At 51.8% G+C, this 71,725-nt stretch overlaps 1 long non-coding RNA gene across 1 annotated transcript; it reads left to right on the forward strand.

Annotated features, from left to right (window-relative positions):
• The first annotated feature begins 11,235 nt into the window (after window positions 1–11,235).
• On the forward strand, window positions 11,236–30,314 carry LOC125096110 (uncharacterized). Its single transcript, XR_007126066.1, has 3 exons — window positions 11,236–11,246; window positions 15,669–15,672; window positions 29,951–30,314. It is a non-coding gene; the product is annotated as an uncharacterized LOC125096110 (long non-coding RNA).
• Window positions 30,315–71,725: the final 41,411 nt, after the last annotated feature.

The following is a 71,725-nucleotide window of genomic DNA, read 5'->3' on the forward strand; positions in this document are numbered from 1 at the left end:
GTGTTTTCCTTATCTATTCATCTGTCAATGGATACTGGGTTCCATATTTCAGCTATTGTGAATAATACTGCTATAAGCATGGATGTTCATGTATGTCTTTGTGATCCTGCTTTCAGTACACTGGGGAATATAACCAGGAGGGACATTGCTGGGCCATATAATAAATACATATGTAATTTTGAGGGGAAGGGCCAGGCTGTTTTCCATATCTACTGCACAATTTCACTTTCCAACCGACCATGCACAAGGATTCTAATTTCTCCACATCCTCACCCAAAATTGTTATTTTCAGTGTGTGGGGGGGCATTTTTTAGGAAATAGTAGCCATCCTCATGGGTGTGAAGTGACCTAAGCTTCTTTTAATATTCTCTTGTTGTCCTTGGTTTTCCGTAGTTTTGCTATGTATGCTTAGTTGTGACTTTCTTTTCATTTATTCCATTTGGGGTGTGTAACATCGCTTGGTTCTATGGCTTGATGCTTTTAGTGTTTGGGAAATTCTCAGCCAGTGTGTCTAGAAAGCTGCTTTGCTCTATCTTCTCTCTTCTCTGGGATTCTGGCTACATGTGCATCTGACTTCTCCACCATCTCCCATATGTCTTTTTTCTGCATTTGTCATCCTTTTGCCTCTCAGTGCCTTGTTCTATTTTCTGTGGGTCCACCTTCCAGTTCACTAGTGTCTTTCATTGTATGATTTGTTATTAAATTCATTGAATGATTTCTCAATTTAGTGATTTTATTTTCCAGTTCCAGCACTTCTGTTTTAGTCTTTTTCCATTAAAAAAAAAAAGTCTGCAGTAATTCCTATACCTGCATCTTCTCTAGATCTGTTTCTATTGGTTATTTTTCTTGCTGGGATTGTAGTAATTTAACATTACCTTTAGCATGTCTGATAACTTTTGATTAAGCATTTGACATTATGTTGAAATATTTGAGGCATAGTCTGAGGTTCTGGATTACATTATCTCCTCCAAAGAGACAGTTATTGGCTTCTGGTAGTTCGTTAATGGGGAGGGAATTTCACCTAACCCCAGTTGGGGTGAGTCGAGTGGAAATCTGGGAAGGTGGACCTGTCAGTTTTGGCTGAGTGCTAAGGTTTCAGCACACCCTTCCTCTCTGGGAGACACCTTGTATTACCTTGTAATACTCCTTATATTACCCCTGCCCGCAGGGTTTCTGATGCCTCAGCCACTCAGTGGGGCATTCTGCTCAGTTGTCAGTCTTTAGGACCAATGCTAATAAGTGCCTAAAAAGAGAATGAAGAGCCAAGTATTGGGTTTATTTCTATGGTGTTTTCTTACGTTCAGAATCTTGACTCCTCGATTACACTGTGCCTTGGCAGATCTCTGGTATCCCTAAACTGATTTTTAGAATTTTTTTTTTTATCCAGGTCTCTATGAATGGTTCTCAGTGACAGTGATGAATATAGTTCACCACTATAGAAAATGGATATCTTTCTTTGACCTTTTCAGACCTATTTTGGCAGAGATAGAGATAAAAATGAATCTCATTTTCTTCTTCCTTTTTTCCCAAGCTAGTGAATTGTTAAACCATGAATGGCAAGTATTTGTTGAGCCTATTTTCAAGGTACTAGAGGCAAAGCAAATGACTCCTTTCTAGCCTTTTCCTGTGGAGCTTTCAGAATAGTAAGAAGAGGGGTGAATGCTTCGTGATGATTTAAAGACATTTTTAGATTACATGATTTGTTCTGTTAAAAGGGGAATGATAAATCCATGTGATAATCCATTTAAAAGACTAAGCCCGGTTCCTGGTCAAGTGCTGGTGCCCAGTCAGTGTTACTTATTTTTGTTGACTTCTTGAATCACCTTCCTGGCTCTCCCCCAAGCTTGGCATTTCTGTCTTCCATCTTCAGAAACTCTTCTGAAAAGTTGGGAATTACTTAAGTCTCAACCCATTCTCCAGACAGTCACAGAGAATTGAAATATGAGCTGTAGCCAAGAACATAAAGGACCAGAATATACACATCTCAAACTTCTCTTCATTCTCTATTTTGAAAAGTCATGAGAAACCACATTTATCAAAAACCCAGAAGAGCTACACTGGACCCACACTTTCTTTCTTTGCTTTTCCCCTCAACTTGAAATTCAACAATGAATGCAAAAAGTGAAATATGTCAGGAACATTCTTTCACAGATAAATTGTGGGAAAAAATATATGGAAGGGAAATCTACAGACTGAAAAAGACTTAAAAAGCATCAAATGATCATACTATGTTAACCTTGTCTGGATTTTGATTCAAACAATATGTAAAAAGAACATATTGACATTTGTGAGTCAATTGAAAATTTGAACACTGACTTGATATTTGATATTAAGAAATTTTTTACATAACCACAAAACCATTATTGAGCCTGAAAATATGACTTCTTCTCTTTTAGAAATACATGCAGAGACATTTACAAAAGATATTTTATAATGTCTTAGATTTGCTCCTAAATAATAAGGAGGAAGGAGGAAGCAGGAGGAGGTTTAGAATTTAAAAAAAAAAAAATGACTGGCCAGGGACCAATACTTAAAGTTGGGGGTTGGATACATGAGGGTACATTATAGTATCTATGTGGTTTTTGTATATGTTTTAAATTTTACACCATAAAAAGCTAAAAGTATACCAAGAATAAATAAGTAAGTCTACGATATATGTCTTTGGATCAACTACCACTTTGCCTTATCTCTTCTCTTTTCATTCTTTGAATTTCCTGAGTAAACAATTACCTTCTGCACTAACTCCCTGTGGAGAGCAGGAAGTCTGCTGATGTTGTCTTAGATAATCAAAGTCTTCATTTCATTTATCTCTTTTTCCATTAAGAGAGCGAATCTTTCCTCCCAAAAGACACCCCACACACACACACACCTCTGAAGTCAAGGAAGACACGGTGATGATTTATTTCCCAAAGAGGCAGGATTTCATGGGGTCCCCAGATGATCAGTAAACCCCGACTGTTAGGGATATGAAGCCAATCCTGAAGTTGGCAGAGCAGCCCTGGCTTTTGTGAAGAGTGAGGGACAAAAATTCTCTGTGTGGAGTCAAAATTCCTGCTGAAAAGGTGTTATGAAAGCAAAATACCTACCCCTAACCTGCCCTCCCTCACTGGCTGCTCCCTAGCCATGAAACCCATGAAAATGTTTAATCCGGGGCGCCTGGGTGACTCAGTGGGTTAAGCCTCTGCCTTCGGCTCAGGTCGTGATCTCAGGGTCCTAGGATCGAGCCCCGCATCGGGCTCTCTGCTCAGCAGGGAGCCTGCTTCCTCTTCTCTCTCTGCCTGCCTCTCTGCCTGCTTGTGATCTCTCTCTGTCAAATAAATAAATAAAATCTTTAGGGGCGCCTGGGTGGCTCAGTGGGTTAAGCCACTGCCTTCGGCTCAGGTCATGATCTCAGGGTCCTGGGATCGAGTCCCGCATCGGGCTCTCTGCTCCACGGGAAGCCTGCTTCCTCCTCTCTCTCTGCCTGCCTCTCTGTCTATTTGTGATCTCTCTCTGTCAAATAAATAAATAAAATATTAAAAAAAAAAAGAAAGAAAATGTTTAATCCAACTAACCATCTATTTCCTCCTTGGGAAAATGAAGCTAGCATTCTTCCCCTGCCTTCTTCCCTAAAGCAAGCTAAGGTCAGAGGAGATAAATCCTAGGAAGGAATATAGAAAACTTCAAAGCAAAGCATTATATGGTGGGGAGGGAGAATTACATGGGTCCTAGAAGCCCTCAGTAGGTACAAGCTTTGCATGAGAAACATGGGCTTGTTTAGGTAGAAGGCATCAACTGTGACCTAAGAAGTTTTTGGTGTCAGACGTGGGACTTGGGAAGAGCACACCCTTTACCCAGCAGAGGAAATCCAGGCTCGGGGAACCCCCACTTCAATCTCCACTACCCTCGGAAACAGCACCATCACAGGCAGGCTCATTTTGTGACCCCTCCCCTGTGTTGTTCTCTAGTCTGGTGAGGACTCTCCATCCCAGTGGTCTGATACATGGACCACGTGGTCTGACACGTGGTCTGACACACGGACCCAGCTGTAGCCAGACTCAGCTAAGAGCAGACTGGATAGAAATACACCCATCCATCCACCGTTTGACTCAACCTTAAATGTGCCCATTGCCAATCAACATCTCCCCAAGGAAATAGTCAGGTCAAAGCTTTGGGAACTTTGGGAACTGGACCAGGGTCTACCAGAGGGTTTTCTGTTGTTTGCAGATGTGACTGCTGAGGTCAGACATCAGAGGCACAAAGTGAGAAAAGGAACAAGGAGCAGCAGTCCTTCTCCCTACCCACACATCCCTGCCTCAGAGAGATAGCTTTGGTGTGGGGGGGGTCTGTGGGCATGAATCCCCCAGCCACGGCCACACTCTACTGTCCATGAGCCACTTCCCAGACATGCCAACCACCTCTTGTCTACACCCACAGTAGGGCCATTTTCTGTCCTGCCTCGTAGAGGGATGTGGGTGGTGGGGGGATGGAGGCACCACTCTGCCCCCACAAACTGGGAAGCTGGAAGGACGGGTTGCATATGGAAGCACCCGAGGGCTTCTAGGACTTTATTTGCTCTTTCTGAAAAAAGGATAATTACACATTTTCAAGACATCCAGGAGTGAGACCCGTTCTTCCTGTGAGATGGCTGAGGGGTAGGGGGAGCCGTGTTGTCTGGAAATAGCGACAGGGTAACTGGGAGAGGGCTTTCTGCAAGGACCTGGCTGGGCACACACGGTTCTACAGAATGCATGAGTGTGTCACCTCCAGATGCCGAGGAAGGGCTCACGTAGCAGTAGTGCGTGTGTGTGTGTGTGTGTGTGTGTGTGTGTGTGCGTGTATGTATAGCATGAAGTCACTGTTCACAACAGAATGAGGGCAATTTTTAGAAGGCATCTGCTCCCCATTCTCAGTTCAATTCAAGGAGCTGTGGTGAGAGATGAGGAGAGATGGTGAAGTGACAGACGAGGACACACGGAACCGTCTGGGGAACAGTGGGAGCAGCAGACGGGCGTCTTAGAGCCACCGTGCAGACACCAGTGCAGGGGCAGCTCAAACCCAGGTGGACCCAAGATGCACTGCAGTGGAGTGTTGGCCATGAGGACACAGGACAGTCACCTGCCAGCTCTGAGTGGGAACAGGTCTGGCTCAACCATCAGGAAGGGTCCTGCCCAGTCCTAGGGACAAATGTGAGGTGACAGGAACATCCACAAATATCCTGCACCCTAATTTCCAGGAGTTTAAAATTAGAAATTGACCCCCCAAGCTAGTGAGCCGCTAGTGCCTTCCTGGGGAACTGAGCCTCCAGTCTATGTCTGAAAGATGCGTCCACGACAAGGTAATACCTTCGCAGCTCCATCCCTAGCCCCTCACTGCCAAGTTTTGCTCTTATCATTAGAAACAGAGAATTAATTCTACAGTTTTACAACTGGGCTCCAGCTGCTGTAAACCTAAGAGAAGACCCCTGGACATGCCCCCAAACTTTCAGCACCACCCCCCCAAATGTCCCACACCCCACATGGGGGCCCGCTGTGCCTTTCCCCTGGATGCCCTGCTTCCCCACTCTGCTGCCCGGGAAGCTCCTTCGCATCCCCTACAGCCCCCTCCAAGGACACCTCCTCCATGAAGCCCTCCCTGATGCCACCAGGCCCTCCCCCAGTGCATGGCCCTCCATGGTCACACACACACACACACACACACACACAGCACCCAGCAAGCCCATCACCCCTCTGCTCACTGCCACTGTGGCCTCAGAGAGGAGTCATGCAGGGTCTCAGCCACAGCACCTGTCATCACCATTCTTAACCCAGTCGGGAAGGACAAGTGCTGCACTGACCTGCCCCCACAGACTCCAGCTGGTGAGCTGGTGCCGTTTCCAGAGTCTTTCCCTTGGATATCAGTCCTCTCCAATAACACTTTGCTGGGACGCCCCTGGCACAGCCACAGTGCAGAAGGTGGCAGCCAGCATTGAAAGTGACGGATGAAACGTACGGCATGCCACACGCTGTGGGGAAAGGGGACAGATAGCCTTGTCACCCACAGGGAAGGATAAGTCAAAGACAGCTGAGGGCAGAAAACACTGATGGTGGTCCCCCTCCCCCGTCACCGGAGAGGGACACGTGTCAACGCCAGCGGAACGAGTAGTCAGCCGGTGGCTGGGGGCTGAGGGAATGCTGCTGAATTGCTCTGGGCTCATTTCACAGAGATTCTGGGCGAAATAAACACCTGGAGGTTTGGGAGGTGAGGGTGATTCGTGCAGGTGACCGCCGTGTCTTGATGGAACATGCCACCATCCAGGAGCCCTGCACTTACCGTTGTGCCTGCCCCGAACACCCACAGGGGCCTTTGAGGTACCCTCCTCCCCGTGCAGGCAGCACCGTGACCAGGAACTTGGGGGGCTCGGCTGGTGAGCCTGCCGGGATCCACACGGGGCCCAGAGGCTACAGAAGTGAGAACGCTATCCGAGGACGCAGCTGGGACCACAGCACTGCTGCAGACCAGTGTCTACATCAGGGCACGCCTGCTCCCCTCTCTGAGCCTCAGTTTCCCTCCCTGCAAAACGAGAGGGCTAGACTTTCTGGCCCCCAGAGAAGAAGCCACCTCTGCCGCTGGCCTTGCCTGCAAGGGCCCAGGACCCAGTTTGGTCTCTGCCCTGCTGGGTCTGCCCAGAAAACGCACAGCGAGGTCTTGAGCCCGGTGTCCATGCCTCCAGGTTCCACCGCCTGGACACCATGGGCGCTTGGCTGGGCCCGACTGCTGGCACCACCCATGTGGGGTACACTGTGAGCAGGGCGAGGCACCGGGTGGTCAATGTGATAAAGGACACCAGACCCCGGTCTCCCCCGAGCCCGCTCCGGGCAGGTGCCACACCAGGACAAGCAGGAAAGGGCTGCTGGTCTGCGAAATGCAAGCTCACAGTTGCACATAAAGGGGTCGTAGTGTGCAAGTTGTTCTCAGATCAGCAATTTTCCACCAACAATGGTTCCGGAAATAGTGCGGTTCAGGGTATGCACATCGTCGCCCTGAATCACTGTGTGTTCTTCCAGTGTGCCCGTCACCCCCTGCACAGCCAGTCCCCGTGAATGGCCTCTGAGAGTTTTCTGGGGGTTTGTTTCTTTCCGTGTTCACTTTGTTTTAGAAATAAGATCCTCCCAGTGCCTTCCTGCTTTCTCCCTTTGACCTGGTGTGATCGTCTCCTTCCAGCAATGCCTCAAGAGTCAGAGATGTTCTGAATTAGGACACCTGCTCCCAAACTGTCTTCTAGATCATTCTAATTTAAGACTTCTGCTAACTACACAAGCGTACTCCGAAGACAGAGATTTGTCAATCTTTGTAGTATTTCTGCATCCAATAGGAATTTATCTTATTATTTACATTCATCTCCTACAATTACTGGCTGTTTTCACTTCCTTTTCGTATATCTGTGCTGAACACGTGCTCCTTTGCCACTTCGTTTCCTGGGAGAACTTGTTGCCTGATTTACTAATTACCAATACTCCCACCTACTGGGTCTGTCAGGTGTGCAGACAGCAGCTCCCCAGATTCCTCCTCTGCCTGTGACCTTGTGGGAAATATGCCTCCTGTTTTATATTTTCTGTAGGCAAACTTATTAGAACTTCCCATTATGATTTCTCATGAGGTGGCGACATATGAAACCAGAACTGTTCAGCATTGTTGGGTTCTAGAACATTGACATTTTGGGTTTTATGGTTTAATTTGTTGATGGATGCATATGTATTTACTTCTGAAGACATAGAACACAAGCGGGCTTCCGTTTTCATGCATCAAGCGATCTGTCCCCAAACATGTAAACCTATTCTTTCTCACTTGATTGGAAAAGCCACCGCTTGGCTCTGAGCAGGTCTGTCTGTCCACCTGGCCCTGTGCCCCCCACCCCTAGTTTTGATGACCAGTGCCTTAAAGACCATTTATTTCCTTACTTACCTACTCTGATGTGGCTGTTCTCTAGAACTGTTCTTGGGAATTGGAGGCCTATGATTTTTCTTCTTCTTTTTCCATTTTTGGGAAAGAATCCTTGAATTTGTAATGAGCATGCTTTTACTTGGTCATTGGAATAATAAATGTGGAAATAGTTGACCAGGGCCACTTGCCTTCTAGTCCTCCCTCCACCCACGCACCGGGCCTGCAGTGATGCCGTGAACCCCAGGTGTCCGTCTCTGCGGACCCTTTGTTCTGCATCCATACATGGAAACACTCAACACCAAACATTTATCAGTGACTCTTTTTTCTACAAGGCTTCTCCCTACCCAAGCCCCACCCTGTCCTGATCCCAGCTTGAGGTCTGTATTCCTGGGTTTCACATCTGGGCAGAGTCTCCAGAGGTGGCCCACCCACTTCTTCCCTCCCATAGGCTTGAGCTGTCCTCCCTCAAGGGTGTCCTTCGTCGCAGCTTACTTGCCTCTGGAGGGGAAGGCAACACTGAGCCATGACTGTGGCTCTGTCCCTTCCTCCTTCTGAGAGAATGGCACCTGCCATCTCTCCCCACTCCTGGTACCCCCTGACCTGCCATCAGGTGGAAGACTGACTTCGTGGAGGTGGCCCTCTGTGTGTCAGTGTCTCACATTTGGCAATCGGTCCAGTTACCTGTTGTTGTGCAACTAGCCACCGCCCCCCTGCACTTTGTGGCTCAAACAACAATGTATTGTGATCTCTCATGGTGCTGTGGGTCACTGGGCTCAGCTGGGACGACCTTGCTGGGGTCTCTTGGGGGCAAGGGTGGCTGGGGAGCCATCTGCAGGTCCTACTGGGCCTGAGGTCCAAGATGACTGCTTCGCCACATGGCTGTCCCCTCAGCAGGATGCTGGAGTGGGAACAACGGGGAGCTCCTGGGCTCCATCTCATGCCTGCAGAGTGCCGGGAAGCCACAGGATTCAGGCAGTTCCCATAGTGCCTGGGAACCAAGTGTCATGGCCTTGGGGGCCCTCACCAAAGTTGTAATATGAAGCCTGGCACTGAGGGAGAGGGACGACCTCTGACTTTCTCTGGCAGGCCTTTCTCTGGCCTTGGAGTTCTGATACAACTTGGGGAAGAATGGGGAAGGCACTGTGGAAAACTGTGTAGTATTGGACTGGGGGAGTAGGGGAGCAATACAATTAGAAATTACTTTTCTTGTACATGAATGTCAGAAGCAATGGATACCTGTGACCATTTTAAGTTCCCATAAGCCACATCATTAAATTTAACATTAAATTTAAACATTAAATACAACATTAAATTTAAACATCATTAAAAATGGATGGATAGGGGCACCTGGGTGGCTCAGTGGGTTAAAGCCTCTGCCTTCAGCTCAGGTCACGATCCCAGGGTCCTGGGATCGAGCCCCGCATCAGACTCTCTTATTGGCAGGGAGCCTGCTTCCCTTCCTCTCTCTCTGCCTGCCTCTCTGCCTACTTGTGATCTCTGTCTGTCAAATAAATAAATAAAATCTTTAAAAAAAATAATGGATGGATAGATGGAAAGATGGATGGATAGATGGGCAGAGGGATGGATGGATGGATGGATGGATGGATAGGTGAGTGGATGGACAGATGGATGGATAGGTGAATGGATGGATGGGTGGATGAATGGATGGATGGATGGTTGGATGGACAGACGGATGGAAGGATGAATAGATGAATGGGTGGGTGGGTGGAAAAATGGCCATCACTTTGAGTATGAGTTTTCTGATCTTAAAAATGAGAATGTGTTCTGTTCACTGTCTTGTGGCAAAGTCAAAGTGAAAATGTGCATGAAGTGATGCTTGGAACAAAATAGTTTCAATAAATATTCACTCTCTTGCTTTGTCCTTCCATGACTCTGTTTTTCATACAGAACTAACGGCCTCCCTTTCCACAATATGTGCTCTCAGATCAATCCAGTAACTTCTTGGGCTCTGCAGACTGGCATTTGCAGGCTAGTTCTGTTTCTTCCATTTCCTGGGGCAGGGTCTTCTTTCTTTACCCTCAGGTCTGTGGGGCTGTGCAAGTCCAGTGAAGTCCAATGAACTGTGGATCAGTCAAACGCAAATTCAGTTATTTTCTTTCCAGCAGCCAGTTCTGGAGACTGGATATTTGTCTGAATGCCTTGGCCCTGGAAAGTTAAGTGATCTCACTCGGGCAGAGTCAGGCATGCGAGGCACAGTACCCTGCTAGTTGCCTGTGGGAGATCAACAAAAACAAATGGTTTCAGGAGACCTTTTCCCTCACTGAGTATCAAGTTGCCTTGCTTCAGTGTTCCCCGTGATTATGCAAAACAAGTGAATAGAGCAAACAAGCTTTAAACACAAATAGAGATCAAATGAACTTTAAGTTTTAACAGGAGTCGAGCTCATTAGGTGTTAGCCAAGGCTGTTTGAGAAGGTATCAAGCCATGGAAACCTATAGGGCCTCCTTAACTCTTTGGTGTGATCTGGAGCAGAGCTTGTCAGACATCCGACTGCTCTCGAGTCCCTGGGGCCTTGTTTAAATGGGAATTCTGACTCAGGATGTTGGAGTGGGGCCTGAGCGCCTGTGCCTTTCTAACAAGCTCCCAGGTGAGACTGATGCTGGTATTTGTGGGCCACACGGAAAGGATCTGGAGGCGCCCTGCCCAGCACCTTCATCACCCACAAGGTTGGTGGGGTTGTGGGAGGGACCCATGGGCAATTTTTGGCAGAAACTTGCTGGTCCTGATTGAGTTGGCTCTTGCTCTCTTCTCTCCCTCCTTTCCTGGCCCTCTCCTCCTGAGTCTGCTCCCTTTTTCCTTTCTCTTGTCCTGGGACAGGGCCCCACAGGAACTCCTGGCTCCACTGAGATGTCATGTCACCAAAGTTGTCCAGCCCCCCCTGCCATGGACTGGAGGAGAGCCCCAAGGCCAAGCCTATGGTTGAAGCCCACAGAGCAGCAAGTCAGAAGGACACCTGCTGTGGTCCAGCCCTGACCCTGTGTGGGTGCAGACCACTGCTAGGACTTTGCTTTGTGGTCTTGGAGCTCGTGCATGTATGTCTGTGATGGGAGGCTCTGACCTTGCTCTTGGAGTAGCTGCAGCTATGTTCAAAGAAAACCCAGCGCTGGACAGTAGTGGAAGCTGTAAAAACACATTTTGTTCAGGACTATTGCAACTGGAGAAGAAAGACCTTAGGCTAGAGCTGGGCTCAACTCCAGGTACAGCAAGGGCAAGTGGGAATTTATAGCCAAGGAGCAGGGCAGGATCCGTGGATGGAAAACTACGAATTTGTGCTATAGTGACCTAACAGGATTCTTGCCAAAGGCAAGTCAGGGAGATCAGACGTCACCCGGGGGTGGTGGGAAATGAGGACCCAATCTAGATTATGAAGAATGGGGGTTCTGGTGACCCTGAATTAGCAGGCTTCTCGCTAAAACTGAATTTATGAGCAAGGGCACAGAGGGTTCCGGAAGGTTTAGGAGCCTGACAGAAGCTTAGTTGAACTTTGTTACCACCCCAGGCAACCGAATTCATGCACGCAAAAAAAAAGGAAACTCTATGTAAGCACACGAGGTTATTGATCATTTTGAAGTCAACAGTGAGCGGGCTTCACCCCCTTCGGGTTAAAGGGGCAATTGCAGCAGACCTACTGTGTGCCCCTGTCCGACACCCCCAGCTCAGTGTTATGCAGGACCTGTTGGCCCCAGTGACCCTTCCCTCTTGTCAGTAAGGACAGGAGGTTCCCAGAAGAGAAAAGACCTTCACTTCCTTCCTCCTCTGCAGCCCTGGAAGCTGAGCTGGATTCAGGAGGAACACATACCCTGTCAGAGCCCCAGCAGGCAGCCAGGCCACGGCTCCCCCACACCTTCCTCTGTCCATGCCCGTGGCTCCCGGGCCCAGACCCATCTGCAGAGGGCACCTAGGCTCCGTGGGCCCTGTGCACTCTTCTGTGGGTTCCGCACAGAGACACGGCAACCCCCCAACCCTGGGGAGCAGACCCCGAGGCCGTATGGGAGAGATGACGCAGAGATAAGTCACGTAAATCTGGGCAGAGGCTCAGTGCTAAGGGAAACTGGCATCGGTAGGTGCTTTGAAGCGGAATCAAGGAATTTCTGATGTTAGGAAAAAGCAGAGTGCTGTAGAATTTGGAAGAGGAAAGACTTTTCTCAGATCTGTTGGCAGTGATATCATAATCCGGTCAGAAAGGAGCTATAAATGGATTTTCTCTTTTAGACAGAAGGGGGTTTCCATTTCACAGTGTTCTGTGCTCCCCACGCCACGCTGCGGCGGGTTCCAATCTCTGCTGTTAGAACATTCTAGACTTGGCTTCTGCCCCCAGCATCTCCCTCAGCCGAAAGGTGCCCTGGCTCCCACAGGGTACCCCCAGCACTGCCCCCAGGGAAGCGACTCAGTCCTCCCGCTGGTTATTCCAAGTGCTCCATGTGCCCTCCTCCCACAGGGAAGCGACTGAGCTGGAAAGTCCTGGGTGTGGCTCTAGGGACCAACTGGTGAGTGGCGGGGTCTTTCCGTAAAACGGAGCAGTCAGAGCAGACGACTGTAGAAGCTTGGTGAGCACAAACACCTTCAACCTTGGGCTCAGATTTCTTTCTGATGCTTTTTGAATTCCTCGTAAGGGGTTTGCTGACTTCAATGTCAAGTTTGGACGCCTCACCGTCCGTGTGACATGACGTACCCGGGAAGGGGCAGTGGTTAGCTCCAGCCCTGAGCTGTCCTGCACTAGCAGGCGCTGGGCCCTTGTATTTGTGGTGTCGAGCTCTCTGCTCTCTTGACAACTAGAACTAATCAGAGCAGCTTGCCCACGTTACCACCTCGAAGAGCCTCGCTCCTCTTCGGGATCGTTGTGTCATCTTTGCTGAGAGTCAGGAAACCAGATGATCGCCATGTCTCCACTGTGTGCAGAAAAGGAGGGTGTGGGCTCCAGGCTCCGGCCAAGGGGCCGAAGGACCACCCTGAACACAGAACCTGAGTCTGAGCATTCAGACCCTTTGCTTTCACTTCTCGCTTCTCAGCAAGCGGCTGGTGGGCTCCGGCCACCATGACCCAACCCGCAGACAGGGGCTCAGACAGCAGGCTGTCACCCCCCAACAGTTCCGGGGCTGGAGTGCAAAAGGGGGGTCCTGGTGGGACTCTCTTCTGAGCCTACAGATGCCATGCACGTTCATGGCCTTTCCCGGGGGCAGGGAGACAGAGACAGAGGGAGAGCCCCCTCTCTTCCTCTTCTAACTGGGGTGCTAATTCCATCATGCCCCCCAGCCCCCAACCCTAGTCACCTCCCAAAGGCCTCACCCCCTAAAACTGTCCATTTAGGGGTTAGGACATGAACATTTCAATTTTCAGGGAGACACAAACGTTCAGTCCCTAACAGTGGTGTTAATGGAGAAAGACAGTGTAGGATGAGAGCGTGTCTGTAGTATTCTTAGTGCCCTCATCTGGGGTAATTACAAATACTCACACGGGTTACTTTGGGAAATTCAACTTGAAGTGAGGACACATTCCATTGCAAATACACAGATGCACACATGCAAACACACACACTTGCACACACACGTACATGTACTTACATATACACATACATGAACACGCCCCGCTCTAAAGACTGCAAAATTAATTACGTACCAAAGTTCACGTTGCAATGGTTAACTTACCTTCTTCACCCCCAAAATGCACCACCCCCATGATAGCAGGCAACTGTGGAAACTCCCACTGATTGAAAGTCTATCCTACAGCTTTTTGCCAGTCGTCCAGAGACACCCACTGCCACCTCTGTTCTTCACCTGACCTCACCCCTGCTTGTCCAAGCCTGAGGTTACCTCTTTCCCTGCAAACTGGCTGTTTCCTGCTCCTCCTCCTTCCCTCCCTCACCAGTGGCACCACCAGGAAGGACTCACTTGGGTCGTCCATGACTCCCCTCTCGCACCCCCCCCCCCCACCTGCTATGCAGCTATACCCCCAGTGCCGATGGTTTACTTCCCATCCAGCTCCAGGCTCTGCTTCTGCCGCATCATTCCCATGCCTCTGCCATGGGCTTTCTCTGGCCTCCTCCCCTCTGTCACACACCCTCCCACACACACACTAACCTCCCTCTTTGCCCTGCCCTTCGGGAGTCCCTTGCTTATGCTGTGATCACCAGAATCCAGGCTCTGTTAGAGCAGCATGTGGTCCTGCTTTGTCCCCTGAGCCTCACCAGCTCCCAGAATGGTGCCGAGCACGTATTAGGTACACAACACACATTTTAAATTAGTTAATGTATTCCCCACTTTCTGAGCCACAGACAGGTCCCGCAGCATTTGGAGCGCTCAACCTCCAGGACTGTCTGTCGTCGGAGACCACGTGCTTCCCTCCATGGGATCTCAGTCCCGGGGTCTGACCAGGGCTCCAAGGTAGACGCGTGGCATGTGGTTGGAGGTCTGACTGTCCCCCAGAAGGCCCCCACCAAGAAGGTGAAGATGGGGGGGCGCAGGCTTGGTGTTCATGGACAGGCCCGACCCCCCTATGTGTGGGCTGTTCGCGGACACCGAGCCCCAAGCCCCACGGAGGATCTCACAGAACCCAGCAGCAACCAGTGCCAGGACAACAGGAGGACCTTGTTTGTAGGAAGCCCCCCCAGCCCATCCAGGTCTCAGCAGGCAGATGTGGCACCCACCAGGCTAGGTAAAAAGAAGGGGCTCCTTCAAACAGAAGGCAGAGGACAGCAGAGGAAGCCAGGGCAGCCTGTGGGCAGCTGGCTCCCTGTTGCCCGTGGGCCCTGTCAAGTGTCTCCCACGGACAGAGGACATCCCTCCTTCCAGGTGGGTGTCCTGAATCCCAGATCACTTTAACTTTGAATTTAGTCTTGGTCCCCTCCTGCTGTGAAGGCAGCATCCCTCTTGGAGAAGCATACAGAACCTCAAGGGCAGGCCTCTCCCTCAGACCTCGCCCCATCTCCCTGCTGTGAGACAGCAGGAGGTGGCCCAGGCGCCTCGCCCTGCCCCAGCATCACAGCAATGCCACCATCCTCCAGGCCCTGTGAGGGCAGCAGTGGTCCCTGAGGGGCCGTCTGGCTGGCCTGCTGGCCACCAGGACCCGTGCCACCCCTCCCGAACCCCGTCCCGCACCCAGACAAGAAACACGCCTCCTGCCACCCACAGAAACGTTCCTGCATCGGCACGTATTCTGAAATGCCAAGATTACGGTCTCAGTGGTGATTTTTCTCCATGGCGTCTCTCGAGGGCCATTATCTTAAATATGTTTATAGATGGCACATCTTCTCAGGCTTTTCAAGCCGAGATGGTTAAAGGGGCCTCAGGCCATTCTAAGAGCTTGAGGGATACTGAGGCCCAAGTCCATCCCCAGCCATGAGGGCTGCAAACCCTCAAGCCTTTGTAGCAGGAGGAGAACGTTTAGCAAACAGGCATTAAAATTCTCAAAACAAACTTATTAGTTAATGCGGCCTGTCACCATGACAACCCAACAGCACAGAAACAAACCATTAGCACATGGATTTATGACTGTGGAAGGTTCAGCTAATACCATTCCAGAGGTGCATTATTTTCCACTTTCAGTTATAATAAAAAAAAAAAAAACTAATTTAAAATCCAGCATGAGAGCACGGTCTGGCACAAACTTCAGCATCCAGAAGAAAAGGCCCAAGGGCATGCAGGCCCACAGATCCGCGAGCCCACCCAGCGACCGGAACAGCACCGTCCCCCACGGACACACGTGGCCAGCAGAGCAGGCATCCGGGCCCCATGGCCAAGGCTGGGCAGGTGTGTCCGCTGCCCCAACCGTCCTCCGACAAAGTGGCTCCAAGGGACTGGTTACACACAAGAGTCCCCGCTTTGGGTCCGGTCCTGGTCCAGGGACTCCAGCCCCATGCCAGACCTCTTTGGAACCCCCTTCCTGGAAGCATGTGGATGCGAGGCATCTGCCCTGAGTCCAGGAACCAGGGAGGGACATGGCCCATGGCCAGTCTCCTGGAACAGCACAGCCGGCATGGGGGAGGCGGCCCGCACTGCTTTCCGGGCACTTCTGCTGCCTCCAAGGGGCATCTGGTGTTTCCTCTGGAAGAGGGACCCCAACCAGAGCAGGTGTGCTGGGCGCCGTCTTTTCCCCATACTGCCACCACCTCCACAGCCCTCTGCCCGCCCCCACCAGGCTCCTCCCAACTGGAAACACCTTCCACACTCGTCCTCCAGCACTCAGTTTGGGTGTCACCATCAGGCGTTTCCAGCGCTGTCTCCTGATGGCACCACGAGCCTGCAGCCCGAGCTCTCCGTCTCCATCGAAGAGCACTGGGGCTCAGACCTCATGGGCGCTGGGTCAGTGACCAAACCATGGGGAGGGGAGAGTCCGAGACGCCTCCCAGGTGCCAGGAGGGGTGGTACAGCGGTCAGGTGAGGAGCCAGGAGAGATGCCGACAAAGTGAGTTAACTTAAGGTTCTGATGTCCCAGAAAACAGCCCCAAGTTGTGAGGGGCATTTCTGGGGATGCACATGCGGCTGTTCCTGGGCCCTAAAAGGGATGAAAAGATGGAGAGGGTGGGGGTCTGACCATGTCACCTAGGAGAGGCCCCGTGTAGGGACGCCGACACTCGCGTGGGTTTGGGGGCACCAGAATGGTTTTGCCCCAGCCAAGGACAGGCGCACTGGGACCAGGGCAATGGAAATCAGGAGTGCCGTGACAAGGGGGTTGAGAATGTGTCTGCGCCCCACCCCTCCCTGACGCCAGACTCTGACTGTGAAGAACACGCACAATAGTGTATTGTGCTCATGAGGAAGAAAACACACGTGTCAATATTTTTACAAGCCTGAGACGAACAGAGGGCTTATGGAACATGAATGATTACAATGGAACGTAAGAGGAAGAATTGCCAGCTTCCACATGAAGTATTTCACAAGCATTAACTCACGCGGCCTGCCAGCGATCGCAGGGTGAGGGCTGTCATTATCACCAGCGAGAGGACAAGAGATGTGGGAACAGGATTCCCGGTCACAGGGCGGCTGAGTGTGGGCTGTCGGTGGAGTCTTTGCCTTCAATGCCAAGCCCGAGCTCTGACCTGGAGCAGTAGACATGGGGGCCAAAAGACAGACCAGCACATCTGCCCAGCGCTCCGGCCCTCACTGGAACAGCCTCAGGTAGACCAGGCGCTCCAGAGGCCATTGACCCAGCAGGGCCTGGGACAATCCCAGTGATGCCCGAGCAGCGGATTCTTAGCCAGTGGGAACAGATGGGCCGGTCCCTCTCTGCGGCCCCCCAGCGAGCCCAAGGTCCAGAAACACCCACGCTGCCCATTCTAACCAGCACCTCTGGATCTGTGGCCTAATGGGGCCAGGAGACTACAGGGTAGGGCTGACTGTCCCAAAGATCTTTCCTGACATAGCAGGAGGGGCTGACGTGGTCCCCAGATGCAAGACCAGCTGGTTCTGATCCCCATCATCCCTCCCTCCTCTTCCTCCTCCTCCTCTGAGCTGGACAGCACGCCACCCAAGGGCACTGCTGGGCCAGGTAGGAGTGGCATTCAGCTTAGGACTCAGCTGGTCTGGGTGAGGAGGGGAAACAAAGGTCCCATGCACCCACCCACACCATTGTCTGAGAGGAAGCAGCCCCGGGTAGAAGCAGATGGGACACTGGTGCCCTGGAGGCTGGGTTGACTTTCTGGATGGGGCCTGGGAAAGCAGGACAAACAGAGGACTCTGAAACAGAGCTTGCCTTCTGGGGTTGCCCCCTCATTAGGGGCCCCAAAGGATTGCATCTGCATTTTCCCCAGCAGCCTGAAGGTATGAGTGGGGAAGGGAAGTATTGCCTATGGGTAGATGAGAAGAGCAATGGGATGAGTAGGGGAGGGGAGCACTTGGGATGGGTAGGGGAGCATAGGGGATGGGGAGAGGGCAGGGAACATTGGGGATGTGCAGGGGAGGGAAGGGTTGGGGATGTGCAGGGAAGCATTGGGGACAGGGAGAGGGTGGGAGCACTGCACTGGGGATGAGTAGTGGGGAATGTTGGGGATGGGGAGGGGAGGATTGGGGATGGGGAAAGGAGGAGCAGGGAGCACTGGATCCATCCTTCCTTGGTAATCTGTCAAGCACCTGCATAGGAACCCTGGGAAAGGAAAACACTGGGGTTACTGGTGGTGAAGAGGGGCATTGAGAACCTGGATAGAGCCAAGAGTGAAGGCTGGAGGGCCTGAGAGACCTTGAGACATGAATGCATGAGACCATCTAAGTTATTTTATTGAAGAGCATTATTTAAAGTCCCCTTTCTTAGATGAGCGATACCTACCTTCCGCTGGCAGGTGGCCTCTCCCCTACCCACCCTAGATGGCTTTGTTCTGTCAAAGAGTAAATGGTTATTCTTAGATTATAGAGAAATTTTAAACATATAAAAGAATGGAATTAGCCATAAAGTAGACCAGTTGTGGTCAAAAGTAATTACCCGGGGCGCCTGGGTGGCTCAGTGGGTTAAGCTGCTGCCTTCGGCTCAGGTCATGATCCCAGGTCCTGGGTTTGAGCCCCACATCGGGCTTTCTGCTCGGCAGGGAGCCTGCTTCCTCCTCTCTCTCTGCCTGCCTCTCTGCCTGCTTGTGATTTCTCTCTGTCAAATAAATAAATAAAATCTTTAAAAAAAAAAAAAAGTAATTACCCAAGAATAATTCCTCACCATTTTCTCAGGACTCGCTACAGCATGCACACTACTGCATTTTTTCCAGTTCAAAATTAGTATTACTGGTAGAAATAACACAAAATAAGGCCAGCAAAGACTGGAACTACACACAGTAAAAATTGTTGTTGAGGATAAAAAAATGGAATGAAAACACATCGTTAATGTTAAAAACTATGAAATTAAACCAGGAAAGAAGAGAGTTGGTGAAAGTAATCAACAGAAAATAAAGCAACAGAACCTGAAAATACATGTTAAGTTTGTTAAGGATTTAGATTGACAGAGGGATAAAAAATTCTGAACAAAATTTAGATCTGTGCCAATTATCCAAGAAATTGGGCTTTGTAGAAGTAATGGCCATGAAAGAAAACTCATCAGTGTAGAAGATACAGTCGTGGAAATCAGACATGGGTAAAAAGACACAAACAAAAACAAACAAACAAACAAAAAACACAAAAAGGGAGGAGTCAGATCATTACTGAGAAATAAAAATGGAAACAATTTGGTTAACAGCACTACGTAAAAAATTGATCTAAGACCTAGACTGGTTTGACGGAATTAGCTGCAGAAAACCCTTCCTTGATAAATGTCAACAGCTATTGGTATAATTCTGATTAATGTGATGGTCCATGAAACTTGGAGTAAAAGCTCTCAGTGTGAAAATGCTGGGTAGAAATGGGGACACCCAGACAACCTACCTCCAGGGGGCCCTTCATGGGTGTGGCTGGCCATGCAGACCCATCCCCCATGGCCAGCGACTAGTTCCATGCAGCCTCTCACAGCCTTGCAGAGACGGAAATATTTGGACTCTGCAAGAAAGAAAGTCCTCTTTCTTCTAGATCACAAGACATGAGAATCCAGACTTACAGCTTCGGGTAGGCCTTGGTAGCCAGGTGGAGACACTTGTTTGAAGAATGACATCAATCCAAGTTGAGAAAGACAGAAGGGAAGAAGTCAGGAGAGGAGGGGAAACAGAGAAACAACTGACTGCCTGTCCTGACCCCAAACTCCAGCCAGACCTGAAGCCATCAGTTTCTGCATTTGCCAGCTGGGTGAGCCAATACTCTAAAGGGGTCTCCCCATTAGCTGCGACCCAAAGAGCCTACAGAGTACAAGAACTGACCTCTCAATCAGGTCACAAAGCAGGCATCAGAGAGTAAAGGAATGAGTGGGCCAGAAGGCTTGAGGTTGTGGTACAAGACTGCGGAAATCAAAATTTCAGAGATAGAGCCATTCTGGGTGATACCAAGATATTGCTCACTGTCATGGGTATGTCTGGTTAAATAATGGGTGAGGGTCAGTGATTTTGAGAAAGTTAAGCCATCTGAAGCTAGGAGGGGGGACACATGATCTGCTTGGACTTCAGAATCATGCAGAATGGTATCTGTGTTTGGGTGGGAAGGTGATGAGCTGACTTCCCATGTTCCTCAGGAATGGGGGCAGGGTGGGTTGGAAGGTCTGCAGATGATCATAAGGCGGGGTAAAGGGTAGCACTCTTGGATGTCATGTGCCTCAAAGCCAGGGACATCCCCTGAGTGGGGCTGATTGTCAGAACTTCATGAAATTCAGGTTCACCTACTTATGACTGATGAATTATATCCCCACCCCCCCAATTCATGCTTAGAAGTCTTAGCTCCCAGGACCTTGGAATGTGACTTTATTTGGAAATAAGGCCATTGCAGATGGAACTAGTTAAGATGAAGTCACCTTAATCCAACAGGACTGGCAATCTTGCAAAAGGAGGAAACCTGGACTCGAAGAGGTCCCCCGGGAGAACGTGTGTGAGAAGACAGAGACGGTTGTCAGAGACAGCTGGCAGATAACAGGCTAGGGAGAAGCATGGAACTCTCTCTCCCTCGTCACCCTCAGAAGAGTCCAGCCCCACTGGCACCTGGATCTTGGACATCTGGCCCCCGAGAATACATTTCTATTGTTTTGTGGCCTTTGGCTACAGTGGCCCCGGGAGCCATGTACAGTGGCCCACCAAGGGATTCTTCCAGGAGAGATGAGCATGTGTCCATGCAAAGATGCTTGTGCAAATGTTCATATCCACCACACTGGGAACAGACCAAACATCCTGAAACAAACGCACAGACCAGCCAATGGTAGGTTCACACAGTGGCCTGCCACCCTCCTGTGAAAAAGAGCAAGTCACTGAGACACAGGCCGTGAAGCATCCCAGCTCTCAGAGTCAGAGGCCAGGACGGGGAACACCAACCCACTGCCAGCCGGTTTCCTTGGCTCAAAAACACCTGTATGCCGTGAAGGAACTTGCATCTTACACTCCAGACAGACAACTGGAGAGAAACACGTGACCAATATGCCAAAGCTGTGTTCAGGTCAGGAAGGAAAGTCCCATGGCCAGGGGAAGGGGGCAGGGAGGGGCCGCTAGCGTCACGGGGTGGGGGGCGGGTGGCGATGTCCCAGGAGTGGAGGCGAGTGCTGTGAGGGCAGGGGGCAGAGGGAAAGCCAGTGGAGGGGACAGGGGCCTTGCAGCAACTGTCTAAACAGGAGAACTGAGGATGAGTAGGGGCTCAGTGGCACTCACAGTCTTCGAGGCACTCTGGCCAGAGCTGAGGCAGTAGCCCGTGAGGAAGGGAATCCATGAAGCCATTGCTGTGCCCAGTGGGAGAGGATGGTGGCCGAACACTGCTGGACAAGGGAGCAGTGTGGTTGCTTGTCTGAGCTCCAAGTTAATGCTCTGTGGTTATCCTCTCAAAGTTCTTAACAACTTCATGTTGGGCTTCACGTTTTGCTGTGAAGTCTGATGGGGTGCAGGAGCCTCACTGGGGCACCATCCAGCTCCCGGCTCCCGCCTTCCTGACCCTGGTTCTCAGCCCCTCATCCCCCCTCCATTGGGCATCCTGGGTTCCCACCCCCTGACACCTGTGGGGATGAGGCTATGTGGAAAGGGGAGATTCACAACCTGTTGGGATCGCGGTGAGGCGGGGCAAGGAAGAAGCAGAGGCAGAGGGGGAAGAGGGAGAGAAGGGAGCCAGGGACTCGCAGCACAGGACTCAGTGACCATGAACCCTCTCCTGTGCACCTCTGGGGGTCTCCCGTCCCCACCCTTCCTGGGGGCACGCCACGCGCGGCCCATGCCCCCAGAACCCTTCCACGTCTCCAGCTCAGAATAGAGCCAAGCCTCCCCCTGCGGCAACCCCTCGGTTGCCGCCCACTCGGCCCCGCCCCTTGGTTACCGCCCACTCGGCCCCGCCCCGCCCGGCGCTTCCCCTGCCAGAGTTGCCCCTGTGGGTCCCTGCAAAGCTCTAGACAAACCACTCAGGGGCTCTGAGGTGGCAGCTTCCTTAGTGGAACAGAGAGCTGAGATCAGTTTTCTGCGCCCCGGAGCCCCACCGCCCGCCCCGCCCTGCGTGCCCCTGTCCCGCACCGGCTCTGGTCCGGGCCGTAGCGGTTTCCTGCGGGGCGCGGCCAAGCTGCAGGCTCCCGGCACAGACAAGGGCGGGCCCGGGAAGCTGAAAGGGGTTCAGATCTCTCTTGCCCCCCAAGGCGAGCACCCCCACCCCGGCTCTCCAGCTCCCCACCCCCCGCCCTCCTTGGTCTGCACTGTCGGGGAGGCCTGGGTCCCTTGTCCTTGTCGCCATGCCCGTGGCCCCGGGAACCAGGCCAGGATGGAGAGCCGTCGCGGGCCGCCCACGCCCGGGGACACGCGCGCTGTATTTAATTTTGGAACCTGAGCGAACTTCGCTGCTGGCAGGATTGCCCGGGCAGCTCATCCCTCGCGACAACTCGCGTTTTCATTTAGCCAGAGATAACAGGTGTCCCCAAGTCACCGGCTGTGCGCTTGGACTAATGTCGCGCCGGGTGAGGGGACAGGAGGGTCTGTGCTATACTGCTTCCCTGTGATTGGCGCTGCTGGCAAACTTCTCCTCCCTTTTCACGCCAGAGAAAACCCAGAGAGGTGACATGTTCCTTTAGGGAAAGTGTGCGGAGCTGTTTCTACCGAGCACCTGAGACCCGAGCCCGTCAGCTCGCCCCTGCCCGAGGTCCCGACCTCCGGCTGTTTTTGACAATCTCCATCTCCCCACCGGCGCCCGCAGCGGGGCCCCGGCCGCCCAACGCGTGGGAGCTGCTCCGGCCGCCAGTCCGCGCACAGGTGAGCCCGGGAGGCTCCAGGCTGGGAGCGCTGAGGGGGCCCCAGGGTACTGCTGGCCCCCAGGGTGTAATCCTGGGAGTGCCTTGAGGTCCGGGCCAAGGTGACAGAGCCTCCCTCTGCCAACTCCAGGCCACGTGACTGTTTGCTGGAGGAGACCAGGCTGCACCTCCAGGAGGACCCAGGCCTGAACCAGTCCCGTTCTAGCGAGGTCACAGCGAGGGGGGCGCTCCAGGTCAGGGCCAGGAGCTGGCCCTCTGCTGCACCGGGTCACTGGGGTATCCGGCCGAGGGGCTCCATCAGGAGCACCTGCTTCCAAGGGCACCCTGGTTTGCTGTTCCCGTCAGCAGGAAGGGAGGGAGAAAGGGTTCAGTAGTGGGGTCTCCCCGGGCCAGGTCTGGAGGAAACCCAAACCGCTCCTACACATTCCATTGGCCAGAACTTGGTGACAGAGCAGTCCCAAAGAGCACAGGCTACTGGGAAGTGTAGTCCCTAACAGAACAGGCTGCTGGGAAGTGTAGTCCCTAGCAGCACAGGCTGCTGGTAGATGTAGTCCCTAACAGCACAGGCTACTGGGATATGTAGTCCCTAGCAACATAGACTTTTGGGAAGTGTAGTCCCTAGCATCCTGGGCTGCTGGGAAGTGTAGTCTCTTGCAGCACAGACTGCTGGGAAGTGTAGTCCCTAACAGCATGGGATGCAGGGAAGTGTAGTCCAGCTGTGAGTTGGGGCTGCAGAGCTGCCATCATCAGTCTCCCAGAATGGACCACCTGGCAATGGAAAGGGGAGAAGGCCCAGAAGCTCTGCTGTATAGGGACTTCATGAGAGGACGCAGGACACTCATTCTGAGAAAGGAAACTCGAAAGCATGTGCATCTTCAAGTATTTGAAAATCTGAAGCAGCTTGACTGTGTGCATGCAAATCCAAAGGGAAGTGAGGGAAACCGTGACAGAGAGCTAGTCTGAGTCTCCATAAGAAATCACCACCAACACACAGATTCTCCCAGAGTGAAGCCAGGCTCTCATGCTGTGGAAGGGACCCACGGGCCACCAAGCACCCAGGCCCACAAGTGCAAAACAACAGCTTCCCCATCCCTACTTCTTTTAAAAAGCCATTGTCAACACATCCCTCTTTCCTTTTCTTAATCCGTCCTGGTTTGTGTTTCTCCATGATCCGAGAATCCCTGCTCCTTGCTCTCTGAACAGAAGAGGCTGCAGGCCTGAGGACGGCTGGCCCAGGCCTGGGTAGAAGCCGAATGGGTCTCAGCTCAGACGGGCTCGAGGGGTCAGGTCCTCAGGGCCACCCGCCATCTTTAGAACAAACAAAGCTGTGTTTGCAAGCCACTGCGAACTTAAGAAAAGCCCTGCGTGTATTATTACAGGCACATTTCTCCCCACAATGTTCCTGGATGAGAACTGGGAAGACAGACCAGCCCTTGAGCCACCAGGTGGGCACATGTGGTCGAGGACAGGCTGAGGGCCAGGATTTGCCCTAGCACATTCCAGGGGAAGGAGACCGGCCCTCTCTGCAGAGATGAGGCTTGGTGCTGTCTCCTGACAGGCTTTGCAGTTTGAGGCTAAGTGGCAGAGCTCAGATAGCAGCTTTCCGGCTGGACAAGACACCCCTGGAGCTCGTCAGCCTGTAGCCACCAAGGGGCAGAGGTGGGCAGATGACTAAGCAGCCCCAGGGAGAGCCAGACACCCCATTCTTAGCCGAGCTCCACCGCAAGGATCCAAGCCGCCCAGAGCAGCCCCCTCACTCCCTAGGCCAACTTCCCCTTCATCTCAGGAGGGGAGGAGCTGCACTGCCTCTCCCCACAACGAGGGGCTGACCTAAGGGTCCCATCCATGCAGGATGAGGACCGACTTCTCAGGAACTGGAGGAGTGTGCAGGTCACTGTTCTCTCAGGCTGAGCCAGCCCTGGCTAATGGTCCCGGCAAGAGCCATCGTGCTAATTCCAGGGCATATCACTACTTGGGTACAATCAACTCTAAAATCCCCCACTTCTATAGAAAATCACAGCAGCCCCCTCCCCGGACCTTCCCCCCACCCCCAAGCAAATCCCAGAGACTGGCTGCCCACAGAGGGGTCATAGCAACTGGCTGGCCACGATGCGGACCCGCCTCCAGCAGTGAGGCCCCGCCCTCAGCCGTGAGGCCCCGCCCTCCGGACACCAGACCTGGGTCCACCTGGCAGGGACCTTGGCAGCCACACTGCGGGGTTCGCGCTAAGCAGCGCCCCGTGACGGGGAGCCAGGCTGCACTGCTGAGGCCGCAGGCCGGGTCTTGGCGTTCCAGAGCAGCTGGGGGACCCCGCTCGCCCCCCTCCCGCCTCCCTCCTGTGTCAGGCTGCCTCGGCCCCAGAGCAGAATTGCTGGCGTAGTTGGTTTTATCTCTCCCCGCCCAGAACACACATTCCTGAGTGCGCTTTAATCCCCAGATTCCAAAGGGCAACGGGGCTGTTTATCCAGACCTCGGCTCCTTAAACCATTGTTTTCTGCAGCCCTGCTTTCCGAAGCATTTCCTAGTTTCCCGCTGATACCAGGAAAATGCGAAATCTCCCCGCGGGGTTTGGAGGTGGGGGGGGTGGGGATAGGGAGAGAGCGAGTGCCTGGAAGGGCAGACAGCTGGCCTCAAACTGGAAGGCCGTTAGGGGATCAATGGCCCACAGGAAGAAGGCGATTAGACGGATTAGATGCCCTGGATCTGCAGTTCTGGCTGGTAATGGGACCCCTCCCTCTGTCCAGTCTCTAGCGACATCTTCCTCCTGGACCCCAGACTGGGAGACACAGGAAGGGGAGGGTCACACCCTGCCAAGCCCATCCCCAGCCACACCCCTTGGGGCCAGTTCTTAAAGAGGAGCCCTCCTCACTGGGGGCTGAGCACATAGGTCCCCTGGTGACCTCATTAGATGCAGATGGCAGGTGCTGACATGGCAGTGCCACTGGAAGGGGTCCCAGCTCTGCAGGCTCTCTTCTCTGTGAGGGGGTGGCTCAGTCACATCCCAGGGCTCCACCCCCCCACCCCCCACCCTCACTAAGACTGCTGAAGTCCTCCAATCATTGGACAAAACAGGAACCACTCTAGGTGTGAACCGCTTTTACAAACAAATTCACCTTTATCCCCTGAGGGAGGCAGAAATACCTCCTTACAACTGAGAGTAAATACAGAAGTCACCTGCTGAATGGTACGCTCAGGTCCTGGATTCATTCAACAAATATCTCGAGCACCTACTGTTCTGGGGTTAGGATGCCAGCGTGTGAACTGGGGGGCGGTTCAACCTGTGAGTAACCCCATCAGGGCAGCTGCCCTGCTCCGGAAGAGGCCCCGATGGGTCTGGTTGAACCCAGGGCACCTGGGCCTATCTGTGGGTCTTGGTTTGCGGAGATGTCATAGCGTAGCCTGAATGTCGCCCTGCGAGTAGTGAGCCCGGTTAACCTGTCGGGCCCAGCGGGAGGGCACACGTGGGGCCCTGGATGGAGGGTCACTTGCCAGGTATGCGCAGGTCCAGGAAGCCCGACGGTGGGGGAGGTGTGGCGGAGCGGGCAGTACCAGGGGCCCGGGGCAGGGGGGTGACACTGCCAGGACCTTCCATCTCCTGCTAAGAAGCAGGGCCTGCATCCAGCCCTCCCCACTCCGAGTCCCTCGGCCAGTCTCCGCAGGGCGCTGCTGAGTGCGAGCCTGCGCTCACCCATTCCAGGCAAGGGGTCCAACAGCCTGCGCTCACCCATTCCAGGCGAGGGGTCCAACAGCCAGCGGCTGGACAGGACGGGTGAACCGGCAAGGCCCTCACACGCTGTGGAAGGAACCGCGGAGGAGGAGGAGAGGCACAGAGGTGATGAGGGAGCAGGAGGCTGGCTGAAGACAAAGCAAAAGCTGACTCCTTGCACCCCTCTCCACCCGCTCCCCTCGGTAATGTGTGTGACATTCCTCAGGCACCCCTGACCGCCATAAAAGACAAATAGTTAACTTGCAGAGATCACAATCCTGCAAGACAGGAGTCTCCCTTGGTTTACAAAGGTCCTAGAGATCTACAAGCAAAGAAGTTACCTTATCAATAGCACAATTTCCAGAGGCAAGTAACTCAGTTCCTCAAGCCCTAAATAAAGTTAAATTTCTTCTAAACCCAAATCTCACTAACAAAGACACTTGATAGCAGAAATGTGAATGGCGTGCCAAAATACATTAGCATATGAAAGCTCCGTTAAAACCTCCCTTCCCCTCACCTTCCCCCAACCACAAGGTAAATAACCCGCCATCCCTCACAAACCCGGGCAGCAGCTCCTCTTGTCCACGGGTCCTGTCCCCATGCTTTAATAAGCCACCATTTTGCACCAAAGATGTCTCAAGAATTCTTTCTTGGTCATCGGCTCCGGACCTCAGCCCACCGAACCTCACCTAGGTTCTAGAACTTCATCATATGGTGCCCGAACGTGGGGCTATGAGTCTTTACATTTGGACTCTGAGCTTGGGTGCAAAATTGGTGAGTACTTTCTCTCCTTTTCCTTTACTCTCATTTCAGGGCTTTTCAAGGAGTATGGTCTTACTGGAACACTTGCATGTCAATTGCTCAGGCTGTAATCCTCTAGCCCGGGGCTGCTCTACGGGGAGGAGAGGGTCTGCCCTTTGGCTGTAAGTTAGTACCCTGGCCGGAATGGCAATAAGACCCAGAAACTTGATACCCTCTCTTTATTCCTGTTCTTATATAAAGTTGTCTCTCTTGGGCACGGGACAGCCACCTAAGACACCAGGACGGCTCCCAATCTTAAGACTCCTGTGTGAGGTTTCCTCCTGATTGATCTAATGTGATCCCCTCCACATCCCTGGTCTAGCCACTTCTGGCCGCGGGACCTCCACTGGGAGCCGGCCGAAACCAGTACCCGATTGAATTAAAACGCAGCCAGGGACCGGTTCCTAGGGAAGTTGGCTGTAAGGACCACATGTGTTGGAATGTCGCATAGACCATGATGGATTTCAGTCTTTACTGTTTCTTGTCAGTGTCTTCTACAGACTACTTAAAGCTATGAAATTGGGTAATTTCCCCTTGCCAAACTTTTCTAGTATTTCCATGGGTTAAAATGGCAAAACAGTATGCAGTCTTCAGGACAGACGATGACATGGCATGGCACGGTATTTTGGTCCATTCACCAGGCACCCATCGACAGCCTAGGATGCGATGGGGAAGAGGAGGGACGCCGGCACCCCTCCAGGGCCTTTTATGGCAGGAATGCCTTCCCGGGGAAGGCAGGATGGTGAACAATAGCGATATTTTGAGAGACGCCTCTGGTCGCTTTTGACACACGGGAACCTCTGACATATCCTGCGTGGGATGCCACCCAGGAGTCGGGGAGAATTTGGTGATGGACCTTCTTTATGTTTCTGGGAGCATGGCCTCAGTAGGCTTCTTCAGTTCCCAAGGACTCTACCTTGGGGTCCCTTTTAACCCACTGGAAATAAAATTTGGATTGCAAAACTTAGAAAAGGGCTGAGCTCCTGTAATACTGCATGGCCTCAATGGGATCTATCAGTTAGATCTCCTCTGCAGGAAACAGGGCAAATGAACCTAGGATACCTTCACTGCTCATACCTAGGCCTTCATTGCTCTACACCAGGACCCCAGACTAAGGGGCTTTTGCAGAATGTGTTTGCCCAAATGAGTCAGCTAGTAAACTTGACCTACTGGATGATAATAAGCCACCTTCTAGTAAACCCAGGTTGCTGGGCCATCCCTAGCAAAGAGGACTCTGACCTTATTTCCCTCTGTTTCTCCTCCTAGATGTGGGGGCTTCTCCCTCACTCACTTCCTGTGTTAATGGCTATAACTGGAGCCAACTGGGGTTGGTCTAACTCAAGACAGAGACCGTAAGGAATATTCCCAGGCAGCTGCTGAAACTCTTGTTTCGGGGAAGTTTCCCTGTCTTCTCTGGCCCGACTTGGACTGCTTAACCCCTCCCCACTCGCTGGTGGGAAAGCATGGCATCTGCTCCTGTTGGGGCTGATGAGCTCTAGAACCAGGAATCCTTTCTCTGGCTGCTGGCCGCACTTTGTTCTTCTGTCTCCCCTTTTCCTGTTTCTGCACCAACTTGGGTACGGCCTGCATGACTGGCCTCTAGACCATGCACCACAGCTCCTTCTCTCCTCACTGTCAAGGAGTAAGAAGAGCAGCCCCTGGACCTAGCACCCCCCCACTCCAGATCCTCCCACCTGTGTCTCAGGTAAACATTCGAAGTGGAATGGGCCCAGGTGGAACGTAAATCAGTATTGGAACTAAGTTAAGTTTGTTGGTTTAATTAAGATAGACTCGTCTTTGAAGTTACAGCAGTAAATGTGAAGCTTTTATTCTATCAAAGTTTACTGAAGGTCAAATAAGCTCGTGTTATTTGTTAAAATTTGTTAGCAAAGAGATGACTAAACTGATGGTTCATTGTCTGTCTCAAAGTTTTAATGGGTAATTGCTGAAGTAGCTTTCAAAGTCTTTGGTAACCTGAAAGTTTAAAGTTTTGCTTGGATGACAAATGGAATTAAATTATGGACATCTAGGTCTTAACCAAACAGGATAAAATGCTAAGTCATTAATTATTGGATGTAGGTTTGTGCTTTTGACTTCTTACTGCAAAGAAACTAAGAATATTTAAATCTGTTGGTAAACATGTTTTACACTTAACTGATTCATAAGTTGGCATCTAAAGAATTTTGTTGTAACAGTTCACAATTGGTTAATAACTAAAGGTGTTTCTAAAAATATGAAATTCTGCTTAGTGTAACTAAGACTGATGGAAATAAGGGAAACAACTCTGTATGTAGGAAAGTAGGAGATATGTAAAAAAGATTTAAGGAATGGGAATACATTTTGTTGAGGGTAAGAGAAGGTAATTTTGTCCTAAATGAGATGGTTGTTGGAAGGAAGGAAGGAAGGAAATGGCTTGGGACAAAACCTGAATGCAAAGGAAAGTTGTAGAAGGTGTGAAGGGAAGTCTTCAGAAAAGGAATTTTAGCTATGGTCAGGATGGACTAAGATTGAAATGAATGGGTTTTAAAGGTACTTTGATATAAGACTGAAATTCTCTCTGTTCAAAAGGACAAAGTTTTCTTAGATTAATTGATCTGCTGTTAAGAAAATGTAAATGGTTTTCTTTGCCTGCCCAGAAAACCCAGTTTCTATGTTTTGTTTTATCAGGTGTCTAACATCCCTAATTATATGTAGGCATGTGCTTTAAAACTTTATAAGATTTTAGCAAATGTTGACAAGATTTAAGTTGTAAATCTCTTTAACTTTCAGGCTTTTCTCTGGTATGCGAAGTTACTCATGAAGTACTACTAAACCAATGATAAACCTTGGGTTACATTTGGGAAAATGCTATAACTATTCTAGAGACTATGCACTTCGTAAAGTTTTAATGTTTTGAGAGATCATCACTTGATATTGTAATTATGGAAATGTTATGTGTCAAAGAAATAACCTGATTTCCTTGCCAGCTAAATTGTAAACTCTCATCTCGTCAGCTCTAACCATATGCATTCTGAGTTTTTGTCATTTATAATTGTTTTCTCTTGTAAAATGAGTTTTATCTTCAAGGAGATTCATATAAAGGACTTTCAGGACAAATACAGATATTTAATACAATTGAAAATCCTAAAACTGAAATGGGTAAAAATTTCCAAAACTAACTAAAGGTTGCATTCACCAGATTTAGTAACATGGGACTAAATGAACTAAAACACTATAGTTTTGTCTTATTTTAAACATTGCTGGTTCTCTAATGTTTGCTCTTCCAGACTAGGGATACTTTTTCTTAAGTTACCTGTAACTTACAGAGATGTAAAAGTATTGATTTGTAAACAAATCAAGGCATTCAACTTTTCTTTCTATCTGAACCCTCTGAAAATCAAAAGGTCTCAGTAAGTATTCTTTCTTCCATGGCAATCAGTCATTTGCATAAGTTTAATAAGAATCTGTTCTCCTTGTAACAGGACAGCATTGGAAACATGGGTTATTTTACCAAGGCTTTGACTGGAATGTCCTGTTTAGACTCAGATATGACCAGACAGCTTAAAGGAACTAAGGTTGACTTTATGAAACCTGGAGCCATAAAGCCCCTTGGAACTGTTGTCCTGATTCCTTGCTTACAGAGTTCCCAGCAGGCTCACCAGGTGAGTAAAGAATGTCACTCCTTGGTAGGTGCAGAGTCTCAGGAAGAAGAATTCGCCCAGATGGACGGGTATTGCAGGCATGTCTGATGGCAAGCATGTGGCTTGGCTTCTGGCCCAGAGAGGCTATTAAAAGTTCAACCTAGAGATTCCTTATAAAAAGTTCCAGCAAAGCAGATTCTAAAAGATCTATATGATCACACTCAACTGTTCTTGCTGAGCTTATGTAAATAATAGGCCAAGTTTGTTAAAACTGGACTTGTTTCTCAAGTGAATTAGTCCTGATTTGGCTATCTCTGGAAATGAGGGTTATTTTAGAGAGAAAAATTATGTTTTAGTAACACACCTTTATGGATGTTAAATTCTAGATTTGATTGTCTTTAAATGTTTGTTTACCGAAGCTAAACAATTTGAGGTAAACTTCAGAGAAGTTGCACAATAGCTTCTTTAGTCGATCTTATTATTTTGTGGGGATATTAGCAGAACCCCATGGCACATGATTAAACAACTGCAAAATGGGGTTGATTCCCCAATGATTGTATAACTTAACTATCACCTTGTGTGTGGCTGGAATAATGAAATTACCTAAAAGCCAGCATACCGCACTCCATAGGATTAACTATGGACTTGTGGAGATAATGGATGACCCCACTTTCTTTTATGAGTGGATTGGATGATGCATGGGGGACTCCCCTTATCTCTTGACAAATTTTCTCCCACTTGCCAGTGATCCTCTGTATTCAGGATATTGTTAAGACTGGACCACTCAAAGGGCTTCTTCTTAATGGTTTCATCCCTTAGTCATATTTATCCTAGAAGCCATCTCTGTTGAGGTACAAGTCCTCATAAAAGAGCCTCAAAGCTCACTATGGAACAGTCCCTGACTGTAATGACTTCACATCAGGTCCAGATTTGTCTTAGAAGCCAAAGGCCACCAATGGATGATGGAGGCCGGCTTATTAAATACTGGGCTATACTTACAGATATGCTAGAAATAGTACTTGTCAAACTTTAAACCTAGTTACCCGTATGCCTGAGCCTGACCACTGTACTTCTTTCTCTATAGAGCAAAACTCTTCAGAGGTTATTGATCTTGCTTACTCTAGTTGGCCAGATTTAAGATGCCCCTGTTAAAAATACAAATGACAGTTGGTTTACTGACAACCATAGTTTTCATAGAAAGAATAAGAAAAGCTAGATATGCCATAGTGCTCTCTAGCACTTTGCAATTGCCAAAGCCGTAAAAGTAAACATTAACACTGACTCCAAATATGCTTTCCTGGTACTACATGCCCATGGAGCTATTTGGAAGGAAAGGGGATTGCTGTCAAGCCATAACTCCCCAATCAAATATAGGCCTAAGTTACAAAACCCTCCTTATCACTATACTAAGGATGGTGTTTATCAAATCTGGGATACATATTTGTGGCTCACACCCACTATTGGACAGCTCAGTCAGAAGGCAGTTTTATGCTGGGGAAAAAAGAAATCATACATATGATACTTGGGCAAATAACACATGGCATCCAGGATGGCTATCACTAGAAATGTGTTCCCAAGTAATAGTACTCCAGACTACTGACTGGTTTGCTACTGATTGGATAAGGCGACCTGGCATTAGATGGTCAGCTCCAAACGGAACCCACTGGATATGTGGAACTAACCTGTGGCCCTGCCTTCCTCCAGGGTGGATAGGTCGCTGTACTTTAGGATTTGCCTGGATTCATGGGCACATTACTAAAACGATCACCACTCCAGCTAATCTCCCCAATTTAAAACAAAGATGGACAGGATCTGTTTTTAAATGGTATAATCACTTTAAATTATACCATTTAAAAATATCATTTTTAAATGGTATAATCACTCTAGTCTGTGGGACTAGAGGATGTCATGTGGCATATAGAAGCCCTTAATAAATATACTACAAAGGCACTCAGTGAATCACTAAATAGCATCTCCCTACTTAATACTGAAGTCTCACAGATACGCAAGGCAGTCCTACAGAATAGGATGGCCTTAGATGTCCTGACAGCAGCGCAGGGTGGCACATGCGCAATTATCAAAGCAGAATGTTGCAGGTACATCCCGGACTATCACAAAAATGTCACAGGACTAATAAAAATATGAATGCCCAGATTAAGGCTCTACAAGATCTCTCTTTCAGTGATTCGTTAAGTTCCTGGTTTAAAGGAGGACTATGGCCAACAATTAAAAATCTCTTTTTTGGGCTTCTCATTCTTATAGCCTTATTAATTTTAATATGTTGCTTTTGTTTAGTGTTTCTCTACTTGGTGCCGAGACTCCATTGCTACAATGACTTCACAGCGACAGATGATCCTGACCACGCACAGAGACACTTTTTCACTGTCAGCGCTGGATTCAGCTGCCTCCGCCTTTTGTAACTCCCCTATATGTTCCTCAAATGATCAATGTTGACCCGAGTAGGTAGGGACAACTCTACGCCCCTATTCAGCAGGAAGAAGTTACAGAAGATGAGACCTTTCACCTTCAACAACCTTAAAGATTTAAGGGTCAAAATTGTTCAGGGGGGGAATGATGAGGGAGCAGGAGGCTGGCTGGGGACAAAGCAGAAGCTGGCACCTTGCACCCCCTCTCCTCCCGCTCCCCATTCCTCAGGCACCCCTGACCACCATAAGAGACAAATAGTTAACTTGCAGAGATCACAATCCTGCAAGACAGGAATGTCCCAACTATCTTGATGTTAATGGCTTGCTAAAAGACAACAGTGGTCTCCCCAACCTTGTAGGCCCTCTTTAACATATAAAGGCCCTCTTTAGCATATGAAAACTCTGTTGAAACCTTCCTTCCCCTCACCTTCCCCCAACAACAAGGTACACAACCCGCCATCCCTCACAACCCGTGGCAGCAGCTCCTCCTGCCCACGGTCCTGTCCCCGTGCTTTAATAAAGCACCATTTTGCACCAAAGATGTCTCAAGAATTCTTTCTTGGTCATCGGCTCCGGACCTCAGCCCACCGAACCTCACCTAGGTTCTAGAACTTCATCAGAGGTAAGAGCCTTCGGTGCTAATGGAGAAAATTTGGGCAGGAAAAGGGGCTAAGATATGGCCGGGGGTGGGGGGGGGTGTCGAAAGTTTGAGGGAAAGGTTCTCTGAGAAGGTGCCTCTTGGAAGATGTGAGTGGCACCTCTGAGCATCTGGGAAAAGCTCTGGGGCCAAGGGAGCCATAGGTGTAAAGGCCCTGAGGTGGGGTCAGGCCTGAGGGTGTGAAGTACTCCAGGGCGGCAGCTTGGCTGGAGGGCAGGGATAGGGGATAGTGGCTGGGGGAGGGTGGAAGCCAGCCAGACCCAACAAGGCCTTGTGGGTCATTGCCAGAGACCCGGGTCTGGCTCTGAGCAGATGGGGAGCCTACAGGAGAGTGTGGCAGGGAGCGGTGCCTGGATGTGTGTTAACAGAATCACTCTGCCCCAGGAGGAGCTGGGAGAGGAGGCCGGACCACCAAACAGTGGGGAAAACCCTCCTGGACACCAGCTAAGAAACCTCCCTCTTTAGCATCACCAGGACTGCCAACCCCAAGCAGGGACCAGCACCCCCGCCTGACCTCCCTGCTGCAGAGGGACCACTGGATACTGGCCCATGGCTTGCACCTGACAAATGTGCCCATCCTTGCCAAGCTGGCATTGCCGACACCAGCCACAGACCTCAGGCCAGCTGGCCGGGCCGTGGGCCCCAAACAAGCCCAAGGCAAGACTCCTGAGCTGCTATCCATCCCATGGGAGCTCTGGGCATCAAAACTCAGACGGCCGTGCATGGGGTTTTGTTCGGAGTGTTTCTTCCCCACGAAAATGAAAATGTGAGAGGACAGACCATAACAACCGAATTCACCAAGAGCGAGCAGCACGAGGCTAGAGGTCTTCCAGAGGAACCTCCAAGAGGAGGGTTAAACATCTGGCAGCTCAGGAAGCTGGCAGCAGGGCAGAGGACAAAAGGACCACATACAGCATCAGCCCTGGGGATGAGCTCACCACAATCCCTGATGGCAGTCGTCAGGGTTGTGGAGCCCTCCATCGGGTGCCCTGATGCCCCTTTTTCCAGAGCCCTCCATGCCCGGGGAATCTGCACGGGATCCCTGGAGCCTTCTTCCAAGACCCTGGCATGGGGCAGTGGGGTGGCAGGAAACTGAGGCAGAGGGCTGAGACCTCTCCGTGTGGCATCCCGACTGTGTCACGTATTTACACACACATTGACCGAAGATGAGCACAATCATGGAGCACTTCTTCGAAAACTACCTTCTGGACTGTGGAGAGTCTTAAACGAGGCGAAACACTTAAAAAGGAAACAGAACAAACAACCCAGCTGAACAGTGTGCTCAGGTGAGACCCCTATAGAAGGCTTGTTCACCGAGAAATTGTCGCCAGAAGGACTCGACACAGGACTTGTGTGGCAGCGTCTCTCAGCTCTCACTGCACATGTGTCAAGCACATGGACAGCGTGGACAGCCCCGTGGAGTAAGAGCGCTAGAAGGATCCTGAGCCCCGGCCGTGAACCCGCTGAAGAGGATCACAGCCATGGGACAGATGCACTGGCCACTGCCATCATGTCCTAGGTTAGTGAGAAGTGTTTTCCTGTCATGTGACACTCATGTGACTCCCGACTAGCGCTTTTTAAATCCACCTGCTGCTCCTGGTTTCCACCATCACCAGGGATCCCTACTCCTCAACTGCCTTGACAGACGTAGAAATATTGGAGTGAGCCAGCGCCCTGGACACAGCCGCACCCACTCTACCCCAGCCCACCTGCGGCCCCCAACCCGCCCCCATCCCTCGCCACTTGCGGCGCCCATCCCCCCAGCATCCCTCCCCCGCAGTGGCCTCAACCCCACTCCATCCCTCACCCCGGGGCACCCATCCTTGCAAGTTTATTGGCTATCATTTTTCATTCCAGACCTTCATAGATAACGTCCCATCTTAGGAGGTGGGAGGTGTTATTCTTTGTGTCTGTCTCTTGGGAAGATGCCAGGTTGTAAGGACTGTGCCACAACTTGCTTCCTTCTTAGCACAGAGTGGTTTTGAGGACAGGTGGTACCACTAACAATAAAAGTGTTAATTTTAAGCGAGTCTCTCCTACCAGTTGGTTTGGCAGGCCATTTGAGGCCCGCGGGGCTGCTTCCAGCCCCCAGAGGGTCAAAATCCTGAAGCCCCCTGTCCAGCTGGAGTCCACCTGCAGACATGGGCCCTCCCCACCCTCCGGCCAGCACAAGGTGGAGCCCCAGGGGGTGGGGGTCCCTGTGGCAGGAGCGGTAGGACTGTCCCCAGGCACTCAGCTCTCCAGGCATGTCTCCCCTTACAGGTGGTCTCAGTGACAGGCACAACCGACCAACAAAGAACATTCTGTCTGAGAAAGTCTTCTTTTTCTGTTTTGGTTCTCACGGTCGGCAGGGCTCCTCTGGCGTCTGCCTGGGCTGTGGGGTCTGACACCTGGCTGGATCTGGTTGGCAGATTGCATACATTTCCTTTCTGATCTTAGGCATTGTTGTCTAGGAACACCTGCCCCCTGTTCCTCACAGGGCTCTTGGTGGCCAAGGGGACGGTCGAGGTCTCCACAAGCTAAGCCAGGACTGAGCCCCTGGGTTTCATGGAAGTGGACTCAGAGCCCTGAGTAGTATCTCCTTCGGCTGCTCTCTTGCCCCAGGAAAGAGAATTCAGGCAAAGGAATGGCAGGACGTTTCCTCCCCTGCCTTCCTGGGAACTTGTCGCCCGCCGACATTACCCTCACCCAGAGTCTTGTCATTATCACACATTATCACACGAGGCTACTTCTCCACCTGCCGTGAGCCCAGGTCTCCTTGGAGCGCAGGTTCAAACCATGGCCATGCTGCCCGGGGCTCCGTCTGCCTGTTGGGGTCCTGGGGCTGCCCTAACAGCACCCCGCACCAGATGGCTGCAACACCAGAAACCTGTGGTCTTACTGTCGGGGGGCCAGAAACCCGAGATCAAAGGGTGGGTAGGACTGGGATCCCTGGGGGTGTGAGGAAGATTGTCTCAGGCCCCCCAGCTCTGGTGGTCCTGGCAACTCTTGGTGTTCCTTGGCTCCTGGGTGCCTCACACCATCACTGCTCCTTCTTCCCCACAGGGCTTTCCTTGTGTGGGTGTGTCTCTGTCCAAATTTTCCCTTTTTATGAGGGATTAAGGCCCATCGTAATGACCGCCTCTTAACTTGATCATCTGCAAGAACCTATTTCCCAATAAGGTCACATTCCCAGGTCCTAGAGTTAGGACTTCAGCATTTTGGGGGACATAATTGAGCCCACGAGAGTCTACCCTGTGGGGATAATTACAGGGGCACCGAGGGCCCCTGTGGGGATAATTACAGGGGCACCGAGGGCCCCTGTGGGGATCTCGGAGCCATCCCTCCCCACGGTGAGGGCAGGGAATGTGGGCAGCCTCGCAGGGCTGGCTTTTCCCATAACTAGCCCTGGGAACTTGGGGGCCCACCCGCCAGGCAGCAGCACAAAGCTAGATACTGGCCTGGGATCTCAGAGCACCCACTCCATGGCTGCAGGACACGGGGGCCCCGGGGCTGCCCCCAGCCCTGGGGCTGAGGCTGCATTTCCTGCTTCTGCTTCTGCAAAGTCACAGTGTGGGCCTTGGGTCTCTTTGACCATCCTGGTTTCCATGTTCATGTCCCTGTGGTTTAAGAGAAAACGAGTCCGGGTGTCATGGTGAGTGTAAGGCCTGGTGTCCTATAGTCCAGTGATGGCCTGGGGGCTGGGAGGTGTCCCTGTCATCCACACAGCTCCAGACCACTGATCCTATGGCCTCCAAAGATCTGGTCACCTGAAAGACCGGGGGTCCCCAGGACCGGACCAGCTGCAGGCAGGGAGGGAGCCCAGCCAGGGGTTCCATGACCTGACAATGAGCTCTTGGCCTCAGGGAGGGCAAGACAAGGGTGCCACCCGGGACAGGCCTACACTGTCCCACCCGGGACAGGAGCCTGGGAGAAGAACTGACTGCTGGGTCGGACGGCTGGTCCTATGGAGGCCCAGCCAGAAGCAGCTCTTACAGGAAACCTGGGGGTCCACGGAGGGCATACCCCTGGGATTCCTCAGGAGCTGGTCGAAGGCCTCACCTCCAAGGAAATTATCTTCAGGAGACACCACCCCCAGAGGGACATCACCTCCAGGGGACACCACCCCTGGGGGGACATCGCCTCCAGGGGACTTCACCCCAGGGGGACAGTGCCTCCACATGGACACCACCCCTGGGGGGACAGCACCTTCAGGAGCTCCCTGGGGTGGTCCCACCCGACAGACCACAAACTGCATCTGTAGCATTTGGACAAAATGGTCCTTTGCCTTCAAACATCAATAACTTTCTTTGGCCCCCACACTTTTGCAAAAGTGCACCTTGACTTGTAATAAAATTGTACTATTGTCCTCAACAGGCCTTGGCAAAGTCCTCCCCTCTCTGAAGGTGATCGAATGTATTCAGCACCAGGTGAGCAGGGAGCTGATGCACGGACTCGCTGGTTCCTCGATGGGTTGTCTTGGACTGTCCCCCACCCTCCAGTCCCTCCTCTGCAGCTGGGCTAGGCATCCTGCCATCCCCCACCTCTCCTCCCCAGGTGCACCTGTATCTTGCTGTCCCCCACCTCTCCTCTCCAGGTGTGCCCTGCATCTCTTCTGCCTTGTTTCCTCTCCCCCCCATGTCCTTACCGCCCCTGATTTTGCTGACAAGCCCATGAAGACAGCTCTGCTTCCAGCATCAGCAACAAGACTGATGAGGGTGCCTTAGTCTGCCCCTCTCACTGAGTCCTGACTCTGGAGACATCTGGACACAGCCGGAGAAGGTAAACGACAGTTGCCCTTGTCAGATTTGATAGGGAAGTGAACAAGGAGGGAAGTGAGGAATGCACTCCTCCATCTTTCTGATCAAACGTGGGTTCATGCACACCTGTGTGGGGTAGTACGTTTCCGACAAGCCCAAGAGCAGAAAGTCAGTATGAGTCTGCGGGAAGGAGGGGTCTCTGCCCCTGTCCCTGCACCCACATCCACACAGCAGACCACCTGAGCCCACCTGAGCTGGCAGTCAGCCATGACCAAAACAGATATGCTCTTTTGTGCATACGCCATGCTCCAGCATCACAATGTGGAAAGGGTTAGGGAGACACAGTTACTTTTTAATTTTGGAGAAGAGATAATAGAGAAATTACTCCAAAAGGAGAATGAATACGTTGCTGCAGAGGCTCAGCATGGTCCCCAACCCCATGTGTTCTTCCACAAAGAGATCCTCACTGGGTCAGGAGGCCAGTGAGATCCCATATTTTTAGAAGGAGTATACTCTGATCCTACTTCCTAGCTAATCTCAAAAATCCTAATCCCCTCAGGGTGCCTGGGTGGCTCAGTGGGTTAAAGCCTCTGCTTTCGGCTCGGCTCGGGTCATGATCTCAGGGTCCTGTGATCCAGCCCTGCATCCTGCATCGGGCTCTCTGCTTAGTGGGGAGTCTGCTTCCCTTCCTCTCTGCCTGCCTCTCTGCCTACTGTGATCTCTGTCTGTCAAATAAATAAAATCTTAAAAAAAAAAAAATCCTAATCCCCTTTTCCAGATACTCATTCTCCTAGCCTCTTTTGCAGCAAGGGATGGGCATGTGACATCCCTTTGCCAAACAAGATGTAAGCAGAAGACTGTAGGGAGACTTTTGGGAAAGCTTCTCCCTCTTAATAGGAAGTACAGATGCAAGAAGTTCCCTGGTCCTACTCTTTTCCCTTTGTTCTGCCTTGAAATGTATATGTGATTCCTGGACCAGTGGAAGCCACCTTGCAAATATGTGACATAGGCATGAGGTTGAGAAGCTTGCATATCCAGAAGATAGAAAAATTCTGGATCCTTGATGACATCACTGAGTTGCCAGACTAATCTTGAAACTACCTAACCTTGGAACTCTTGTTAACATCGTGATAAATATCCTGATGATTCACATCATAATGTTGGATTTTCTATTACTTGTAGCTGTAAATATCCTAGCTGATGTCTTGTTTATAAGAGAAATTTCTGTACAGGTACCACTATTGATATAGGGCGGAATCAGTAGAGACCCACTGGGGAGCCAGAACTCCTATCCCCGCCCTTCAGTCACAGGACCTTCCCTTGCAAGTGTCAACAGGGGACATGTAGGGAACCTGAACTTCTACCCCCACCTAGCAGTTTGAGGCAGTGACCCCACGTCCCCTCAGGAGCAGTGTTACAGGAAGTCAGCTAAAATGAAAGATTTAAAAAAGATCCAGAGTTTCATAACATAGTGTACAAACTGCCCAGATTTCAATAGAAAATCATTTGTCATACTAAGACCCAGGAACATCTAAAACTGAATGAAACAGGAAAATGAAAATATGCCAACAATGAGAGAGTAATCAAAATAATTTGATAAGGATTTCAAAGCAGCCATCATGAAAATACTTCAATAAGCAATTAAATGTGCTTGAAATAATGAAGTAGAAAGTTTCAGCAAGCAAAACAGGAAGTACCAACAATAAAATATAAGATCTAAAGAAGGACCAAATGTAAATTTTAGAAATTAAAAATATAATAACTAAATTTAGAAACCAGTAATGGGCTCAACAGAAGAATAAGGGAGACAGAGGAAAAATAAGTGAGCTGGAAAACAATAAGAATAACCTTATCTGAACAATAGGGAGAAAATGGAATGAAAAAAATAATAATAATAACAGAGCCTCAGGGACCTGTGAGACCATAACAAAAGATCTAATACTTTGCCATCAGAGTCCCAGAAATAGAAGAGAAAGATGGTGGGACAAAAAATAACAACAGCAACAACAATGCCACAAAACAAAAACAAAAACAAAATAACAACAATAAAAAAACACTTGAGGAAATAATTCCAAAAACTTCCCAAATTCAGCAAAGGATACAAACCAGATTCAAGAGGCTGAACAAGTCCCAAAGAGAATAAACCACAAATAATCCATAAAAGGACACAACATAATCAAACTTAAAAAAACTAAAGACACATTACAAAATAAATGTGAAAGCTGCCAGACAGAAAAGAGGCATTACCTATAGAAGAAAGCCTCCAAATGATGGTGAATTTCTCATTAGAAACCACTGGAGAGGGGCACCTGGGTGCCTCAGTGGGTTAAAACCTCTGCTTTCAGCTCAGGTCATGGTCTCAGGGTCTTGGGATCGAGCCCCACATCAGGCTCTCTGCTCAGCGGGGAGCCTGCTTCCCTCTCTCTGTGCCTGCCTCTCTGCCTGCTTGTGATCTCTGTCTGTCAAATAAATAAAATTAAAAAAAAAAAAAACAAAAACACTGGAGACCAGGAAAAAAAATGTGGCAAAACATTTTTCATGCACTGAAAGAAAACAATTGTCAACCCAGAGTCCTATAACCAGAAAAAATAACCTTCAGAGATGAAAGGGAAATCAAGATATTCTTAGATGAAGAAAAACTATGGGAGTTTATCCACAGCAGACGTACCCTGAAAGTGGCTAAACAAAATCCTCTAAACAGAAAGTAAAAGATAAAAAAAGGAAATCAGGAAGGAAGGGAGAACAGATGAGTAAAAAAAGAGCAAATATAATTCCCTTTGAGTTTTCTAAATTAAGACTGACAATTTAAGCAAAAGTTATATCGGTCTGATATGGTTCTAAATTTATACAGAGGAAATATTTATGATAACTATATTATAAATGGGGAGGACAAAGGGATGTAAAGGGAGATAAGTTTTCTGCATTTAACTCAGACTGGCAAACTAACACCACCAGTCTGTGGTAAGTTATGTGTGCATAAAACAACCACTAAAAAAGCTATACAAACATATACACTGAAAACCCTATAGATAAATCAAAATGGGATGCTAAAAATGTCACGTAACCCACAGAAACACAGGAGAAACTAAAATAAAAGCTGAAACAGACAAAAAACAAAAACTAAATGGAAACAATAGCCTTCACATATCAATAATTACATTAAACGCAAATGGTCTCAATGCACCAATTAAAAGACAAGAGATTGGAAGAGTAGATAAAAAAATCATGACCCAACTACAAGCTGACTCTAAGAAATTCACTTCAATATAATGATATAGAAAGGTTGAAACTGGGGCGCCTGGGGCTCTGCCTTCGGCTCAGGTCATGATCCCAGGGTCCTGGGATCGATCCCCGCATCGGGCTCTCTGCTCAGTGGAGAGCCTGCTTCCTCCTCTATCTCTGCCTGCCTCTCCGCCTACTAGTGAACTCTGTCTGTCAAATAAATAAAATATTTTTTAAAAAAGTTGAAAGTAAAATAATGAAAAAATTGCATCATCCAAACATTAATCAAAGGTAAGCAGGAGTTGCTATGTCAATATTAGATAAAGTTATTTCAGAGCAAAGAAAAATACCAGAAACAGAAAGGGACATCAAATAATAAAAGGCCAATCCATCACAAAGACATAGGTATATTCAATGTGTATGCACCCAGAGCAGGGCTATATTGGAAGCTAAACAACACACTCCAAGATAACCCATGGGTCTAAAATGGAATCTCAAGGGAAATTTTAAAATAGTTACATTGGCCTGAATGAAAATTAAATACAACATATCAAAATATGTGAGACAGAGCTAAAGCATTACTGAGAGGGAAATTTTATAGCTATAACTGTATACATTAGAAAAGAAGAAAAGTCTCAAGTCAGTAACCTGATTTCCCATCTCAAGAACCTATAAAATAGAGAGCAAAATGAACCTCACAGCAAGCAAAAGGAAGGAAATAATGAAATGCAGAAATCAATAAAATTAAAACCAGAAAACAATAGAAAAAAATAAAATTTTTTGAAAGATAAAAATGTGACACATCTTTGGGAAGACTGACTGTGGTACATAGAATAAGGGTCATCTCCCAAAGATTTCCACTTTCTAATCCTCAGAGCTTATGAATACACTAGCTTACATGACAAAGAGGAATTAAGTTTGCTGATGGAACTAAGGTTGCTAACAGATAACCTTAAAAGGGATAGGAAATATTCAAGTATATAACATTCCAAAGAAAATTAGACTGACTATATTAATATAACACAAAGATTTTTAGAGCACAGGAAATTATCAGTGAAAAAGAGAAACATTTCATAATCATAATTTCCCCCAATTAAATCATCAAAAGGAGAGAAATTTTTTTTTATAAATTTAAACTTTTTTCAAACAAGATTTTATTTATTTGACAGAGAGCGAGAGATCACAAGCAGGCAGAAAGACAGGTGGGAGGGGTGGGAAGCAGGTTCCCCACTGAGCAGAGAGCCGGATGCAGTCCTCAATCCCAGGATCCTGAGATCATGACCTCAGCTGAAGGCAGAGGCTTAACCCACTGAGCCACCCAGGTACCCCCCAAAATCTTAAATATATCTAATAACAGAGCTTCTAAATTCATAAAACAAAACCTGTTCAAACTAAAAGGAAAACAGACAAATCCACCATTTCAGTCCAAGACTTCAACACTCCTCTCCCAATAATGTATAGAGCAATCATGACAGCACTCCAGATGGTCTTAAGGGTGAACTTGCTTTAAGTTAACACACTCCTAGCTTGCTTACCTAAGGTCCTTGGTCTATAACAGAAGTAAGTTACTTTGAGATTTGCAGACCACTGGCCTTGGGGAATAAAGGACCAGAGCATCCCCAGGCCACAGAGGCCAGCAGGTCTGTTGAAGACCCCTTAGCTTTCTGATTAGCTCAGCAATCCTTCAGCAGTTTTTTTTTTCTTTTTTAAGTTCACACAAATGAATTTACTGACCTCACTTTGCACATCTATAGACCTTTCCCTCTGCAGAAAGAACAGAGTACTCTTGCACAACCACCCTTGCACACCAAGGAACCAGACCATCTTACACAATCTTCTCTGGACACCAAGGAACTAGAACTTTGTACACATCATCAACGCTGCATGTAATCAAGATATGTCACAGACGACCACATTCTTAATTAAGACCCTTTAAAAATCTCTGGGCCAGGCTGAAACCTGGGAGTTGGCCTTTGGACAAGAGCCTGCCTTCTCCCCAGGTAACTGGACTCCTGAACAAAGCTCATATTCCTTTCTAGTCAAAACTTGTTTATTGAGTAAAAAATAGTCAAATCAGTCAAATGTGATTTCTGACTACAACAGACTTAAACCAGAATGCTACACCCTCCCCCACAAAATATGGAAAATCCCCCAAATATTTGGAATAAAACACAAACTTTTCAGTAACCACTGGGTCAAAGAAAAAGATCACAAGGAAAATTAGAAAATATTGTGAACTGGATAAAAATGAAAACATAAAATATCAACATTTATAGAGCATAGCTGAAGCAGCACTTAGAAGGAAATTTGTACCATTAAATGTACATATTAGTAAAGATAAATGGCCCTCAATTAATGATCAAAGCTTCCATTCTGAAGAACTTCTAAAGGAGCAAAACTAATCCCAAAGGAAGCATAAAGAGGAAAATAAATATAAAATCAGTAATCCGTGCAATCAACAAAATATAACAAAAAATGAAAACAATAAATAAATCAAAAAGTTGATTCTATGAAACATGAATAAGCGTGGTAAACATGGTAAAAATCTATTCAGATCATCTGGGAAAAAAGGGAAGTCACAAGTTGTTTATATGGGGAATGAATGGGGAGACATCACTATAGACGTTACAGACACTGAAATGAATACTATGAACAACTTTATGCCAATATATTTGATAACTTGGAGGAAATGGGAAAAATCCTTGAAAGACACAAACTACCAAAGCTTCTCAAGAAGAAATATATAATACCAATAGTCCTATATCTCAATTTGATGAGAACTTCCTTCCTTCCTTCCATGTCTTAATCATGCAGGCTTCAGGGAGGCCAGGTATGGTGCCCTCCCCTCTGGAGCTGTGGTGCCGTTTTTCACTGGTGCTCCCCTCTGCTTAAGCCGCTTGTCCAGAAAAAATTTTTTTTTTAAGATTTTATTTATTTGTTAGAGAGAGAGAGAGCGAGCGAGCTCAGGCAGACAGAGTGGGAGGCAGAGGCAGAGGGAGAAGCAGGCTCCCTGCCAAGCAAGGAGCCCGATGTGGGACTCGATCCCAGGACGCTGGGATCATGACCCGACCTGAAGGCAGCTGCTTAACCAACTGAGCCACCCAGGCGTCCCCAGAAATTTTAACCTCTTAGCACCCAGCTCCTGTCCACCCCCTCCTCTTGCCCTGCTGTTCAAGATGCAGGGTCAGGAGTCCCTCATGTTTTGGGAATATTCTCCTAACCTTGAGGAAAACAGAGGTGTTTAAATAATCACGTTTGGACAAACCCATAGGTTCTAGAAATTCACACAACTCTCAAGACTGATACTGGCCTCCTCTCTGAAATGGTACCAAAGAGTGCCCATGTCTCATTCTTTTTTTTTTTTTTTTTTGACATTCTTTTTTATTTTATTTTATTTTATTTTTTATAAACATATAATATATTTTTATCCCCAGGGGTACAGGTCTGTGAATCGCCAGGTTTACACACTTCACAGCACTCACCATAGCACATCCATGTCTCATTCTTAATTTGACTGTAATTAGTCATATGCTTCAGTCCTCGCCTATACTCTCAGGAGCTCAGATCCTTTCTCTGGGTGGTCCAGCCCATCAGTGACCCGAAAGTCCTCCTGGGGTGAGGGCAGAAGTGATAGGATGGCAAATGTGTCTATCATTCTGCAGGGCATCTAACTCTGCAAGTAATTCTGGGTGACTCTTATCCCTTGCCCAGATTCTGCTTTCACACCCTTCAAGTTCTTGTTCAAATGTCTTCTCTCTGCTCCTCTTCTTTAACTGTACCTCCACGTGGTCACTTGTTAATCATCCCATGGCCCCTTGTTGCATGGTATTACTGCCTTGGGATGGTTGCAAGAATCTAATAATATAAAGTAAAAATGCCACAAGGCACAACACTTGGCACATAATATTCATTCCTTCACCAAATGTATCTCATACCCGAGGGTTATGTGGACCTCAGGTAGCTACACTGGGCAGAAAGGAGAAAGTAATCTACATGGGATTTACTTACCATGAGTTAATTCAGAGAGGTTTAATCTGTTCCCCCCACCCCCGGTAACACATGTATTTCTGGAAACCATGACATTGCCTTAATAATTTCTATCAACCAGCCAAAGAGAAAAGGCTTGATGAATATTTCTTGGATGCAAAACAAATAAGAGGAAGGGAAGGAGAGGAAATGGAAAGAAATGCACTTTGGGAAATGAATTTCATTTGAAAAAATGTTATCAATGAAGGCAAGAAAAGAGAAAAAAGATATCCTGCTAACTTCCAAGTAAGAATGAACAAGTGTTGGGGCGCTTGGGTGGCTCAGTGGGTTAAAGCCTCTGCCTTCAGCTCAGGTCATGATCCCAGGGTCCTGGGATCGAGCCCCACATCCGGCTTTCTGCTCAGCAGGGAGCCTGCTTTCCACTCTCTCTCTGCCTGCCTCTCTGCCTACTTTGATCTCTATCTGATAAATAAATAAAATCTTAAAAAAAAAAAAAAGAATGAACAAGTGTTCACTCAACATCAAATGAAAAACACCCTGGAAAGTATTGTAGGTGCTGAGGGAGTGGTCAGCGTGTTCCCAGCAAGAGCACAGGACATCCACTCTGGCCCCAGCCCCTCTCTGGGCATCATGGGTCCCAGCCCCTTCCCACACTGCTCCTGCTGCTACACTGCAACTTTGGGGCCACGGATTTCATCCTTTCTGGGTTGCTGACACCTTCTGAGTGGGGGGGGGGCCTCATCCTTCCCTTGTCACACCAGTCACATCCATGACTGAAGACCAGCCAGCAGCAGAGCAGGGCAATCCTTAAATATGAATTTCAGAGAAGCACAGAGAGCCTTCTCTCAGGACAGTGACAAAGTATAATTGACCCAAACAACACCCTGCACAGCCAAGAATCCACATAAAACTTCTGACTCTGCCAGAAACTTAACTACTAAGAGTCTACTGTTGACCAGAAGGCTTACGGATAACAGTTAATTAATCCATATTTTGTGTGTTGTATGTGTTACGAACTGTATTCTCACAACACAGTAAACTACAGAAAAGAAAACATTATTAAGGAATTATTAAGGAAATCACAGAAGGCAGAAAATACATTTACAGTCTGTACTGTAAAAAACCCACACAGAAGTGGACCTGTGCAGTTCAAAACCATGTTGTTAAAGGGTCGACGGCAACAGGTGAGACTCGGAACACACCAGGACACTCAATAAGGATTTGCTATCCTTTTAAGAAATCACTGAGTCATTCATTCATTTAGCAAGTCTGTTTCCTGTACTCACTGTGTGCCAGACACGGCTGGAGGCTCCGACACAGGACAACATGCAACCCCCGAGGACTGTACCTTCCGGCTCGGGGAGGCCTGTCCATCTGTGAGTAAGTGTGGCTTTCCCACCTGGTTTCTATTTAAAAACTAGTAGCACAGAACGAGGACGAATAAGGACAATTGTGCGTGGAACAAGACGCCAACTGCCACGTAGCTGGCTGGGTACATCTTTGGTCCAGACGTGTAGCTGGTGAGTGAGGGAATGGGATGTCTGACATGGAGGGGGCATGGTGCTGTCTGTCTGGACTGGAGGGTGGACGGGGGTTCCTGGGCCCTGGGGGTCCCAGCAAGCCAGGAGAGGCCGGAGCCGGACCAAGCCTGAGACAGTGGCCACCCGGCGTGGGGATGGTCCACTGCAGCCAGCTTGATGGCGGCCCAACGTCCAGGTAAAAGGAGGAGTGTTTGCCTCCTCAACACCATGACCCAGGACACTGGTGTGGTATTGCCACCAGTGCCTGAATGACCTGGATTCTGGGCCCAACAGCTCTCCAGTGATGCTGTCAAATGGCCACCATGGGGCCTTGTTGCCTTGTTCCTTATGTAATAAATATGGTAGTTTCATGACCCTTGAGTTGCAAAAAATGTCACGGTTCTTTCTTGTTTTAAATAAAATTAAATACTGTTTGAAGTTCCTTGTTCCTACTCCTGTGGGACCAGGGATACGGGGAGCCCTTGCTCCCATCTCATACACACACACACACACACACACACTGGCAAAGACTCTCCTTGACTGAACTTTATTCAGCTTGCTCTGAGATGGGGTCATGGTGAAAGGGAGACAGAGACGGACATTTGTGGATCCAGAGCCTCCACAGTGTGGGCTGGACGTTGCCGGCCGCCATATTTCCTCTACTGGAGACCCTTGGGAAGAATGAAGACGCGTCCAGGGAAGCAGAGTGACAGGCGGCCCAGAAGAGGCAGGGCCAGTTGTCAGCACCGGAGGCCCTGATCACACGGTACCTGAAGCCACCAACACTGCCTCAACTCTGTGGCAATGGTGGGGTTCACATCAATCACATCACCAAACAGCGTGAACGCGCCAAGTCTTAGCAGAGCCCTCTTACACACCGTGGCCCTGAAAACTGCCCCCACCCTTTTCCAAGATGGGGCAGTTGTTTAGAAGCCAAAGCAAAATTCCAGCCACTAAATTCTGCCGCATCCGAGGGAGGAAGGGGGTCCTGTGATGTGTTGCTCAGCGCCATAGAGTCTGGAAGTGACTTGAAGCAAATGCTGAGCACACGTCTGCCTCAAGGACAAGGGGCCAGCATGCGGGAGCTCAAGTGTGTGCAGGATGGCAGGGCGGGGGAGGCAGGCTGCGAGGGGGCGTGTTCAGCCCTAGACAGGACCTGAGGCTCTCCCTCGGCCCTTCTCGAACTTGGTTCCAGAGAACACTACCAAGTCCTGAGACACAGTCCTCGGGGTCAGTTTGCTAGCGGCTCCCATCCCAGCAGCAGCTTTGCGGGCACAGGACAGCCTCCTCTGGACTTTCCCAAACTTACCATGGCTGCCTGAGTCCCCAGAGAGGGTCTCAGAGTTCCCAGCGGCTGGAGATGGTGTCACCAGAGTCAGGAAGAAAACCAAGAACATACTGTCAACTTATCCAAGACTCCAGCCATGAGCGGTCTTAGTGGGATGTTGAAAAGACCCTTCAGTTCCACATGGTTATGGCCACAGTCGCACCACACAATCCAACGAGGAGAAACCATTAGATCGCTCGCTTGGAAAAGATGAACTCTACAATACAGCTTTTCTAAAAATTGCATTTCTAAGGTTATGTCACCAACTCCCCGACCTCACCGGGTCTCCTGGCTGCAGGGTGCCTTCTCGGTCCTGGGGGAATGCTTCTGTTCCAGCTCTCTGCTGTGGCTGGTGGGTCCTGGAGTTGGGGTGGGGCGGGGGGACTCTGGGAGCTCCAGCGATGTCCCCACTGCTGTGAGTCATGCGGCTCCTGGAGCTGGGGTGCCAGGCAGGACACTTGGATTGCTGGTGGGGATGGTGGCACCCATGGCTCTCGCCAGCCTGTTCGTTACTGAGCTCTGACCTGGTTCCCACAAACCGACCACTGGAGTGTCTGGCTGCCTGGAGGGAGGACCGGGCATTCTGGAAAAGCTCAGCCAAATTGGCAGCCAACGTGTGGGACCTTCTGGAAGTGTGAGAGAGAGAGAGAGCCCGGATCAGAAAGTGGGAAATGAGCCACCAGCCAGGAACTAGAAAGACAACTCTCTTCTGCCTGTAAAGGTACACTCGCTGGAAAGAACAAAAGAGGACAACTCTCTACATTCCCGGGTGGATCCTGTCCCAAAAGGCACATCAACAGCCCCTGGAGCGAGGTGCTGCCCTCCCAGTGTCCTTGATCCCTCAGGAGCCCCGGGGGTGGGGACGGGGGAGCAGGAAGGGGGGGGGGTGGTGGTATAGCATCGGGGGCTCTCAGAGATGCTCCAACAGGATGTTGCCGTCTCTGCTTTCTCTGGGGAGCCTAGTCATCTTGTTCTGCGGCAGCAGGAGGCTCAGGGACCTGGAGAGAGTGGGGGCCCCTGGGGGAGTCCCTGGACGGTGAGCCATCAGGGTCCCGGGGACACACGGAGGTGGCTGAATTGAACACAGAGAACGAATCCACATGTCACTGGATTAGCACGAGTGGCAGAACAGTCTGTGCCCTTAAAGATCATGGGGCGCCTGGGTGGCTCAGTGGGTTAAGCCGCTGCCTTCGGCTCAGGTCATGATCCCAGGTCCTGGGTTCGAGCCCCACATCGGGCTTTCTGCTCAGCGGGGAGCCTGCTTCCTCCTCTCTCTCTGCCTGCCTCTCTGCCTACTTGTGATTTCTCTCTGTCAAATAAATAAATAAAATCTTTAAAAAAAAAAAAAAAAAGATCACAAGGGAAGTCGCTGCCCAGGGAACGGGGTGCCGCAGACCCAGCGCTCTCCTTCCCTCACCCCTGCTCCCTGGCAGGGATGGTCCTTCCTGGGGTTCCAGAACGAACGAGAGGAGGAAACTGCCTCGGGATCTCCCCACCCAGGGCCCAGCTGAGGCACCCAGAGAGCTGTCTACACCAAGCACTGTCCACACAGCCTCAGACCACAGGAAGGTTGCCTCCAAGTCATCCCCGTCTTCCAAGGAAGCTGCTTCTCAAGATCAGAGCCACAGCCCGACACTCTCCTCTCTGCTCGAGCAATTCCGGTTTGTCTCTTCGTTTCACCGCCGTGAAGCGATTAATCAGCGTCTCAGACCTCTTAGATTATAATTCTTAGATAATGTTCTACAAATGTGGAGTATTTAAGTAACTCGCCCATCAGTTTCTTACATTTTATCCTATTTATAAGTAGTGTAATTATACCATCTTTATTATTGCTAATAAATTCACTAATGTAACCCAGAAACACAGCCAGATTTTTATCTTCTAAACTAAATCCAATTTTTTTTTCTTTTTCCATTTTATTGCTGTTATTAAGTGTTTGTACGATGTCCCAGAGACCTGATAAGATGATAATTCCAGGGTGGTGTTTTATAAATATCTGTTCTACACTCGTGAATCTTAGTGAATAGTCTCCACCTTGGATGGTTTCCAGACAACCCTACAACCTGCTCTCACTGTTGCTGCGTGGTCTCTCCCACTGATCCAGAATCTGTGATACACGGTCCCCAGGTAAAGCATGTCTGGTCGTCTCTCATTTGGACTCACTGCTGTGGTGAACGGACTCTGCGATGGCTCGAGCGGAGGCTGGACAGAACTGGAATTCTGGGGACAACGGTGTGCACGCGGGGCGCCCTGTCCCTTCCTGCAGTCCTGGGCCCACAGACAGTATCTGGGGGCGCCCGGCCCTCAAGGCCGCGGACAGGAACTTGGATTTGGACTGATGGGTGCGTTTGCTCCAGTCAAGAGACTGACAGGTTCCACTAACTAAATTTCAGTGAAAAAGCTGGGGAAACGCTATCAGAGTAGGTCGTTGTCGCCCTCAGCCCTCCTAGCGCGAGCATGTACACAGCTGTGGGAGGCCTGCCCCGTGGCCCAGCCACCTCCCCCCTTAGCCCCAGGATCCAGCTCCTGGTGAGTCTTGTCCTCCATGGGCAGCCCATCTCCACCCTTGTTTCCAGGGGGCCCCTCTCCCTCTGCCCCACTCTGACCAGACACGGTGCTCCAGAGCACACTTCGGGGGTTCCTGCAGGGGTGAGGGAGCCCTGGGGGTGTCCAATGGGGACCTGAGGTCTGCCACAACCCCAAGGGAATGAGTGGGCTTGCTCTCCTCCAGCCCACCTTCTTGAGCCTCCTATGGGGACACAGTCCTAGCCTCACCAGAGAAGTGCCCCAGGCTGCCCTGAACAGAGGTCACGGGTCAAACCTGCCCCCTCTTCAGCCAGGCATGACTCAGGCAAATTTTAAAGGCCGCCAAGATTTCCCCAGACCCCCGGCCCCCTTCCCTGCTCTCAGGCCTGGTGCTTGGTTGGGAAAGGACCTCGGAGGTCAATGGCATCCTCACCCCCTCCCCAGCCCCCTCTGACCTCAGCCACAGCCTGGCCAGTCCCAGCGACAGGTGGACCTGATGACTGTTGGCCGAGCAGTGCAGGGCCTGGGGACGAAGACCGCGTGGAGGCCCTGCTTGCACACTTGACCTTGGCCACCATGGCCCCTGCTCAGCTCAGCTCCCCACCAGCACAGCCATCAGGCCAAGGAGGTGTGGCGTGGGCCGGGGACCCAGTGCTGGGTGTCCAGCAGTCCTTCAGTCAGACACCTGCAGGGCTCCCCTGTGTTCTCCCACATTTGATTTCCCTTGGCTTCAAAGTGTTGAGGGTATGAGGACCTTCCATGGAGGGAAATGGAGTCATTCACTTAGGGAGTCCCTGGCCTGCATGAACAAGCGTGGGCAGGGGCCCCGTGAGGGCATCGGGTCACCCTAAAGCGGTGTGTGGTAAGGAGGGTGGCACTGTGGAGTGTCGCAGGATGAGAGCAGCTCAGGGGGAGGGCCGGAGGCATAGTGGGGGCATCGCAGTCTCACTGCACAGGGAGGACACAGGAGTTTCACCGTCATAGACACTCCAGCTGGGAATGAAAACCAGTCCGGGCTCTGCAGTAAACACGGAGAGCTCAGGCATGCTCCCTCTGCAGCTGCAACTCTGAGTGTACCCGGGGCCTGTGGGTGTGTTTCTGCCTTACCCCTGTGCCACTGGTGATGGCAGAGCTCTGCGGGGACCATGGGCTCCTGAACTTGACCTTACAACCCTTTAGGACCGAATGTTCAATTCCCAAGCACAGTGATCAGGTTTCCAAAGACCAAGTCTGGTTTGATTTGATCTTTTTCCAAATACACATCGCTCTTTCTGCTTCTGGCTGCAATGAGGCAACAGGAACTAGAATTACCCTCTGGTCTGAACTGAGGCAATGCTGGAGAAAATGGGAAAGGGCTTGCTTGGAGACACCGGCCATGAGGAAACCAAGGACATTGCGCCTGCAATGGAGACAAAGCTGAGCCCTTCCCCTTCTCCCCCAGGGCGCCCTCACTGCCCGGAGATGAGGTCCAGCCTTGGACATGGGCAGACCCAGCCTGGAGTCTGGCGGGGCTGATAAGACAGATGCGGAACAGGGGAGCATGGAGCAGGACACAATCTGAGGAAACCAATCGTTACCTGAATGCAAAACCACCAAGCCCTGAAGGAGGTCACGTGCAAGAAGATGTCTGGATCCACGAAGCAGGCCAAGAAGCAGGGAAGTGTGGCCCATTACGGCCGGAAAAATCAACTGAAACAGGGTGATGTGACACAGGTGACAGTGTTAACAGACAGGACATGGAGGTCATCATACTAACTTGTCCCTGTGTGTTCAAGGAGCCCTTACACGGGGCACTGGAGGGGCTGGAAGGACCCAAATCAGAGGCACAGACGAAAACTGCATGTTCACTATGGGAAGTCGTTGGATGGGATTAACGGAAGGTTTGGCCTTGCAGATGAACTTGAACTTGCTGAACTAGAAGGCCGCATGATGACCAGCCGGAGAGGAGGCATGGAGAATAAAACACTAAACAAAGAAGAACAGACGGCATGATTCCATGGACACAAAATCCATGGACATGAGAACACAAAGTCCCCCCTGATCTTCATGGGCTGCTCCCAGCCCACAGCCAAGGCCCAAGACCGGGGACAGTACCAAATCCTGCAGAGACCGTCCTCCATGCACACACCTGCGGTAAAGTGTAATTCATAAATCAGCCACTGTGAGAAGTTAGCAGTGACTCATAATAACACAGAACAACGGGAAGCACACACTGTAATTCAAGTGTGTGAATGTGGTCTGTCTCTCTTCTCAAAATCTCCTCTTGCCCTGTGCTCAGTCCTCTTCCTGTGATGATACAAGAGGACAGAATGCCCACGTGGTGAGGGGAGGGGAGGGGAGTAACGTAGGTGCTCCAGGGTCACCTGCTTCAGGACCACGGCTGAGCGTAGGTCACCAAGACCACGGAAAGTAGAACCACAGATGGAGGGAGTTCCTGCATTAGATGGGGGCCGAAAGTTGTCACCATGCACCTGGGGGCGGTGTGGGTGGTCAGGGGCGGGCGGAAGAGTCTTCATAGGAGCACAAGGGACTTTTGGGGAGTCGGTCAGGTTCAATATTGAGATTGTGGCTCAGGCTTCATGGAAGTAAGGACACGTCCAACTGACCAAACCATACCGTCTGAAAGCACATAGCGCATTATACATCAAGTGTAGCTCAGTTAAGCTGCTAAACACACAAAAGAAGCAGAGGAAATATTTAAGAGATGATACAGAGTCCCGTCTCAATGGACTCGTCATCAGCGGTTTTCGGTCCCTTCTTTTTGTGATGTGGTTTTGCTAATTTTGCAACCGTGTGTCTGCACTGCTTTCCATAGCAGTTAGCTGTTGCTGCATGACAAGTAATCACAGCATGGCTGGACTGGCTTCACCGGCCCCGGTCCCGGGGGGCAGCAGCTGGCATGGCATGACCAGGCTCTGTCCCCTTCCAAGGTCCTGCCTAGGGAGGCTCTTGGCCTGGGGAGGCCACCTGCACCACCCTGCTTGGTAGCCCTCAGGCCAGCGGGGTCATGCGGGCTTCTGCAGGCCAGCAGAGCACCCTGCCCTCTGAATCTGGCTCAGGTAGCTGGGCTGGGCCTGCCCAAGGGATCTCCCCTTGGGTCAACTCCACGAGCACACTGGCCAGCCACTGGAATGACACAAAGTCCTCTTTGCCATGAGAAGCGCTCACGGAGACATGTGGCTCTGGGTGTTGGGCACAGAGAACGTGCGCATGGCCTGACACTGTGCTGTCAGCTAGCTGAGTGGCTCTGAGTTACCCTGGCACCCTGGGAGTGCAGAGCACATCCCTCTGGGCCTGGGTCACCCCTGGGGCCCTGGCCCCTCCCCCCACAAGTCTTGGAGCAGCAGCACAGCTCTCTCAGACCTTGTCCCGGCCCCTCAAAACCCAGTCTGTCCAAAATTGGGCCCCTGGCAGCCCCTGATGCCACAATTTTGCCACATGCCCATATGTTAGGATAGTGTCCGGGGGCGGTCTCCCCACGGTGGCCCAGGGACGTCCATGGAAGCCTCCCCCCAGCCCACCCAGGGTGCACACCATGGTCCTGGGCACAGCTGCACGGCGGCACCCCAGTGCCGGTGGGGAGGGGGAACCTACAAGGGCAAGTCATTGTCAGTGACCACACTGTCCCCCTGCTGCCCATGGCCAGTCCCCGGCACCCACACCAGGAAAAGCGAGCACATTTGGAACCTGGTTTGGCACTCCTTCCTCCCAGAAAAACCAGAAAGGCCAGAAGTGTGGGCCCTGGTACTCTCCCCACGACACCCCATTCCAACCACACATGGAGCCCGCCAGAAACATGGCCTCCCAGGGCAGCAAGCCAGCAGCTCTGTTGTTCTGTTACTTCGTGTGGGCTTCCAGCACCTGCTCTTCATGTTCTGTGGCCAGGAGCCCCAGGAGACCCTGGGAGCGGTGTCACTGCCCCCCCCCAGGCTTCCCCACCCCCCACCTCCGCGTGGGTATCTCCCAGGGCACCCTGTGTCCCAGCCTGCCTGTGGCCCTGGCCGCACACCTTTGTCAGTGAGTGTCAGGACATGCAGAAAAGTGCTCGCATCGCACCTGCACGCTGTGGTGTCCACAGTCCAGACAGAGAGGATGCTGTGGCTCTCCCATCAGCCGGGAGCCCGGGGAGAACCCTGCCCCACTCTGGCAGGTCCCTCCTCATGGGGTGGGGGGCGCCCCGGGGCTCCCAGGGTCTGTCGGGCTGCGATTCCGGGACGAATGCTCTCCGTTCTTGTCTTTACTGGCTGTGGGTTTTCAAAGCACATTTCTCTCCTACAGCTTCTCATTTTTTTCCTTCCCAGACCCAGCGGTGCAAAACTCAGGGGTGCGGGGGAAACTGGACCTCTGTTTCTTTTGGTTGATCGAACATTTTCTTTCCTTGTTCAACGTGTTTCAGATTTCTGGGGATTGTTTTCCAGGTCTCGATGGTGTCTGGGCACTGGCCAACAGAAACACGCCGTCTGCCGTGGCCAAGGGTGGAGTGCAGAGGCAGAGGGCTGAAGTTTCTGCTAAATTTAGCTTCTCTTGGGCAGATTTATTTCCATCAGTCATGACCAGACAGGACTGACTTCCCTAAACCCAGCCCCCTGGGTGAAGAAGTGCTTCAATCCCAGAGTGAGCTTCCTGGAGCGAATGCCAACATTCTCACTCTCAACAGCCAAGCACACCGCAGCAACCCAGCGAAAACCAAAGGAGAGGCCATGCTCAGGGGTGCAGGAGTTCAGAGCTCTCTGAAGCATCAGACCGAGAGGCAGGGAGCACACAGGCTCGAAGTCCCTGTGATCCATGAGGGGGACTCTGCCCAGAGATGGGGAGCCCAGGAGCCCACACATGCTGAGAGGGGACGTTCCTGCAGTCACTCTGCACCCAGTCAGCCCAGCACCGCCGAGAAGGCCGCAACGCCTCCTGGCACGGGGTGGCTGAGCTGTTCCCTCCACAGCGAGTCTGGCTGATTTGGGTACAGGGCACGCAGGGAAGGTCATGTCATGGTACTGTTCCCAGCTGTGTGTGAAATACTTTGGAACTGGAAAGGAAATGATGTCTGTGATCTTTGGAGCCGAACAGTCCATGTAATGGGTCCCCTTCTTCATAATCATGTCTGTGCTGAGGTCACTGCTGACCAAAAGCATGGGGACGGGACGGTGGGGGATGCCTAAGGCCTCAGCAGGTGCTCACTTCTAGCCCCAGACTCAGGGATATCCCCAGGTTCTGGTGGCAGGGGTACACTCGCACAGCCTCTGCAGGAGGGATACAGATAAACAACAGCCTGTCCAGCCCGGAAGGGAGCCCTCCCAGCAGATGCTTGAGGGCAGGCATGATAATGGCTTAGTATAAACTTGCGCTTCCTCCCTGAGTTCATTCATTCATTCAGTGCTCCCCGAGGGCAGGGCAGGCTGTTCATTCCAGCGCTGGGGGGCAGGGCACAGGGACAAAGCCCCGCCCCCCAGCACTGATCGTCCAGTTTCTCCATTGGGAAAGCCAAGACCAGGATCCAGCATTGGAGAACAGCTCCATGGGGGACCAAGGTCCTGGCGTTTTCCAGCAGATGCATGGTGACTTGAGAGCCCGAGAAGTCTCTGGCACCTGCGGGATTTAAGCAAAGCTCAGGGTAAACCAGAAGACAGGGCAGTGTCTTCCGGACCACAGGGCAATGGCTCTGCTGTCCTGGGAGCCTGAGGTCCAGGCCACGCTCCTCTGAGCAGCGCTGAGGGACGGAGAGGGGCTGGACAAGACAAGGGCCAACACTGACGTCCACCAGCGGGGGCAATGACTGTGCTCAGCTACGGGTCCTACACCTGAACACAATGTGCCCAGGAACCAGACCCCAGCTCCCTTCTCTCGAGCACCTTCTCTGTGAGTCTGTGTGCCAATCCTCAGTTTCCTTCTCTGCAAAAGAGTGGAGAGATGAGAAGGTGTCTAGGACCCTCCCCTCCCAGGCTGTGACTTCATGTATGACATAAGTAATACATATATATGTCACATAGGACACAGGTGTGACTCATGTATACCAGGCGTGGGGACGGCAATACCCTCAGTGTGGCGGGCAAATCTCCTCCTGGACATCCCTGCTTGGGTGACCAGCGGCCCACAGGCCCAGAGCTCTGGGGACCAAGGCCCCCACCCTCCACAGGGTGCAGGGCCAGCGGGGCATGACAGCCACTTGCCTAAGGCAGCTCCCGGTAGGGCAATCATGTCTGGCCACCAGCCTCAGGGCCAGAGTGTCTGAGAGGCAAGGGGCCTCCCCACCCCTATGTTCCCTGCTGTTTTCAGGAGACCTTATCTGCCTGGAGGGTCCTTCCCTTCCTGCCCTCCTCTGAGCTGAGTGTGTGTGGGGGGCCCTCTCAGTGCCACCAGCCCCCACAGGTCAACATCAGAGGACAGGAGGTTCCAGACATTAGCGTCAGGAGGGGAGGGGTGCTAACCTGCAGGAGTTCTCACAAGGTGGTTTCTGAGATGGTGGTGCGTCCCCTGCCTGGCCAGGCTGTGAACCCCACTGCCACGGTCAGCAGAGGCGTTTGCCAAAAACCCGCGGCTGCTGCTCTCCATCCCACCGAGCATGCCTGTCCCTGGCATGGGGAATAGAAGACATCGCCATGTTTCCTCATCAGATTGGAAGAAAGTCCATTTAAAACCACTGCCTCCAGACACAGGTGCCCTGCCACACACGGGGCATGGCCAGCACTCGAGGACCTGGTGCCCCTTCCTTGGGGCACACGTTGTGGGTGATGCTGCCGCATCCGTGACTCTGGCCCCTGGGCCCTGGACAGAAGAGGTGCCAGGACTTGCAGGTGGCCGCACAGGGGAGCTGGTGCCCCACCTCCAGCACTGTGTACCCGCGGCAAGGGGAGGAGCTGCCCGAGACTGAGGCTGCCAGGCCACAGCCTTGTGGGGCTTCTGTGCAGGGACAGGGTCCCCGGAGTGTGGGCGCCACCAGCAGTGAACGGTGGACCTGTGCTTAGCCACGTGAGCCGAGCCGGGCCCAGGGGGGCAGCACCGGGGCGGGCGAGGGGCTGGAGTCAGACCACCTAGCCCCCATGCAGGTCCCTCCTCCCACTGACCAAGTGTCTTGTCTCCATGAGCCTCAGCCGCTGCTTCTGCTAAGGGAGGCAGCGGAGCCCCGTCCACTGAGCAGCAGGAAAACCAACAGAGAAAAGGTCTGCAAAGGAGCCAGACACCCCCCCCCACAACATCAGCAGGCTCGCAGGTGAGTTTAGGGGTTTTCCAAGTGCGGATTCAGAGTCAGGGAAAACCACCCAGGAGGCAGGACGACCTGGCTGTCCCCCCAAGCACCAGTGATCCCCTCCCTGAATGGGGATGATCAGATTCCCACCTCAGAACACAGCTGCCTTCACGAGACACACTTATTTTTTTTTTTAATATTTTATTTATTTATTGAGAGAGAGAGCACGAGTTAAGGGGAGGGTCAGAGGGAGGAAGCACACTCCCCGCTGAGCAGGGAGCCTGATGCGGAGCTCAATCCCAGGACCCTGGGATCATGACCTGAGCCAAAGTAGTAGAGGCTTCTTCACCCACTGAGCCCCCCAGGTGTCCCAGGACAGACACTTTAGATCAAAGACACAAATGAGTTGAAAGTAAAAGGCTGGGAACAGATGTATCACATTAACAGCCAACAGCAGCCTCCAGAAGGCTGCAGTGGCCTTACTCAGAGCAAACAAAATAGGCTTGAAACAAAAATACTGCTGGGGTCAGCAAGGACACCTTGTATCCATCCACAGACGTGGCAGGAATGAAGAATTTCCGGAGACAGTGGACATCCTGTGGCCCACGGCAGGTGTGACAAGAGGACAAGGCAATGACCCGAACACACGGAAAACCACCAGACCAACCAGCCTTCTACCGAGTGCTGCCCCAACCACGGGAGACACATGGAACATTCTCCAGCATAGACCACGTGCCCGGCCACAGATAAACTTGCCAACGAGCCAGGCCAGAGACCATGCTGCATCTTGTGACTGAAGAAATGGGGAAATCGGGATACTGCAACCACGTGTCAGACAACACTCCCTCAGCAGCTAACAGTTCAAAGGATAAACCGAAAAGTGAGTCTCTAAACGGCTAAAGATACACAAAAATGAAGAGACCACGCACATGTACTGGGCTTGGCGGCACCGGAGGGACACGCACACTCCGAGGGACGGCGTTCGAAAAGACCATGTCCAATCTGTCTGCGTCCCATCTGACGATGCTGGAGAAAGAAGACTTAGACAACATGAAGGAAGCAGAGGAAGGAGAGCACGGAAACTAGAATGGAAGTTAATGAAACAGAGAATAAAAAGACAGAAAAATCCATGAAACTAAAGCCTCAGTTCCTTGAAAAGTTGAATAAAATGATAAAGCGTTAGCCAGACTGAACAAGAAGAAAAGAGAGACGACTCCAAGCTACTGAAACCGGAGAGGAAAAGAGGAGACATGACTGTGGAGCTTCCAGAAGTAGAATGGATCGTAAAGGCAAGATGTGTGGGCAGGACGGGTGTGGGGGGCACGGAGACTGGCTGGGCAGTGCCTTAGGAACTCAGAGTTACTATACGACACAGCAGCTCTGCTCCCAGGGGACACTCAGGAGAATGAAAACACACGTCCACGCCAAAACGTGCACATGAGCATCCACAAGACCAGGCAGAGACCACCTCAGATGCCCATCACCTATGAATGTGTGAGCAAAGCAAGCCATACCCACACAGCGGGGTGTGATTTGGCCCTAAAAGGGGAAGAAAGACTGACCCCGTCACATCATGGCTGAACCTGAAAAACACGCTCAGTGGAAGAACAAGACACGGAAGAAAGGTCCTGAACAGGCAGAAGCACATGGACACCAAGTAGACCAGTGGCCACTCAGTGGGGGTGTGGGCAGGGGGCGGGGGGCTGGGAGGGCATGTTGGAGGACAGTAATGTTGATGGTGAGCGCCACAGGCCTGCAGTTTCTTCCCGAGGTCATGAGAGGTTTTAAAATCAACCATGGTGACTGTTACACGTATCTGTGAACGCATTAAAAAACCACTGAATTATACACTTAAAACATACAAAGACGTTAGCCAAATGGACATAGTAAAAGACAAGTAGGAAAATCGGTCATGCCTTTAAAAACGAGAAAACCATGCTGGGAGTCCTCCAACGTGACAGAGACCGTGAACAGTAATTGCGGGACTGCAAGTGGTCCCATCATGCCCTGAGGTCTTGCTTCACGGGACCCCAGTAATGTGTGACTCAGGCTCACACTGGCCTTGCAGACTTGGCCCTGAGCAACTCAGGACAGGACCCCAACCCCAGGGTCCCAGTTCCATTCCTCAAATACTCTTAAGTGTGACTCTCCAACGGACTCTCACTGAAGCAGGAGCAGAGTGTGTCCCTAACAGCAGTGGTGGGCCCGTACCACGGAGACCTCGTGAATGACACTCCAAGGTCAGAGGGTCCCCTGTCCTGGCCAGTGTAGGCCCTGCTAAGGCGGACAGGAAACCCTGCTGTGGGCCGGCCCTGGGTTCTGAGGCACCCGCCAGCCCTGGGCAGAGCCGGAGGGCAGCCTGGAGATGGCAGGCAGAGGGAAGACTTCCACCCAGGATGAGTCAGGAAGGCCTGTGTTGCTGCCCACCAATGGTCCGAGACCACAAGCACAGCGTTAGGACAGGAAGCAAAGCAGGTAACTTCCCATCGCTGCCAAGAGCTAATTCAGGAGAGAATTAATTGCTGTCACTGTTGGGAAAGTAGCCAAGATGCCATTCCATTTGTACAGCGGAATGAAGGCACCTCTTGGTAGGACAGTATGTTGACCTGGACACTAGACAGGTCCTATAACGTCAGCGAACCCACAGCACAAAGATGCTGGAGCTGGCCGAGAATCACACAGGGGCTTATGCAAGGGAGAGCCGGAAAGAAAGCTGGTGGCGACAAGGTCACATCAGTCAGTTTCCAGTGCCACCTACCACCACACACCGCCGCACTTATATGAAGGAGAGCAAAGGGGTAGGGAAACCAAGGGGCTATCCCGCGGCAGTCCCTGGATCTCCCAAATGGCCTCGCTTGCTGGCACGCGGCCACACCGGTCCCCGCCGGCTGCAGGTGTCTCTTTAGGGCAGAGCTTTTACAGATTCCTAAGCTGGTCTGGAACACATCCTCGTGGACGGATTTTAAGTTTCCATTTCACGTTTGAAAAAAGCAGTAGTGCTCCTAAGCCTGATTGTTGCTTATAAATACATACTCAATATTTTAAGAGATCTCCTCTGTCTGACATAGCATGTGGCTGAGGAAAGACGTCCCTCCTCGCTCAGCCCTCACGTGCAGACATTCTGATCCAAACAGGGCTCTCAGGGATGGTCCTGAATTCCTGGGACCGGGCAAAATGTCTGTGTCAACATTGCTTTGTTGCCTCTTCACATGAATCGTCGTAACTCCAGCTACTCAGCGTTCCCGACGGTCCTTTGTATATCTGAAAAAAACTAAGCTGGGCCAAGAGGAAACCAAAAGCCAAATGCATCACACTTTGTATTAAATTGTTCACTGTCCAGGTAGGATGTCACACATTATGACACGGACCTTTCAGATCCAAGCCACCCTGCAGGAAGAGCTCATGCCCCCATGTCTTCCCCTCTGGTTCCAGCACTAGACAAAAGAAGGGGGGGCCAATTCAGAGGTCAGCAGGGTCCAGGATGTGTGCAGATAGTCAAGTGGTTGGAAGGCGCAGGAGAGAGGAGGAAGGGGGCCCCAGAAATTCAGCTGAGAAGCATCCCGTCCCAACCCCAGCATATTCAGCTCTCCTCCCAGTTTGCCACCATTGCCGTGCCCGCATTCTGTCACAGGACGGCCTTCTCCAGTGGCCTGAGTCACCCCGGCTTGGTTCCACTAAAAACCACCTTCCTCTAATAGCACCTGTCATCAACACTTTATCGTGTTGGATTTGAGGGAGGGTTAATAGATAGAGGGCAGGAATGCTTCTGTTTTTGTTTTAAAAGTAGTCTGAAGCAATTGCAGGATTTTATGCTGCACGGTGATATATGAGAGCACGTAACAGTAGGACCAGGATGCTTCAAGCAGGAAAGCAAATTTAGGCTGGGGCCTCTTGGGACATCCTGCATGGACAGGACTGGCAGTTGGGGAACCAGAGAGGAGACATGTGTCCTCCCTCATCAGCTTCACGGGCAAGGATGTCCTCCGTTTGGCCACCCACACAAATTCCAACTTCTCTGCTCTGGTGCTCAGTTCCAGCAGGGTACCAGGATGGTGGCCGACATCAGATGGCTGGTCCATTAGGGTAATTCCAGGATTATGAAGAGATGAGTTACTACGGTGTGGGCAGTGAGGGGGTAAGGAGCCACAAGGGACAGTGTAATGCCCCAGGCTGGTAACAGCAGGGTGACAGGCCATAGTCTGAAGGGGTAACACAGACTTGGGGAGCTCTGGAGGCAGCCTGAGCTCAAGGCACAGACCCAGCAGGGACTTGGATCTAATGCTGAATGTGACTATGCTTGCGTTTCTGAAAAATAAATACTTCATTCACCCAAAGCCCTTATGGCAACCTTCTCACGGTGTCCTTCAAGCCTGGGGTGGGGGGTGACTTCTGAGATGGATCAGGAGGCCAATCTGGAGGCTCACAACTACTGTTTTCTCCCTAACAAGTAGAATAGAACAGAATGACACGAGCCCCAACGGGGGCTGTTCTGTGAAGGCTCTTTTCTGTTACGCACATTGACATGCACACGTGTGCATGGGCTGGGACCATGCTACAAAATATGTTCTCTGTGTGAACCCCCTGGCTCTCGCAGGGTCCGTAGGGGATGTGACTGAGACAGCTGCGGGTGACGGGGGTTCCCTGGTGTGGATCAACACCTCGGAGTCAGACCTGGAGTGGCCCTGGGGGCCAAGTCCCCAGGAAAGGGCAGGATTCCTGGGGGAGGGCTCTAGGGTCCCCTAATGCAGGTCTGACTTGACTTTAACCCACAGTAAGAGACAGCACAGCCCACCCAACATTTGGGTTGCATTTATTCTTTTCGTTCATCTAAACAACACCCTTTAGGGTTGGTCACGGGTCTGTTTTATAGACGGGGAGATGGAAGCCCAGAGCTGAGAGGAGTGGTGAGCGACAGCAGAGGAATTCAAGAGCATTTTCCTGGCTGAGCCAGCCCACTCTAGGATCTCACTGAGGCTCTGATGAATTTCTTGAGAAAAGCAGGCTTCTCGAGGATGACTTGAACCCCACAAGGCATTTTCCAGGAATACGGCCATGGTCACTAGGGACACCATGCGACTTCTTCTGCACTCAGTCCAAAGCAGGGAGACACCTGTGAAACTTGTCTGGAGATGACCGGGAAGGGCGTTGGCCACTGTAGTCCAGCATGCCCTGTGACTGTGACAGGACTGGGCAGCTCTAGATCCTTCTGGATCGAGACTCCCAGATTGAAGGTGTGCTTCTCTTTAAGGCTACAGATAAGAAGCTCCTCTTCCCAAGAGAGCCAGACATGGCCGTGTTTACAGGGAGAGCTGATCTGGAAGAACTCGATAAGGAAAAGCATGGAACGTATACGTGTTACAGGTAGGTCAGAAAATTTCTGCATTTTGGAAGTTGTGGGCAGGGCCTGCCATTTTTTGCAGTCTCCTTCCCCGCCATCTCTCCTTGGCTCACAGACGGCTCTGTGCTTGCTGGCTGCTGTTGGTGCAGACAAGGCCCGGTGGAAACAGGATCACTGGAGTAAGGAGGAGGTGGGGAAGCCTGGGAGCTCTTCTAGGTGCAGGGGGAGCTGGGGTGGACGGAGGGGAGGGACTTTGTGGCATTTCAATCCTGGGCAAACCAGTGTCGCCTTTCTGGCACACAAGAGAGGTGTGTGTGGGACCACAGAGAGCCTGTGGCGGGCAGGCAGCACAGTGCCGCCCATTTGTAACAGGGTATCTGCTCGTCGCCAAGAGCCAGGCTGTCCAGAGAGTTGGGGCTGCCCAAGGAGCATGTCCAGGAGCACGACTGAACAAGTCCAGCAGGGCCCAGAGCTGAGCGTACAAAGTAGTAACGACAGACGGGAAGACGGGCCCACACTGGGGCAGAGGGAGCCTCCATGCACCCCGTTCTCTGTCTGCCCCACCTCCTGCCAGCTGCCCTCTCCCAGCCCCACGTGCTGACACCGGTGCCACGCCCCTCTTCTCAGCAGTGAGGTCTCCTTGCTGGGCCTGCTTCTCTCCATGCTGTGCAGTCAGAGGCAGGCAGGACCAGGAGAGGGACAGGGCTCACGGAACAGCTGGTCCCTCCCAAAATGCTTCTCCACGTGACTGCCAGCAAGATGGGGCCAGACTGGGCCACCCAAATGGGCCCTGAGCTCACACATGGCTCCCGTGCAGGTCAGGGGTAGAACGGGCCTCCCAAGGACCGGAGAGGCTGACGCGGTCTGCTCTGGAGGGCAGGGCCTCCATCCAGGACCCAGTCCCCCCTCCACTATCAAGAAAGCAGCAGCTGTCACCAGCATGTGCAGCTGCCTTGGGGAACACCAGCTCTTCTCTCTGGAAGACACCTCAGGCCAGCATCTCCAGTGGGCCTGGGAGCCTCCGCTGCCTTCCCGACTGGAAACACAGTGGGATCCCAAAAGCTGGCTGTGAACTATAAGTCTCCAGCCCTCCTGGCATCCTGCCACCTGCCAATCCTTACAGTTTGAGGGGAAGTCATCCTGTTCCTAAGACAGGTATCTGTGGCTCTCGTCGGAATGAATCTGGGGGTCACAGCAGACCACTAATTCCCAGCTGTGCTTTGTTGGGGGGTGGAGCAGGGACCCCCACCTGTTATCACTGATCCCTGAGGGGCCTGGGCCCCTCACCCCTTGCCCGCCTCACACGCCATCTGTGTTAGGCAGGCCCCACACATGCCAGTGTGAGTCCGGTTACAGTCTTGACAGGAGTGGAAATACGGCCATACGATAAGGATCAGCCTCGAACAGGCCCGCTGGCTGGCTCCTGCCACAGCCACCACCAGTGGAGGACCCGGGCTCTCCACTAAGCACCATAGACAGCATTGTAGGGTTGTGGGTGTGAGGAGGCCACGCAGCACATGCCCAGCCCCTGGAGGGTGAGCCAGCTGTGGGCAGGGAGGGCAGCCAGGGGTGGGGGACAGCGCAGAGCCTCCCCAGGGAGACAGGACGGGATGGGCAGCCTCAGGAGACTGCAGCAGGCTGGCTGTCCGCTCAGGGTCTGCAGGGCAGGGGCACCTGGGCTGCCACGTGGGGAGATGTGGAATGTTCCAAGTGTGTCTGCTCCTCATGGCCTTAGGGGAATGGTGTCTGTGCCTGGCTACCTGGGCCTGAATCACGGGAAGCCACCCTCCGGGCCTGCTCTGGGCACTGGGGGTCCTTGCCTCCTCAAAATGCACATTATGGGGGAGCCACTCAGACCACAAGCCTTCCGCTGCACTACCAAGGCCTGCTCTGTGGGGGGTCCACCCACGAGCACCCTCTGCCGGGGCCCAGACAGCCTCCTTGCAGCCCCGGACCACGGGCTCTAAAGCAGAGGCGTCCTTCGTGCGGGAACATGGAACCGGCGGGACTGTGAGTGGCCCCTGTCACCCCAGAGCGAGCTCCCCTCCACCCCCATGAGACTGCTCTCCTGCGGCCATGCACGTGAGGCTGCCTCAGAGTCAAGGGGTTTCTCCGTTGACACACGGACACCAGAGTCCCCAGGAGTGTCCGGGATGGAACTCCCGCCCTGGGATGGGTGACTGGCAGCCGGGCTCAGGGTCGGGATCCTGCAGATGCCGTCTGCAAGAGGCTGCGTGGGACACTCCTGGGGTCCCAGGTACACCCAGCAGGTGGGGGCCTTGCTTTACAGGTGGGGCTCAGGAAGCCAGGACCCACCTGACTACATACAGGGCAGGAGAGACCTAGCAGCAACTCTGCTCTTTGCTCCGGTCTCCCTCCTCTCTCCCCTCTGTCTGCTTTCCCTCCCCCTTCCTCCCGCCCTCTTCCTCTGCTTTCCCTCCTCCTCCCTCTTTCCCTCCCCTTTCCTCTCTACCCCTCCCTCTGCTTTCCCTCCCTCCTCCTTCTGCTTTCCTCCCTCTCTTTCTCTCCTCCTCCTTTACAATTGTAAATGGTGGCTCCTCACAGAAGCAGTTGTGACTTACTGCTGAGCATGCCAGTTCCCCACCTTCTCCGACCCCATCTGTGCTCCGGAGGGGCCTGCGTCTTTGAACAGCTCCAAGCCATGCTGAGAGGCAGCCCAGGGCCCAGAGGGCCAGCCCAGGCCCCGGAGTCTGGTTGCTAGCTGAGCCCAGATGGCAGGCAGCTGGACACACAGGACGGAGGGGAACGCTCGGACCTCTCTATTTCCACCCCCAGGACAGCGGCATGGAGACCTTTACCCCACACTGGACACTTTCTTAGCCAGAGTCCATGGTCCTCTTGGAGGGCACGGGATCCGCAGAGGACACAGGGCCTTGGGAATCAGAAGGTGGGGATTGCCGTGGCCCCTTTAGTCACGTGAGCTGCTCTGGGGCTTGGGGACCTGGGGCTGGGAAGGCTCTCATCCCACAGTCTATACCCCCTGCCTTGCCTCCTGGTGTGTGCGATCCCTGAGCATCCATCCTGGGGGGGCCGCAGGGGTCCCTGAAGCCAGGACACAGCTTCCGAAGGACTCCACGCAGCCGACAGGATGCACCCCTGGGGCCTGAGCTGGGCGTGGGGGACGGGGCAGGACAGCAGCCAGGACAGACTGCACGCAGGAGTTTTGGGGCATGCCCACGCGTCGGTGGCTGTTTAGATGAGACTTTATTTAGGGACATTCATTAACAATCACAAGTTTGAGATCAAATGCCTTATGTTATGTCTACAATATGCTGAAAATAAACAACATTGCATCACGACATTTGTCCTTTACCATTAGCAAGCAAAGATGACCTATGTAAGTCACAGAGAAGCTTAATGGTTCTTTCGTCATTGTGCGCCTTTACCAACCTGGTAAAAATCTCATTTTTAATACTCGAATATTACTCAAGCCTGAATTGGTGGGATGAGACATTCCCTGGAGGGGAATGACTTTAATCACTGCCAGCTTGTCCTCGGAAAGCACGGAGGCCAGGAAGAACTGGCATCCTATTTCCCAAAGAATTACCAATCCCAGCCCCTCTGTCCAGTCAGGGTATCCTGCAGAAGGAAAGCAGAAATGAAGGGATTCTATGATAAAGGGGAAGTAAGAGAACGCGTCACCACACAGAGCAAGTGGACATCCGTGGGCAGAAGAGGGGACACACGATGAGAATCATCCACGGCTCACAAACATGAACCCAAAACCAGCCACAGACTCAGACGTAAAATGTAAATCTAAGAAACTCTTAGAAAACAGACCAGAGGTTCATCGACAGATAAAAAATGAGTAAAAAGAAACCTGGACTATCAAAAAAACAAAAAACAAAGCAAAAACCCAGCACAGAAGAAACCCCTGGGGACGGAGGCGAGACTTAGACTTGACCCCAAAGCACACCCGTAAGAGGAAAAATGGGAATATCGGACTTGGTGAAACCTGCAAACTTCCGCTCTGTGGGGGCCCCTTCAGGAGTCCACGGTGTGGGCCGGGTGACCAAGGACTCATGTCTACAGGCGCCGAGAGCTGGGGCGGGGCGGGGGGTGCAGGGAAGACAGGGACCCAGTCGGGGCTGGTAAGGGGCTGATAAAGTCCCCCCTTGCAGGATGGCGGGAATGTGGGGAGGACGGCCATCTGTGCAACGCTTTGGAGTTTCTACAGTCATAGGCCACCATCCAGCAGTCTCACTCCTGGGCACGCACCCAGAGGAAAGAACACCACGCCCACCCAAAAATTTGTGCACAAATGTTCACAGCAACTGGGGGAGGGCAGATGTGCTGATTGTGCCATTTCCTGTGCAGCTACAGTCATTACAAAATGTACCCAGGTTAGTGGGGCCAGAAGCCAAGAAGGCCCACCCCTGTGGCCTGGGGAAGCCGCGTCCCTGCTCAGCCGCCGGCGCCAGTCCCCAGGACGGGCAGAAGGGCGTCTACACCAAATAGCAAAAAAAGCAAACAAGTGTAACAGGGGAAAAGGCAGGTAAGAATGCCATTTTGAAGACATAGTTATTCCAGAAACAGAAGAAGAATTATACCCAAGGTGCTTCCATGTTGCAAAGAAATCAAAGAGCAAGTGAACCGCATGCATCATGAGAGCCAAGAGAAGACAAAGGTGAGACGAGGAGATAGGGCTGGAAAAGACAAGAAAATAAAGACAGAAAATGAAAGCTGATTCAGCTCCGCACAGGGCCCAGTAATTCCATTCGAGGACTACTCCTCTGTGCGCACCCCACCCCATGGCCCCAGGACGTCCTCTCCCCAAGGGCGGCAGGCCCAGGCTGGCAGTGCCCATCGAGGGGACAGTGCTTGGCTTTCAGGGATGCTCCCCGACTACCCTCTGGAGAGGCAGCGCAGGTGCAGCAGGGCATGGGGCTCCTGCTAGCGGCACCTCTGCTTCCCCCTACCAACCCCAGGCAGCTGTGAAAGTGGGCGGCTGGCTTCCAACATGCTCCCCAGGGGGCCGCATCCAGGGATCTGGCTGAGATGCTGTTTCTTCTACAAGATTAACTGTGAGTCGCTGCAGCAGCAGGTGTGCCCATCCGTCCAGGAGCCTCTCTTCTCATCCATCTGCCGCTCAGAGCACTGGACCCTTTGTGTTCGGCAGCTTCTGGGCCCCAACCAGCAGCCGCACCCTGGGTTCTGAGCCCCAGCCCAGGTCCTCACCCAGGTGAGCTCTGCCAGCCATGCCTCCAGACACTTCGTACCCCCACCCCTGCCCGCCCCTGGACACCATGCTCAGAGGTTACTCAGGAGACTCTGAGCATGAAGAGAGCACCTGTCAGGACGCATGGTCCCCTGGACCTGCTCTCAGGCATCCCTCTCCCCAGGGCCTGCAGAAAAGCAAAGTGTGAGCACCCCAGTTCATGTCTGGAAACCTCAATTAACTGATCATGATTTTCCTTCATGTTGGGAGGCACTCCTCGCTCGGTGCATCTGCCCGGGGGCTATGGCAGGGTCGCTGCCCCCACCTGTCTCCAGAGCTCAGTGCCAGGCCCCTCCCCACCTTCTGGAAGGCTCTCCCAGCCCTTCACTGGCCCCCACCTTGCAGAGAGAACCCACAAGTTTACACCCACTCCACAGTGGTCTGCAGGGCTGTGCTGTCCCTGCTGCCCACCCAGAACCTGGCACACCATAGGTTCTCAGCGCACTCTGTCACTGGCCTGGTGTCTCTCCTCTTCCCTTTGAGCAGGCCCAGCAGTGGCTCTCCATCCAGACCCATCCTGGGGAGACACACCTCCACACGGAACCCTCCAACACTCCTGTTAACCTGCCACTTCCACGCTCAAGTACGTCCCCTTCCTGCTGACCACACGAGGGACCTGTCTGGCCCGACCCTCAAGCCGCTGCCTGGATCCCTAGCCTCGAGGTCAGGGACTGGAGGGTGACTGTGCTCTGCCCTGCTGCTCTGTGCCCCTTGCCCTCCAGGCCATGCCCATGCCCTTGGATTCCCACCCCCCTCCACCGCTAGTCCAGCCTCCCACCCCCAGGGACTCATGAACACCCCTCCAGGATGTCAGGATGTGCTGGAGGCTCCAACTTTCCCTCTGTGTTGACCCCAGCCACACCCATGCGGAAGACCCCAGGCATCCTGGCCAACTCCTCCCTACTCCCGCTCCCCCAGAGCATCAAGGGCCCGGTGGGCATGGCTCCTTCAAGGCCCTTTCTCTCCTGGCTCCCCACTGGGACCTCTGTCCTCTCTCACCAGCCATTTGCCATGGCCACAGTCTAGCCTGTGTCCCCAGTCAGTGCCGGAGGGAAGGCCCCCACTGTCCGTCCCCTGGTAAAACCAGCCTGGGTTCTTTCCTGCAGGAGGAAGAGAGGTCCCAGGGGCCCGGCCCCATCTGATCACACATAGCACGGCCTCCATCCACCAGGTGTTGGGGTCTAGCCAGTGTGGGGAGGGGGCTGGAGGTGTGTGTGTGGGCCTAAGCATCAGAGCCTCTGCTTCCAAGTTTGTGCCTCGTGGAAGCTTCCTTGCTTCCCAGGACAGGCCAGGGGCTCCAACTCCCGTGCCAGGGACCTTATGTAAATCCCCAGACAGTCTGCTCACGTGCCACGCCAGCCAGGCTATGGTGCCCACAGTCCAAGCAAACACTGATCCCGGTGCATCCGCGAAGGCATCTGGAGGGTGTGGTTTGCGCCCACCGTCCACAGCCTTTGAGCCAGGATCATCCTCCTCAATGTGGGTGGGCCGCATCCAGTCAGTGGAAGGCCTTAAGAACAATGCAGAGGTTCCCCAGAGAAAAGGGAAGCCTGCCTCAAAACAGTGGCATCAAGTCCCACCTGAATTTCCAGCCCAGCCCACCTCCCGGATTTGAGCCTGGACAGCTCCACAACCCTATGAGCCAGTTCCTTAAAACCTCGATCTCTCTGGCCTTCCACCCGCCTCACCTGGGCCTGGGGGCGATCCCTTCCTTTCCAGACACCAGGGTTTTGATGGCGGTCCCCGAGTGTCACACCCACCCACAGGACAGACCCTCTGAGACCAGGCTTGGGGGACAACGTAGGCCCGCGGCAGCTGCAGGAGGCCAACAAAGGAGAAGTCCTCATTTGCCGCAAAAGCCGAGATCTGGTGCCCTGACCTGCTGGAGACAGGCAATTCCAGCTTCAAAGGGATTAGTCAGTCTGGGCGGATCTCGAAGGAGCAGTTTGAGTAAGTGGGCACTGGTGGGTGGCCGCCTCTGTGAACCTGAGAATGCCGTGTTCTTTCAAGCCAGGTAAACACATCCCTCATGCTTACTCAGGGACCCAAGGTCCTGTTGCCACAAAGCACGTGTGACCAGCCTGGGGACCCCAGCCACATGAGCCTCCCACGTTAGGGGCAGAGTGCCGCCTCTCTGCAGTGTGTGGGGAAGACCCAAACCCGATGTGCCAAGGCCTCGGGACCCCGCCCTCCTCGAGGGGCAGCCGCTGTCGGTCTCCCGGGGCTGCGGATGTCGGGCAGCATGGGCTCATGGTCTAGCAGGTGACTTCTGTCTCACTCTGGCTATCACTTCTCTCCCATCTCTCACTGTGACCTGGGATGTGGCCCCAGCCCTCTGACCTCCTCTTGGGGTCGGCCCCTGTGGGCCCTACTGGCTCCTGCAACACCTGCAGCCTGAACACGTGGCACTCGAGGCCCGGCTGCCGCCATGACCTCTGCACTCGGTGAGCGTGCACCCCTGTTCCAGCCCAGGCCTCCAGGCCTGATGTTCCTCATCCGATGGCCTCGCCCAGGAGCTCTGGCCCCTACCCCCACTGGAGGGCCCCCATCACCTGCCGCCAAACCCCATGTGACTTCTTCCCAAGCTCGCCACCAGCGGCACAGGGGCACACTCTCTCTGCAGCACGGGGGTCTCCTGCATCCCCACGCAGCCCCACGAGCCGGCCTGAGACTGCACGCACGTGCTCACAGGCTGGGACACGAGTCCAAACCCAAATCGCTGTGAGGACCACTCCCTTTGGTAAGGTCTTTCCTTGGGGTCT

Source organism: Lutra lutra, chromosome 3 (assembly GCF_902655055.1).
Source record: "Lutra lutra chromosome 3, mLutLut1.2, whole genome shotgun sequence".
In the NCBI taxonomy this organism is placed as follows: Eukaryota; Metazoa; Chordata; class Mammalia; order Carnivora; family Mustelidae; genus Lutra; species Lutra lutra.